The sequence below is a fragment of the Pelobates fuscus genome, chromosome 9, assembly GCF_036172605.1.
Source record: "Pelobates fuscus isolate aPelFus1 chromosome 9, aPelFus1.pri, whole genome shotgun sequence".
NCBI lineage: Eukaryota > Metazoa > Chordata > Amphibia > Anura > Pelobatidae > Pelobates > Pelobates fuscus.
The window spans coordinates 76738901-76810989 of record NC_086325.1 but is presented as its reverse complement, the minus strand read 5'-3'; the positions used below and the strand labels follow the sequence as shown (position 1 = coordinate 76810989).

Genomic DNA, 72089 nt, shown 5'->3' with positions numbered 1-72089 from the left:
ACTTTTCATGATATACTATATATCATATTTGCTCTCAAGGGAATTTTATAGCTTGGGTAGACAATATACTAGGAGCTGTTAGCCTGGGAATCTTATGGATGACTTAAAATGTGCTTTTAAACAAAAGACTGTTGACAGGTTACTGACTTCCTTCCCTGACACATAGATACATTCTCTAAAACCCAGCCACTTAGTCTAATCCTCTAGATGGCGCCATATCATCCCACTGTAATCTGTGATGGACCCGGTATGTATTCAATGCTATATCAGCTCATCATACACTAACACATTAACATATCAACCCACAGATAAACTTCTGTTGAGAGTATTTCTCAATGGAAAACGATTACCTTTATTTATATTCATCACACTCAGGTACTTTTACTCTCTTTATAGATTTTTAGCTTTTATTCTATGAGGATACACATTGGAAGTTTTGGCAGAAAAAACGCTTAGTGGACATGCCCCACTAGCAGCTAATTAACCAATAACCATGCTGACTGGTTCATAAACTGCATGGGTTACAGACCACCCCCAGCACTCCTGATGATGCTGGCAACGGTATCCGGGTGAAACGCGTGTCGGGGTGCAAACTAGTGTATCTCCTGAACCAGGAGGTTCTTAGACCTCCCTAACATTTGACAAACTTCTGACATTGTTAGCCTCCTGATTTAGGGATGTTTGTACTTCTATCTGGTTATCCCCTACAGGGTTTTCTCATTGCCTCTTTACTTGGTAGGGCATAGGGTTATTTATTTCCTCAAATTCCTCTCCATCATTATGAGGGAAAGATAAGAAGCTCTGTTTTAGAGAGATTAAGTTTCAGAAAGCAGGAGGACATCCAAGCAGAGATTGAAGAAAGACAAGCTCTTTAAAACGTTATTATGCAAATTATATTTTTCTCATTTACCTAAATAATTGATGTAAATAACAGTCGGCATAATTCTCATGTTATCAACTATTAAGAGTACAATTCAAATTTGATTGAACAAACCTCTTAATGATAACAGTATTTTTTTTAAACAAACTTACAATGCACTGTTCCAAATTATTACACACAGTAAGTTTCAAAACACTTTATAGGTTGTAAAGAACTGAAAAATGTCATTTGTTGTGTTTGCAGCATATTTACTGAAATCAAAAGCTATTTCAATAAAACTTATAACAACATTTTAACAGGTCACATTACGTTTTAACATAGGACCCCTTATTTGATAGCAGCTTCACAAATCTTGCATCCATTGAACTTGTGAGTTTTTGGACAGTTTCTGCTTGAATTTGTTTGCAAGATGTCAGAATAGCCTCTCAGAGCTGCTGTTTGGATGTAAACTGCCTCCCACCCTCATAGATCTTTTGCTTGAGGATGCTCCAAAGGTTCTCAATAGGATTGAGGTCAGGTGAGGATGGAGGCCACACCATGACTTTCTCTCCTTTTATCCCCATAGCAGCCACTGATGCAGAGGTATTATTTGCAGCATGAGATGGTGCATTGTCATGCATGAAGATGATTTTATTACAGAAAGCATAGATCTTCCTTCTGTACCAGGGAAGAAAGTGGTCAGTCAGAAACTCTACATACTTTGCAGAGGTCACTTTTACACCTTCGGGGACCCTAAAGAGGCCGACCAGCTCTCTTCCCATGATTCTGGCCCAAAACATGACTTCACCGCCGCCTTGCTGACGTCGCAGCCTTGTTGGAACAGGGTGGCCGTCCCCCAACCATCAGCTACTCCATCCATCTGGACCATCCAGGTTTGCACGGCACTCATCAGTGAACATGACTGTTTGAAAATTAGTCTTCGTGTATTTTTCTGCCCAATGCAGCAGTTTCTGCTTGTGAGCATTGGTCCGTGGGACTCCAGAGGCACCAGCAGCTTCAAATATCTGTTTTCTGCTATGTAATGGTATTTTAGCAGCTGCTCTCTTGATCCGATGCATGGATCTGGCAGAAATCTTCCTCAATGTGCCTTTATCTGCATGAACCCGTCTGTGCTCTGAATCAGCCACAAATCTCTTAATAGTGCGATGATCACGCTTAAGTTTTCGTGAAATATCCAATATTTTCAAACCTCGTCCAAGGCATTGAACTATTTAATTCTTTTCGGCAGCAGAGGGATCTTTTTTCTTCCCCATATTGCATGAAAATGGTGCTCTGCTTAATAATGTGAAACACCCTCCTTTAGTAGTTTTTCCTTAAATTGGGCTCACCTGGCAATCTAATTATCACAGGTGTCCGAGATTCACAAAAGAGCCCTGAGACACAATGTCATCCATGAGTTAAACTGAAAAACAAAATATTTAATCTTTGTGACACAAATAGAATTTGCATAATAATTTGGAAGGTGTAGTTCATTGCATTTACACTTACATTTCGGAATGGTTCTGGAATAATTGATTTAGAAGTTGATGTACTGCTTGTAATACACCCAAAAAACATTATATTTATTTCACGGATATATCCATGGCAGCACTACAGATGGGTATAGCTCCTCCGCATCGGATCTGGACAGCCCGTTAGGGTGGGACCAGTCTGATATGCTTCAGATATGTTCTCTCTGTAATGGCACAAGTTGAGCTAAAACCAGCTTGAGATCTGAGCGGGGACCCACTGAAGGGCAGGCTATTTGAGCTGTTGTCACATCTCTTGCTACTTGTATTTCTCTCCACATATTATTAACTATTGTCACAATAAATTATATTTTTTAATTAGTTTGTGATTAATGAGTGAAATACAAATCCTGTAATAAAACGTACTCCAGGGTCTATAAGAGTTAAAATAGTGGGTAGCTCTTAGCTTTAAATTAATCAAGGGGAACAGTGCCAATATATAAATTTTTGATACACCCATATGGTTATAATATATTCGGGTTTTTGGCTTTACCTTAAATGGTGTTAATTCCCTATAAGGGTACACCTACCTGGACATGTATATGGACCAATTAATTTTCCAGGCATAACTTACACATATGGACTGAAGACAGGATCCACTTTAAAGTAAGGTGCCTTTCTGCTAAAGGGATGTAGGTCTGCGGACTTTTCTTGCTTGTTTTTGATTTTTTTTCTACCTTTGTTACTTCTTCCCTGTGGTCTTTTATCTGGTAATTCAGAGTTCCGGCAGTGGAACGCACGTGCACTTCCACACATGGGCAATTAGACAGTCATTTTCCAGTTCAGGCATTTAGTTCTTCATTTCTGGGTAGCCGTGGAACGCACGCCAATTTGGAACGCACGCTGAACGACATCAGACGTCATGACGTTGTTCTGGATTTATTGCAGCTCTGGCCCTGTCAGGTCCTGGATGGCATATTTAGTTGGCAGTTTCAGTACCTGTCAGTTCTTGCCCCAGCAAGTTCTACAAGTGGAGCATTGGTGTGTGAGGTACTTCCTTATTGCATTTGGATGCAGCTCAGTGGGTTTATTTGTTCTGGTTATATTTTCAGTTTTATTCTGTTTCTCTTCTTTAACTTAAATCTGTTCCTAAGTTGCTAATCTAGAATATTACTTATTTTCTAACTGCCAGTTTAAATGGAGTCCCTAGGCCATTTACATTCCTCATATCCGAATATGGGTTCTCAGTTTTGCTCACAGATCCTCCTTTAAGAAGTAGAAAGACAAGAATTCTTTATGTGAAGCTTGTGATAAGTAGTGATGCACCGAACTGTTCGCTGGCGAATAGTTCCAGGCGAACATAGCGTGTTCGCGGTCGCCACGGCGGGCGAACACATGCGCGGTTCGATCCGCCCCCTATTCGTCCTCATTGACTAAACTTTGACCCTGTGCCTCGCAGTCAGCAGACACATTCCAGCCAAACAGCAGCAGACCTTCCCTTCCAGACCCTCCCACCTCCTGTACAGCATCCATTTTAGATTCATTCTGAAGCTGCATTCTTAGATAGAGGAGGGAAAGTGTAGCTGCTGCTCATTTGATAGGGAAATGTATAGCTAGGCTAGTGTATTCAGTGTCCACTACAGTCCTGAAGGACTCATCTGATCTCTGCTGTAAGGACAGCACCCCAAAAAGCCCTTTTTAGGGCTAGAACATCAGTCTGCTTTTTTTTGTGTAATCTTATTGCCGTTGCCTGCCTGCCTGCCAGCTTCTGTGTCAGGCTCACAGTGGATACTGTGCCCACTTGCCCAGTGCCACCACTCATATCTGGTGTCACAATAGCTTGCATTTAAAAAAAAACAAAAAATGTCACTGTAATAGATTCATTAGCAGTTAGTTGTCTGCAAGCGTCTGTGTGTCAGGCCAACAGCGTGTACTCTGCCAGTGTGCACAGTGCCACTCATATCTGGTGGCACAATAGCGTGCATTTAAAAACCCACAAACTTTTTTTCACTGTAATAGATTGAATAGCAGTTAGTTGTCTGCAAGCGTCTGTGTGTCAGGCTCACAGTGGATACTGTGCCCACTTGCCCAGTGCCACCACTCATATCTGGTGTCACAATAGCTTGCATTTAAAAACAAAAAAATTTTCACTGTAATAGATTAATTAGCAGTTAATTATCTGCAAGCGTCTGTGTGTCAGGCCAACAGCGTGTACTCTGCCAGTGCCACTCATATCTGGTGGCACAATAGCGTGCATTTAAAAACCCACAAACTTTTTTCACTATAATAGATTGAATAGCAGTTATTTGTCTGCAAGCGTCTGTGTGTCAGGCTCACAGTGGATACTGTGCCCACTTGCCCAGTGCCACCACTCATATCTGGTGTCACAATAGCGTGCATTTAAAAACCCACAAACTTTTTTCACTGTTACAGATTGAATAGCAGTTAGTTGTCTGCAAGCGTCTGTGTGTCAGGCCAACAGTGTGTACTCTGCCAGTGCACAGTGCCACTCATATCTGGTGGCACAATAGCGTGCATTTAAAAACAAAAAAGTTTTTTCACTGTTATAGATTGAATAGCAGTTAGTTGTCTGCAAGCGTCTGTGTGTCAGGCCAACAGTGTGTACTCTGCCAGTGCACAGTGCCACTCATATCTGGTGGCACAATAGCGTGCATTTAAAACAAAAAAGGTTTTTTTTCACTGTTATAGATTGAATAGCAGTTACTTGTCTTCAAGCGGGTGTGTCAGGCCTACAGCGTGTACTCTGCCAACCTCTGCCACTGCACAGAGCCACTCATATCTGGTCTCACAGTAGCTTGCACACATAGTACCACTAATCCAAAAAAAAAATGACAGGCAGAGGCAGGCCACCCCGCAGGGGCCATCGTGGTCGTGGTGCTGTGATTCCCTTTTGCCCTAGAATAATGCCCAGTTTTCAAAGGCCACGTACCCTGAACTTGAAAAGTTCTGAGGACATAGTTGACTGGCTAACACAGGACACCTAATCTTCCACAGCTTCCGCTCGGAACCTTGACGCACCATCCTCCTCCAGCTTAGCTTCGGGCACCTCTCAAGAATCACCCACCTGCCCGCCACCACCAACACTAGCACCACAGCCGCTTCACTTGGTATGTCAGAGGAGTTATTTACACATCCGTTTGAAGAAATGAGTGATGCGCAACCATTATTGCCAGAGGATGTAGATAACAGGGATATGTCTCAGGCAGGCAGCATTACACACATGGACGTACGGTGTGATGATGATGATGTACCTGCTGCTGCTTCCTTTGCTGAGTTGTCAGATACAAGTGAAGCGGTTGATGATGACGATGCGTCCATGGATGTCACGTGGGTGCCCGCTCGGCAAGAAGAAGAACAGGGCAAAAGTTCAGATGGGGAGAAAGAGAGGAGGAGGACGAGGAGACGAGTTGGAAGCAGGGGGAGGTCGTCACAAGGAGCTAGTGGCACAGTCAGACAGCATGCATCGGCACCCGGGGTCAGCCCGACAGCACGCCAATCAACGCATGCTGTGTCCACCAGAATGCCGTCATTGCAGAGCTCAGCAGTGTGGCATTTTTTTTGTGTGTCTGCCTCAGACAACAGCGATGCCATTTGCAACCTGTGCCAAAAGTCGTGGGAAGTCCAACACTGTATTGGTTATGGGCAATGATAAATGTTCTATTATTGTGTTCCCATTCATGTGCAATAACTTATGATACCTATAGTGGGTGTAGTGAGCTATGTGACATTAAGAGCAAGAAGATGGCTGCTGCATATTTAATGAGACATGTGCTTTAGGGAGGAAGTGACCTATAGGTGGCCTAGTGAGCACTGTGACATCGAGTGAATAAAGATTGCTGCCGCATAGTCAATGAGACATGTGCTTTAGGAAGTTATTGAGAATTCTTAAGTCACTTCCTTTCACAAATGACCACATGTAGTATCCGCCTCCTAGAGATGACCATTAGGTATTGGTTATGTTACCTCTGTGGGTGGATACTAGATGGGAGGTTATTTAAGGGGTTACCAGAAACTAGAGAGGAGTTTCATGACTGGGTCGGAAGAAGCCAGGTGCCCATGTAAATCCATTTAACATGTGGCAAGGAACTCACCTCATTGTTCTGTGTGCTATGCTGATTGAATTATCCTGTGTAAGCTGCTGAATCTCCATGAATAGAACTAAGTAGATTTCTTACCTGAATGTATTGTTTATAGCAGTGTGTGTTTTTAAAGTATGTTTTTTTGTGTGCTTGATAATTGTATTCCCAGTAAAGTTTTGTTTATACTTTCATCAAAACTTTGCCTCTTGTCTGTTCATTCAAGATATTCACTAATATTTATGTGATTGACCAGTATACCTTTTATTATTTTATTTGTGGTATTATTTCATATTTATGAAATTCAGAACTACATAAATATAAAGAAATTACTTAATTTACCATTACAAACAACGATGCCATTTGCAACCTGTGCCAAAGGAAACTGAGTCGTGGGAGGTCCAACACCCACCTAGGTACAACTGCTTTGTGTAGGCACATGATCGCACATCACAAACGCCTATGGGATCAACACATGAGTACAAGCAGCACACAAACTCAAAGCCGCCATCCTCCTCCTGGTCCAGCATCTTCAGCCACGTCAACCACTGCTGTCCTCCTTGCCCCCTCTCAACCATCCGCCACTCCGTCTCTCGCCTTGAGCAGTTCCCGCTCATCTGCCCACAGTCAGGTGTCTGTCAAGGACATGTTTGAGCGTAAGAAGCCAATGTCAGAAAGTCACCCTCTTGCCCAGCGTCTGACAGCTGGCTTTTCTGAACTATTAGCCCGCCAGCTTTTACCATACAAGCTGGTGGAGTCTGAGGCGTTCAAAAAATTTGTGGCTATTGGGATACCGCAGTGGAAGGTACCCGGACAAAATTTCTTTGCACAAAAGGCAATCCCCAACCTGTACTCGATTGTGCAAAAGGAAGTAATGGCATGTCTGGCACACAGTGTTGGGGCAAGGGTCCATCTGACCACTGATACCTGGTCTGCAAAGCATGGTCAGGGCAGGTATATCACCTACACTGCGCATTGGGTAAATCTGCTGACGGCTGCCAAGCATGGAATGCGTGGCTCTGCAGAGGAGTTGGTGGCACCGCCACGACTTGCAGGCAGGCCTGCTGCCACCTCCTCTACTCCTCCTACTCCATCCTCTTCCATAACCTCCTCGGCTGAGTCCTCTTCTGCTGCTGCGTCTTTCTCCACATCAACGGCACCCCCCAGCTCCCCAGGTACTATTCCACATCCCGGATACGGCAGTGTCACGCCGTCTTGGGTTTGACTTGCTTGAAAGCAGAGAGTCACACCGGACAAGCACTCCTGTCCGCCCTGAACGCACAGGTGGAAAAGTGTCTGACTCTGCAGCAACTGGATATCGGCAAAGTGGTTTGTGACAACGGAACAAATTTGTTGGCGGCATTGAAGTTGGGCAAGTTGACACGTGCCGTGCATGTCACATGTGTGTAATCTGATCGTACAACGCTTTGTGCATAAGTACACAGGCTTACAGGACGTCCTGAAGCAGGCCAGGAAGGTGTGTGGCCATTTCAGGCGTTCCTACATGGCCATGGCGCATTTTGCAGATATCCAGCGGCGCGCTTGATTTGCGACAGCCCGACACGTTGGAATTCAACACTCCTAATGTTCCACTGCCTGCTCCAACAAGAAAAAGCCGTTAATGAATATTTGTATGATCGGGGTGCTAGGACAGCCTCTGGGGAGCTGGGAATTTTTGTCCACGTTACTGGACGCTAATGCGCAATGCCTGTAGGCTCATGCGTCCTTTTGAGGAGGTGACAAACCTAGTCAGTCGCACCGAAGACACCATCAGCGACATCATACCATTTGCTTTCTACCTGGAGCGTGCCCTGCGAAGAGTGCTGGATCTGGCCGTAGATGAGCGTGAAGAGGAAGAGTTGTGGTCACCATCACCACCAGAAACAGCCTTATCAGCATCATTTGCTGGACCTGCGGCAACGCTGGAAGAGGATTGTGAGGAAGAGGAGTCAGAGGATGAATGTGGCTTTGAGGAGGAGGAGGAAGACCAACCACAACAGGCATCCCAGGGTGCTCGTTGTCACCTATCTGGTACCCGTGGTGTTGTACATGGCAGGGGGTGTTGTACGTAGCTTCATTGAGATCACTGAGGAGGAGGAACGGTAAATGAGTAGCTCGGCATCCAACCTTGTGCAAATGGGGTCTTTCATGCTGTCGTGCCTGTTGAGGGACCCTCGTATAAAAAGGCTGAAGGAGAACGACCTGTACTGGGTGTCCACGCTACTAGACCCCCGGTATAAGCAGAAAGTGGCTGAAATGTTACCAAATTACAACAAGTCGGAAAGGATGCAGCATTTGCTAAATAAATTAAAAAGTATGCTTTACACGGGGGCGTGGCCTGACTGAGCACCGGAGAGGTCGCATGGCTTAATAGCTCCTCTCCTGAACGGCAATAAATGAGTATTTAAGCCCAGAAAAAAGACAGAAAACAACGCCATGTCGCACACTAAAGGAAAGAGAGGCATGGAAAAGACAGAAAAAAACTATTTTTTCACCTCCAGAACCGGACAAACCAAAAACCAGCAACCGCTTGAACAGGCCCAAGATGGCGCTGAAGACACAGCAGACCGCATAGACCAGTCAGCAGACTGCGAACCAATGCAGACATATCTGCTTTCACACTGAAACGCCGCAGAGATTTTAGAGAAATAACCCAAGACCAGAACCTTCCATATCGTTGGGGTTATCCTACAAAGCTCCTGGTAAACAAAAAAGGGAAAACCACAGTGATACAGTCACTAGAAGAAGGACGGAAAATCCTTGCAGCATGGGGAATTGATATGCCTGCCCAGTCGGCCAAGGAACAGGGCACCAATAGATTGTCTCCGGACTGGAGAAAGAACAAAAGAAAATGAACTGTCAGAACCCACTCCAGATACCAATAGGGTGCACTACCTAACAGGGACTTAAGCCGGGCCGAACAAGGGATGGGTAACGTATATACTGCTATGAGTATCATCTAATACATACGATGCTTGATTAGCTGGTAAAGCATTTAGCTCAACACAGGCTTAGCGAGACGTCACTAAACAAAACAAAAAAAACACAGTAGATTTTTGGTCAATACGGACCTACACATAGGCGTAGGGTATGTCAAGCAATAGGCCTATAAAATGCCCGCAGCCCAGATAGCATTAAGTAGACGACTTACCTAACCCCCCGGTAATGTGACACTAGAACACACCCTAAAGAACCCGACATGCCAATCTAAATGCGAATGAGTACTGACAGGCGCTAGCCTAACAAAAGGCGATACACAAGAATATAAACCAAGAATAGCCGAAGGAGCGGAGATATGCCAGGCAGTGAAGCTGTGCTTCAACCCCCAAGGCACGTACACGCAGTACCAACCGCACTTAAGGCAGCTCTAATGTTTGTAAATACTTCTGTTATTCTGTTTATGTTTATTCTTTTGTTCAATGATTATGCTTATGTATATCGCTTCATACACACTGTAAGGAGACGTGGGAGCTACCCCCTGGTGCCAATTCTCTCGCACAGGCAATATAGGCCTCCACAGACCCCACTAAACGGCATCTCTATATTGGTTTTACAAACCCCTCCAATCTTCCGCACCAAAGGGGAACCAGCAATTGGCTTGATGCTGCTGGGAGGAGTGACGGTCCCCAAAAAGATAGAAACCACCGCGAGAATCTGCACATATAATGTAAGGGGACTGAATATCCCCGCAAAAAGGCATATGCTAAACAAGGAACTAAAAACCCTAGAGGCTGACATAGTATGTCTACAGGAGACACACTTCAGGCACAATGACCACCCCAATCTACAAACAAAAAACTTCCTACACCAGTACCATGCTACATCACCACATAAATCTAGAGGCACCTCCATCCTCCTGAGCAGACACCTGAACTTCGAGCCACAACATCAAGAGATGGACGTAAATGGCAGGTACATCATACTACAGGGTAAGATAAACGATATGACCTACACACTAGTCAATCTTTATGCGCCAAATAGAAACCAAAAAAGCTTCCTCCAGGGCATCCTCAAAAAAGTAAGCCAATTACAGCTGGGCATCACCATTCTGTGTGGAGATTGCAACCACATTTGGGACCCTACACTAGACACAGCTCTTTCCCAGAACAGTCATAGACAAAGCTCATTGAAAAGACAATGCAAAGCTCTACAAAAACTACTAAACGAGCATCACTTCTATGAAGCGTGGAGAATTATGCATCCAGGGGAGAGAACATTTACACATTTCTCCGCAGTCCACAACACGTACTCAAGGATAGCTTCCTCATCTCTGGATCATACTTAACCCCTTAAGGACACATGACATGTGTGACATGTCATGATTCCCTTTTATTCCAGAAGTTTGGTCCTTAAGGGGTTAAACCAACTCAGACTATGCGACATAAAACAAATCACATGGTCAGACCACGCGCCAGTGACCCTTGACATGAAAAACATGTACGATTTCAAAAATCGTAGCCCCTGGAAGCTAAATGATACACTGCTGCTAAACAAAGACTATACAGAGGACCTCCGAAATGACCTCCAATCATACTTTACCCTGAACGACAATGGAGAAGTAGCCCCAGAGACGGTTTGGCAGGCACATAAAACATTAGCAAGGGGCTTACTAATCAGGAGAGCGACATACCTCAAGAAACAATCGCAAACTAGGTTAAAACAATGGCAACAAGAATGATATGACCTGAACTCACAAAACCAGATACACCCGACAGAGGACAAGAAACGCCGCATTCTACACATAACGGGGTTAATACGCCAACAAGCACTAGAGCAAACACAAGCCCACATGACCAAACTTAAAGGAACACTATAGTCACCTAAATTACTTTAGCTAAATAAAGCAGTTTTAGTGTATAGATCATTCCCCTGCAATTTCACTGCTCAATTCACTGTCATTTAGGAGTTAAATCTCTTTATTTCTGTTTATGCAGCCCTAGCCACACCTCCCCTGGCTATGATTGACAGAGCCTGCATGAAAAAAAAAAACTGGTTTCACTTTCAAACAGATGTAATTTACCTTAAATAATTGTATCTCAATCTCTAAATTGAACTTTAATCACATACAGGAGGCTATTGCAGGGTCTAGAAAGCTATTAACATAGCAGGGGATATGAAAATCTTAATTAAACAGAACTTGCAATAAAGAAAGCCTAAATAGGGCTCTCTTTACAGGAAGTGTTTATGGAAGGCTGGGCAAGTCACATGCAGGGAGGTGTGACTAGGATTCATAAACAAAGGGATTTAACTCCTAAATGTTAGAGGATTGAGCAGTGAGGCTACAGGGGCATGTTCTATACACCAAAACTGCTTCATTAAGCTAAAGTTGTTCAGGTGACTATAGTGTCCATTTAAAATAAATCATTATATACAGGGAAACAAGGCGAGTAAACTTCTAGCAAACCATCTTAAACAAAAACAGGCTAATCAGAAAATCGCCTACCTAATAGACAAGGGCCAAAAACGCACTTCACCCAGAGAAATTCGCGAAGAATTCGCCAAATACTATCATGGCCTGTATAACCTGCAGGAGGACAAAGACACAATACAACCTGACGACAGAAGCATAACAATCTACCTAGATAAGATGCAGTTACCTACACTAACCCCGCAACAAAAAACAGACCTAACTAGGAAAATAGAACCACAAGAGGTCATAAAAATCATCCACACCCTCCCAACCGGCAAATCGCCAGGCCCGGATGGGTTCACAAACCTATATTACAAGAAGTTTAATCTAATACTAGCACCCTATCTGGCAGCAACCTTTAACAATGCGATAGTGACAAAATCCCTACCGAAAGAGATGCTAGTGGCCCACATCGTCACACTACCAAAGCCCAACAAAGCCCCAACTATTCTGCAAAACATCAGACCCATTTCATATTGAACACAGATGCGAAACTGTTCGCAAAAATTTACGCTACGAGACTGGGGAACATTGTTCCGCACATAATACACACATACCAGGTGGGCTTTGTAAAGGGGAGGCAGGGGGCGGACAACACACGAAAGGTTATAAACTTGCTGTATAAGCTCCAGACGAAGGAAAAAGAAGGGAATATATCTGTCGCTGGATGCTGAGAAAGCCTTCGACAGACTACACTGGGGTTTTCTCAGAGCAGTCCTAGCAAAGTTTGGGATGCCTGACCAATTTGTTGCGGCGGTAGAGGCACTGTACAGCGCGCCCGAGGCGAGAGTGCTGAACTCGGGGTTCCTTTCAGACCCATTTAAGCTATCGAATGGTACAAGGCAGGGCTGCCCCCTATCACCCTTATTATACATACTGGCTTTAGAACCACTAGCCACTAGATTGCGAGAAAACGCAAACATGCATGGGGTAACGATGGGACAAAAAGAATACAAAGCGAGCCTATTCGCAGACGACGTTATGCTGACAATTACACAACCACAGATCTCACTGCCAAACCTCATAGAAGAAATCAGAGAGTATGGGGACCAATCATATTATAGATTAAACATTACTAAAACACAGGCCATGGGGATAGGGATGTCACAAGCCACGATAAACAATTTAAAAGAAAACTTTCACTTTGACTGGAGAGACGATTACCTCACATTCCTAGGGCTAAAAATTCCAAAAAACCCAGGCAAACTCCTAGAACTCCTAGAACTGAATTATGGCAGACTACTGAAAGAGACGTGCGACACGTTGAAAACATGGGAAAACAAATACTTGTCGTGGGTGGGCAGACTGACAGCCTTAAAAATGATATTACCCAAATTCCTATACCTGATAAGAACGCTACAAATTTACCTTCCAAACACATACCTGAACAAACTACAACGCACACTTACACACTTTGTATGGGCACATGAAAAGATACGGGTAGCCTCAGTAATACTAAGCAGACCCTTAAACAAAGGAGGATTAAGCATGCCAGATGTGAAAATATATTACAGGGCAACACTCATGTCATCCTGCCTCCTCTTACACACAAGCAGGGATAAGCATCAATGGGCAGAGATGAAAGCTGCAGAAATAGGACAGGGCAATCTAAAATATATGCTTTGGGTACCCCACGAAGAGACCCAATCCCAACAAAATGCTCCCAACTACCTCACTTCTATTAAAAACGTGGGACTCAACGACGAAAACACTGGGCCAAACCACACACTGGGGAATGTCGACCCCACTACACAGCCTACACATAGCAAATCCCACGCTAGACCACCGCCCATGGATACAGAAAGGTTGCAAATTGATAAAGCATCTTTATCACGAGGGCAAACTAGAACAATACCCTGTTTTAAGCCACAAATATCTGCTGCCTAGCAGTACGATATTCTCATACCTTCAAATAAAATCACTGTTATCAAAAGAAACAAATGTTGCCACCCCGACACCCCTGGAACGTGTTCACAACATATGCGAAAACAGGAAAAATACCAAACAAAACAATATCATTCCTGTACGCCTTACTAATTGACAATCCCGTGACAAAAAGAGCGGACAATTTCAAAGAACAATGGCACGCCGACCTACACACACAGTTTACAGACGCACAATGGCTGAAGGCCTTTACAGCATGTAAGGGAAGATCTAGGTGCACATCACATCTAGAGCTCATGAGGAAATTGCAATTTGGTTGTACATGGTACCAGCCAAGTTAGCTACAATATAACCACAAAATGCCGATGTGTGTTGGAGATGTGGCCTAGAGAAGGGCACAATGCTCCACACATGGTGGACATGCGACCGGATAAAACCATACTGGCAAGAAATAGAGGGGATAATCAGGAAATCCCTACACTCTGACATACCATTGCAACCTAAATGCGGATTACTATTTATGACACTAGAATCCTACAACAAGCCGCAAGCGGCACTACTGTTTCACATTCTCATAGCAGCGAACACACTCATAGCTAGGGCTTGGAAGCAAACCATACGACCCGACATAGGCAACCTACTAACACAAATTTCCACCAACCTGATATATGAAACGAAACTCAACACACAACATGGGGCATCCCATCACATACTCATAGCCAAAGAATGGTGGGATAATACACTAGAGGAGGCGAACGAAGGAGTGAAATAAAATCGAACAAGCTAAATGCAACAAGAGAAGGAATGGGAGGGGAAAGGAGGTGATGATTAGCTCAAATTATACAAAACAATTGTATGACAGACACAAGGCACTGTAGAGAGGGAAGCGGACCGACAAGAGGGGAAGACACCAATGGCACCACTGGTACTAGTGTGTATATAGTTATGAAGACTAGAAAAATTGTATGTATATAGTTAGGACAAATGAGCAAAGGAATCCACACCGACACAAACGGAAGAGATAAAACCTGAACCACACTAATGAAAAGGCGGCAACGCCAGAAACGCACAGCTATAAGATTAAGATTAGATGTGGGAAGGTGTCGTCCTTCGGTAGTCCTGGTGTACCCTAATCTACTGCTGTTGTACTGAATACACTACACCATTGTATATCGTAACCCCATGACCTGGGGAACGTGTATGAAAAGTTAATGTACCAAGACACATGTGGACTTGTCCCCCCACCCCTTTTTCTATTTTCTGTACCCTAAACATGAAAATGTTCAATAAAAAGACAATTGAAGGAAAAAAAAAAGTATGCTTTACACAGCGTATAAGGGTGATGTCACATTACATCGGGAATCTAACAGGGGAAGAGGTGACAGTAATCCTCCTCCTCCCACGACCACGCCGGCAAGGATAGGACGCTTTAAATACGTGTTGTTGATGGAGGACATGCAGAGCTTTTTAAGTCCTACGCATCGCCACAGCCCTTCGGGATCCACCCTCAGAGAACGACTCGACCGACAGGTAGCAGACTACCTCGCCTTAACTGCAGATATCGACACTCTGAGGAGCGATGAACCCCTTGACTACTGGGTGTGCAGGCTTGACCTGTGGCCTGAGCTATCCCAATTTGCGATAGAACTTCTGGCCTGCCCTGCTTCAAGTGTCCTGTCAGAAAGGACCTTCAGTGCAGCAGGAGGTATTGTCACTGAAAAGAGAAGTCGCCTAGGTCAAAAAAGTCTAGATTACCTCACCTTTATTAAGATGAATGAGGGATGGATCCCGAAGGGACTGACAGTGTGGCGATACATTCGACTAAAAAAGGCCTGAGATGAGATGAGCTGCCTTGGGCTAAAAATGGTGACCCAATGTAGGAGGAACAGTCCCTATTCTGCTCTGTGTCAGTGTGTATCAGGGTCTCTGAGGACAGGTGTCAATCCATATCTGCCAAGTAACCCTATGTAGGAGGAACAGTCCCAATTCTGCTCTGTCAGTGTGTATCAGGGTCCCTGAGGACAGGTGTCAATCCATATCTGCCAAGTGACCCTATGTAGGGGGAACAGTCCCTATTCTGCTCTGTGTCAGTGTGTATCAGGGATCCTTAGGATAGGTGTCAATCCATATCTGCCAAGTGACCCTATGTAGGAGGAACAGTCCCTATTCTGCTCTGTGTCAGTGTGTATCAGGGTCCCTGAGGACAGTTGTCAATCCATATCTGCCAAGTGACCCTATGTAGGGGGAACAGTCCCTATTCTGCTCTGTGTCAGTGTGTATCAGGGTCCCTGAGGACAGGTGTCAATACATATCTGCCAAGTTACCCTATGTAGGGGGAACAGTCCCTATTCTGCTCTGTGTCAGTGTGTATCAGGGTCCCTGAGGACAGGTGTCAATCCATATCTGCCAAGTGACCCTATGTAGGGGGAACAGTCCCTATTCTGCTCTGTGTCAGTGTGTATCAGGGTCTCTGAGGACAGGTGTCAATCCATATGTCAAGGTGTCAATATGTCATATGTCAGGTGTCAATCCATATCCATTGTGATTTAGGAATGTTAGGTGATTTATGGCCTTTATGGATTAAAACCAGACTCTGCATCAACTGTGTAATTTTCCATGGGAGTTTTGCCATGGATCCCCCTCCGGCATGCCACAGTCCAGGTGTTAGTCCCCTTGAAACAACTTTTCCATCACTATTGTGGCCAGAAAGAGTCCCTGTGGGTTTTAAAATTCACCTGCCCATTGAAGTCATTCAAGAATTTTATGTTCGCGACATCACTAGTGATAAGGCTATTCCAAGAAAGAGACTCTGCATATCCGGTTTAAAAGCAGCGGCAGTTCAAAAGGAACCAGATCCTGATATACTAGCCTACGTAAGTCAAGCAGTTACTGAAGGTTTACACCAGGCAGAAGAGCCAGGAATAGACATAGATCCTTCAGTTCTGAGTGGTACCAAGCCTTCACTTCGGAAGAAGAAATGTCTGACATGTATGACTTCTTATCTTCAGAGGAAGATTCGACCTCTGACCCACCTTTTTTGGATAGTAAGGAGATTGAGGCTCTGAAGATTAGGACATCCTTGAGTTAAGGGATAAGACAGAGGAGCAACCGACCTCTAGCACGCATTTTGCACACCTGAAAAAAAGTAAGCCTACTTTCCAATTTCATGAAATAATCAATGAACATATTAAGGAGGAATGGAGGAAGACTGAGAAGGAAGTCTCCTTGCAAGGTCAGCTTTCTAAGCTTTATCTATTTAAGCCAAATGATTGTGCTCCTCGGAATTCCTCTCCCAAAGATAATGCGAATATTATCCGTCTGGCCAAAAAGACTACCTTACCAATTGACAATGCTGGATGACTTAAGAGATCCAATGGATCGTAGCATAGAAACCAAATTGTGTAAAGGCTATAATACCTCTGGTTCTGGGCTTCGTCGAATTGTGGCCTTGACATGTGTCTCTAAGGCCTTGAAGCAATGGTTGTAAGGCCTTGAAGCAATGGTTATAAGACCTTGAAGAGGATATTTCCCATGGGGTCAGTAGATCTAGAATTCTAGATTGCTTAAAGAATTTCAAAATGGTCATCAAATTCACCTCTAATGCTTCCAATGATTTGGTCATAACTCTATCAAGAAGTATAGTCCTGTCAGTAGCCTCAAGACGTGTATTGTGGCTTAGAAATTTTTGACTCTTCATCCAAGAGCAGCTTATATTTCTTTCCCTTCCAAGGGGATATGCTTTTTCTAAAGCATTTAGACCAATACATTAAAAGGGCAATGAAAGGACCTAAAGCTTTTCTTCCTCAGGAGAGAAAACAAAAGAGGTCCTTTAGCGACAAAGATTATAGACATTACAGACCTGGAAAGGAATTCTCTAGATCCCAGATGTGTAAAGGGTGGTTTTTCCTCCTCAAAATCTCTTGAGTCAGAGGTGGCAGTACCAGACAGCCTAGACAGTTCTTTTCAACAAAGGATTGTGTGTCAAAAGATTCAAGATGGAATCCGTCTGTGGCGGAACCCGCCTCGCCACTGGGCATTGGAGAGGCCTGGCTGCACGCCTCCTACCTGATGACTATGGCCCCTGGTAAAGTTGTACTTTTGAATGCAATATTTGGGCATATTGTATTTTATTGTGCGGCTACTGGCCCTTTAAGCACAGTGAATGGACTTTTATTGTACTGTGCTGGCCTTTTAAAAACAGTGTAGGGAAACACTGAAACTTTTTGGACACTTCCTCTTCCCCTCCCCCGGATCCATTGTTCTCCAACAGGGTGTTGTCCATGGGACACTGCCAAACCAGTGGGAACTGGTTTGAAAAGGAAAAGCCATGCTTGCAAGTGAAAACAAAGGCCTTCAACCTAACTGTTAAACCCCTGAACCTATTCAAGTGAATTTTAGATATGTTTGTCCCCAAGTTATACTGGTTAAAATAATATACGTTTTATGTATGTACGATGTAAACCCACAAAGTTATAAAATGTATAAAAAGTGTAACTTTTCAGCTTGGAGATAATTGAGTAGATACAGTAATTGACTCAATTATCTCCTAAGCAGAGGGGAGGAATAGGCTGGGTGTGTTTCTATTGTCCCATTGTGTCTGATTGGCTGCTGTACTTGCATTGTATGTGTTGTAATGTGTTTATTGGTTGTTCTGCAAAACCCTGTGGGTAGTACTATGTTTTGTGGATTGTGAATAAAAGAGGCTGTATGTGCCAGTACAGGGAGTTCCTGTTTTAACCCTCAAAGTGAAGTGTCGTCTCATTCTTGGGGGAGGATTTATTGTATGCTGTTTCAGTTTGACTGCTAGGAGTGCAAACCTATTCGTATGGTTCCTATTCAACTGTCTACAGCATTCAGAGGCTTGAGAAGATTTATATGCTTCTCCGATACGGTGATTGTGGTGTCTGCCAGAGTGCTTGGAGTCTTCAGGAAACGCTAGGAGCATCCTTTAACGGAGGTACCCAGTCGGGGTGCCAGGCGATCCGTTACACCGTCACTTCCATCATCAAAGTGGTCTCGCCAGGGGATTGGATGATCTTCATGGATCTTCAGGATGCCTACTTCCATGTGCCTATTGTCATTCCCAGAAATTCATACGATTTACGGTAAATTGCCACCATTACCAGTTCCAGGCTATTCCATTCTACTTAAGCACTGCACCCAGAACCTTCTTGAAGAGTCTGATTTCCTTAACTGCTCATAGTCACTTGGAATACCTAGCAATTTACCATTACTTGGACGATATCCTTGTCATTTCCAACAACAAACATCAACTGAGTCTCCATCGAAATAGAGTTATTCTCCTTCTCCAGAGGTTTGGCTGGATAGTCAACCATCTCCATCCCAAGTAATGGTGTAATTAGGTGCAAGGTTTGATGCAGCAAAAGCACTAGTATCTCTATCTTTGGATAGAGGTCAAAGAATTCAGTCAAAAATTCTACATCTCTCTTCTCGCCATTCAGTTACAGCACGGGAAGTCAAAAGCCTCTAAGGGAGTCTATCATCTACAGTAGGACTTACAAGATGGGCACAATGGCACACGAGAATTCCTCAAAGAGAGTTCCTCTACCTATATTCGAACAAGAACCTGAATCAGCCGATTCTCCTATCGAACAAACTCAAGAAAGCGCTTTTATGGCGGCTTACCAATCAAAACATCTACCAAAGGTTTCCTCAGGGAACAATCCCTTGGATAACATTAACAACAGATGCCTGTCAATCCGGTTGGGGTGCACACCTGGGTATATGAAAAACACATCCAGGGTAGTGATGTCCCGAACGGTTCGCTGGCAAATAGTTCCCAGCGAACATCGCGCGTTCGCGTTCGCCACGGATGGTGAACATATGCGATGTTCGGTCCGCCCCCTATTCGTCATCATTGAGTAAACTTTGACCCTGTACCTCACAGTCAGCAGACACATTCCAGCCAATCAGCAGCAGACCCTCCCTCCCAGACCCTCCCACCTCCTGGACAGCATCCATTTTACTTTCATTTTGAAGCTGCATTCTTAGTGAGAGTAGGGACAGTGTAGCTGCTGCTGATTTGATAGGGAAATTGATAGCTAGGTAGTATTCAGTGTCCACTACAGTCCTGAAGGAATCATCTGATCTCTGCTGTAAGGACAGCACCCCAAAAAGCCCTTTTTAGGGCTAGAACATCAGTCTGCTTTTTTTTTTATTGTGTGTAATGTAATTGCAGTTGCCTGCCTGCCAGCCTGTGTGTCAGGCTCACAGCGTATACTGTGCCCACTTGCCCTGTGCCACCACTCTCTCACTGGTGTCACAATAGCTTGCAAAAAAAACAACCTTTTTTGACTGTAATATAATAGCAGTCAGTTTCATTCACTAGTGTGCGTTTCAGGGCCTACCCAGTGCCACCACTCACTCACTGGTGTCACAATAGCTTGCATTTAACAAAAAAAAACTTTTTGACTGTAATATAATAGTATTCAGTTTTCTTCACACGTGTGCGTTTCAGGGCCTGCCCAGTGCCACCACGCACTCATTTTTTGACTGTAATATAATAGCAATCAGTTTACTTCACATGTGTGCGTTTTAGGGCCTGCCAGGGCACAGTGTCACACCAGTGCAACTCATATCTGGTGTAACAGTAGTGTACATTTAAAAAAAAAAATACAATTTTGACTGTAATAGATTGAATAGCAGTTAGTTGTCTGCCAGCGTGTGTCAGGCTCACAGCATATACTGTGCCCACTTGCCCAGTGCCACCACTCATATCTGGTGTCACAACAGCTAGAGTTAGAGTTTTAGAATTAGCTGGCTTGGCACCTGCTCCATTCTGTGGAATGATATTATCAGATTTTGGTGCCCAAGTGATTCGAGTGGATAAAATCAATTCTTCTCACGTCCCAATGGATACTATGGGTAGAGGCAAGAGGTCGATAGCATTAAACCTAAAAAGCTTGAATGGAGTTGATATTCTGAAGAGTCTATGCAAGAAGTCTGATGTCCTTCTTGAACCATTCCGTCATGGAGTGATGGAAAGTTTAGGGCTTGGTCCTGAGGTCCTACTTAGTGAAAATCCAAAACTAATTTATGCAAGACTAACTGGATTTGGCCAATCTGGAAAATATGCAAGATCTGCGGGCCATGACATCAATTATGTCTCTCTGTCAGGTTTGCTATCGAAGCTTGGAAAGAAACATGAGAACCCCGTGTCACCCCTAAATCTACTTGCTGACTTTGCTGGTGGGGGTGTTATTTGTGCATTAAGAATTACAATGGCTTTGTTAGAACGGATACAATCAGGACAAGGGCAGGTGATTGATTCAAGTATGGTTGAAGGTTCTTTTGTATGGAAATCTCAAAAACTGGGTCTGTGGAGTAGATCAAGGGGAGAGAATCTACTCGATGGTGGAGCTCCTTTTTATTGCACATACAAAACCTCGGATGGAAAGTATATGGCAGTAGGTGCTCTTGAACCACAATTCTACAAGGAACTGTTGAAGGGGGTGGGGCCTGGCAGCCAAGATGGCCGGACGCACTTCACACAAGCTCCCACAAAGATGAGCAAAATTAAGCGAATACCGTGCGACCTACCAGAGCTGGCGGCACACAGGGGTCAGGGACCGACTCAGCAGACCGGGAGCAACAAATTGACACCGGTCCGGCACCTGTGCGCGGTGGAAAACTCATTGCTGGCCACACGGTGGCCTACAATAGAGTTAAAGGAAATTAAACAATTCCAAAATGATCCGAATTTCACTTTTCTCGAATCCAGATTGAAACAAAATCTGGATTAATATCAGGAGTCAGTGAAATTGTTCTTGCCTCCACCAGTAGTCTACAACTGGAGTGGGCGGAGTAACTTATTATTTATTTATATAGCACATTTAATTGCAACGTTGTTGCCCAAAGTTGTTCACAGTTACATTAACCCGTTAACGCCGTTACGGCGTTCCATGCCGTCCCGCATTTAGTGGGCTTTAAAGCCGTTGCGGCGGCATGGAACACCGTAATGGCTTTGAGCGCTGGAGGTCCGGCGGTACTCACCTCCGCCGCGATCCTCTTCTGGGGGGCTGTCTGAGAGCCCAGGCAGCCCCCCTCCGGCAAATGAGGCCCCCGGGGGCCATGTGATCGCTCTCAAAGAGCGATCACATGGCCCCCTATAGCTGGCTATGGATCTGCCAGCAGGGGGACTGTCTAAAATATTACACAGTCCCCCTGCTGGTAGGTTGTGTAAAAAAAAAAAAATATTAGACAGGTTATAAAATAAAATAAATATATTTATATATAATATATGTATATATATTATATTTATAATATATATACATATTATATATATTTAACGCCATACATAGTGTATTTTAATACTAATGTAAGTACATATATTAGTATTAAAATACACTTAGAATGACGTTACATATATATAATATGTATATATATTATATATATAATAGATGTACATATATATATATTATATATATATACGTATAATTACAATAATAAATAAATAAAATAATAAAATTAATAAAATATTGAAACAAAATTTAATATAAATTATATATCCATATGTAATTTCATTCTAACTGTATTTTGTTATTAATATATATATATTGGTAACAAAATACACTTAGAATGACATTCTATATATATCTATGTATATATAAAAACAAATAACTGCAAATATATATATATAGATAAATACATATAATTACATAAAAGATTACATTAGTATACACGTAGAATTTAAATACCTATAAAAGCATATATATTAAAATTCTACATGTATATTTAAGTAATCTTTTAACATAATTAGGTGATTTGATTAATTAACATTTGATTGACATACCTGACAACACAGGGAGAAAGTGCAGAGAATTTAATTCGCAAGCACTATATTTGACCCTGTAACTCTCCAAGACACCATAAAACTTGTACATGGGGGGTACTGTTTTACTCAGGAGACTTCGCTGAACTCAAATATTAGTGTTTCAAACTGGTAAATTGTATTACAGCGATGATATTTTAAGTAAAAGTGTCATTTTTTGCATTTTTTACAAACGAACTGCACTTTTATGGACTATATTATTGTTGTAATATGTTTTACTGTTTTAAAACACTAATATTTGTGTTTAGTGAAGTCTCCCGATAATAACAGTACCCCCCATGTACAGGTTTCATGGTGTTTTGGAAAGTTAGAGAGTCACATATAAGGCTTGCATTTAATTTTTTTGACATTGAAATTTGACAGATTGGTTATGTTGCCTTTGAGAGCGTATGGTAGCCCAGGAATGAGAATAACCCCCATGATGGCATAGCATTTGCAAAAGTAGACAACCCAAGGTATTGCAAGTGGGGTATGTCCAGTCTTTCTTAGTAGCCACTTAGTCACAAACACTGGCCAAATATTTGTTTTTTGCTTTTTTCACACAGAAACAAATATGAACGCTAACTTTGGCCAGTGTTTGTGACTAAGTGGCTACTAAAAAAGACTAAACATACCCCACTTTCAATACCTTTGGTTGTCTACTTTTTCAAATGGTATGCCATTATGGGGGTAATTCTCATTCCTGGGCTACCATACCGTCTCAAAGGTAACATTACCAATCTGGCAAATTTCTATTTGAAAATGGAACGTTCTATATTTGACCCTGTATCTTTCCAAAAGAGAGATTCTGGCCCATCCTTTTGAGTGATGTACATCTTAGAGACACTTTAAGTCCACATGTCAATATTACAGCTAGACGTGGACGGAATATTCGAGATCTTTTGGTCCCTAGTCATTTTTCCATCAAACCGCAGCCACGTGTTACCTGGCTAGGTACCCCTCCAACAGGTACATATGGCTGCGGCAGGTGTGTAGCCTGTAAGTTCATCTTGAAAGGCTCTAAAACTGTGAGTGACAGTAAGGGACAGGATTCTTTTAAAATCAAAAGTTTCTTTAATTGCAATACTAAGGGCCTTGTTTACTTACTATCATGTACGTGTGGACAGAAGTACGTAGGGAAGACCTTTAGGGCATTTAAAGACAGGATTATGGAGCATGTGAGATCCCCTAAAAATCGCCTCGAGACTCCTATCTCGAGACACTTGAGAGAACACCACCAGGGGGATCCCAGTAACCTTAAGTTCTGTGGCTTAGAGCTGGTTAAAAGGACCCCGAGACGTGGAGACTTTGATAAAATTTTAAGACAAAGGGAGTCCAGATGGATCTATGAACTTAAGACACTCCAACCTTTGGGTCTGAATGAGGGGTTTTCTTTTGCCCCATTCATCTAATCGGGTCCTCCCGTATGGGTCCTTATGTACCTATGTATCTATTTGTTTTTGTTTTTCTATCTATACACACGGGTTACTGTATATATGGATCTTTAGACTATACCCATACCCTTAGATCCTCTGATCTGTAGACTATACCCATACTCATGGATCCACTGTGAACTCGTACTTAAGTTGACAAATTTGTACATATCGATATAGGTATATATTCGGCTATTTGTGTGTATATAATCGCAGGGATCTTTACCCAATTTTCATTTCTCGCTGTTTTTTTGTAATTAAACTTGTAAATAATGACCATATCCGCATAGTTATATATTTGTGTGTGTATATATGCATATATGTGTTTAGTTGTACATACATTTTTTTTTGTTGTGCATTCTTTTGAATCACTACTTTTTTCTTTATTTGTTGTATATATCCAGTATTTGGTGGAACAGTCTGATCTCTACTGCTCTTTTTCTAGTCTCTGTAAATTATACTAATACATATGTATGTGGTTAGACAATGGGACTTCAATTTCTAACTTTTAATTACTCATTTGGATTCATTTTTCTTTCTTTCATTTCACTCTCCATATATATCTCCTTTACTATTTACTTCCCCATAGAGGCCTTGTTCTATGGAAAGATACTTTCCCTCTCCATGTCCGCATTGTGATACGTCCATATAGGATTTATTTCATGTCTTATTGCTTTGCGCATGCGCGGCCAATAGTTTGCCGACATGCGCACTATTAAGGCGTCCCTTAGATGTGTAGGAAGTCTTTGTGCAATTGATATGCGCGTTTACTATGGTCCTTTGGACATGCGCACGAACTTTGGAGCTGTACACGCATGCGCGAGGCTCCTTAGACATGCGCAATTGTTTCCCTCTTGAAACGGACTTACAATTGGGTAAGCTACAACCAATTAGCTCAGATGGGAGGGACGGGAAGACATTTAAATAGTTATAGGGGGGAAATGTTAGTTGGCTTACTTTACAATTTTTTTGCCCTTGAAAAAGGCGGTTAGTCCGCCGAAACGCGCGTTGGGCTATTTATGTTTTGATGAACCCAGTGCTTTCTGGATTGCAGGGTGTTATACCACTGTTTCAGAATTGTTTGCTGTTCTGTTTATTTGTATTTAGGTAGGTGGGGGCTAGTGAGTTACTTGTGGTTAGATACTACCTTCTACTATCGCTGTATTACCTTTGATATTTTATCTCCACTTTATTTTTCATTCTCACCTTATTACCTCCTCTATCCTTTCGATTTCTACATTAGAGTGGTAACCCTGTGAGGTCTGGTACATGATAACATTTGATACAATTACTATACATTGCTACATGTATCTTGGCTACCACTTTGAGTGAGTTTGCTACATTGTGCAGAGAGTGATACATGTGTGCACAATTATATATGTCCACAGAAACCAGACCTTTTTACTCATGTATTTTTAGGAATTTAGTTTATTTTGTAGTTCTGTCTGTCTAATAAAGTTGTTTATTATTTTTCTTGAGAAGCCATTTGGGGGTGTCCTGAAGGTGACCAGCCCGTTCTCTTTACGGGTTGATCATTTCCTTCATCTTTTTACAATAGAGCGAGGCCTGAGGGCAGAAGGAAGCGTCCGACAGAACGACATGGGACATGCCCATAAGCGTGATACCACAGCAGCCCTGCTACCCCCCCCCCCCTCTGGACCTGCGGGGGATATCCAGGTCCTCGCGGGGGTTGAATACCCCTGCACCACAGCTTAACCAAGCGACCAAATGTAAGGCAACTCGGACCCGCCAACACCAGATCAAGATGGCGCGCCAGGCAAAACTCACAACACAGAGCACACTCATCAAACCTCCCAAACACACGAGGGAGTTCTATGATCAGCTCTGCGACAACCTATGGACAAAGATGAAAGTCCGGGGGAAGCTCTACAGGCTGGCAGTGAGAAAGATAACGGCATGGATCCGCCCGGTAACTCGGCGCCAACTAGATGGGAACCTCCGCCGTAATCCAATATGGCCCCCAATCGGAACCGGAGGTGAAACGCAGCACAGCTGGAAAAAGAACCGCGCTTCACAGGAGCCAGAATTTACGCACTCACAATGCAGAGCAAGACCAACAGGAGCGCCCGACCCGCTTGTCTCTCAGCAACCCCAACACTCCTCACCCAGCAAAGCACAAGAACCCACGGGACCAGCCGTGACGCCAGCGAGGAGGCAGTGGATCAGTTTGCCGGAGGAAGCAGAGGACAGGGTACCCCTCTGAGGCCCACAGGCGGGGAAAACTCCACCCTCCACCGTCCATCAACATCCACCCGGCTCTTTCAGACACGCCACACAGATAAGAGACATACCCCTGCCAGTGGCATAGGTTGAAGGACTCACTACCCTCTCAGTGCACCTTCTTTAATGTGGCACACTAACTCTCAGAAATATGCTGTTTCTATATATGTCATGTTTTGCTCCCTATTGTATACGCAGTATATTCCACACTTATTAACTGTTAAACGCTTAGCAGGCACAGATACATTACCCAAGTGTCGTTACTAGTGTGTTAAAAATGCATTATTTCTAAGCTGGTTATATGAGCCTACTATTAGATAACTGATTAGTTGCTCTCCCCACTCATACTACAGCTAAGTTTATATGTACTAATTTTCATTAAAGGTAACTCCTTGCATTTGCAGTTGTGGTTTAAGTGTCCTTGCTACGTAAAGCATAACCGCGATAACGCAATATTACTCATAGTTAGCTAAGACCATAAGCTGTGAAATGTTATGTACGGCCTGTTTATCCGCAGGTGTCTTATGATCAGCTTGGCTGTATGGGCAAATCAATCTAACATGTTTTGCAATATCTAGTTCAGGGACCTGACACCAGTGGCATTAGCATGTCTTACCGAAGCGACTGACAATTCCGCATGTATTCCGGAAGCGACTGATACTTCAGCATGTAATACCGAAGCGACTGATAACTCAGCATGTATTACCGAGGCAACTGATAATTTAGCATGTATTACCGAAGCGACTGATAACTCAGAATGTATTACCGAAGCGACTGATAACTCAGCATGTATTACCGAGGCGACTTATAATTTAGCATGTATTACCGAAGCGACTGAAAATGTAGCATGTATTGCCGAAGCGACTGATAATTTAGCATGTACTACCGAGGTGACTCATAATTTAGCATGTATTACCGAAGCGACCGATAAATCAGCATGTATTGCCGAAGCGACTGATAATTTAGCATGGTTTACCGTTAAACACACATAGATCTATATGTACCTAACATTAGAAGCGACAGACAAAACACCTCAAGCTAGCCACACTACTTTAGCTTAAACCAAACTGTTCATAGCTAGTTTATGTTATCGTCACCTATTTAATTTAAAAATGTATGCATAACCAACATCCCACACTTCTGTACTAATATGACAATGAAAACCGAGCCTGCCGACGCTATTGTGGCGATACAGGCACTGTTGTAAATACCTGCATACCAAAAATAAAGAATTAAAAAAAAAAAAAAAAAACAATAGCTTGCATTTAACAAAAAAAAACTTTTTGGACTGTAATATAATAGCAGTCAGGGTAGTGCACCTTTAAATAATGGTGCATTGGCTAATCCACTAAACGGTTAAACCCTCTATGTAACATAAACAAAGATTAGACGGAATATCTTACATATAAATAACAGTAGAAATTCAGATGGTGTGAGTATGGTTCCTATAACAGGATAAAAAACAAAGGGAACAAATAATAGTGCAGTATCGTTGGTACTGACAGGGGCAATTGTATTATTCCCAATGGGATCCCAATGAATTTGCACTCACAAACAAGGAGCCAATCAATATCCGGCTCAGATCATCAGCTTTGTGGGGTATCAGAGGTCCCACTCCCTCCTTTGTGTGTGCAGGGTCTTCCTTTGGTTGCAATCACAGGCATGCAGTAGTAGTAATTAAAGTGCTTTATTCCATAAAGTGCACAAGTATAATAAAAATAAATAAAAACCTTACAGTCTGTACTGGTTAGTCTTGGATAGGGTAGCAATACGCGTTTCGCCTCTCTAGGAGGCTTCCTCAGTTGCTGGTCTAGTGTCCTAGGGGTTGCCGTTCTTTTAAATCCGTTTCTTAACTCGTGTAGTGTGTTACTTCCGGGTCGCGTCTGTTCCTTACGTATTTCCGGTTTGCGTTCCACCGTTGGAACGCATAGAGGAGATGGTCGCAGACTTCCTATGTGTCTGTCTGTTGGAACGCATCCTTGCGTTTCACTCCGCCATTGATTTCCGTTCTGGATAGTATTGGCAATGTTCGTTTAGGTTCTTATTATAGTCCCAATATTGTTGAACTCAAAAATATTTCTCAAATGAAAAATAGAAGAAAAGGGGAGACAAAGAATAGGTAGGGGTAGTCAGGGATCGAAATGCATTGTTTTTTTGCAGTTATAATCACCATTCCCTAATATCATAATTAAATACTTATGTAACCAGTGATTCTATACGGTATCTTAAAGTGCTTCCAAATGTGTACCATTTCATACCTAAAGGGGAGACAAAGAATAGGTAGGGGTAGTCAGGGATCGAAATGCATTGTTTTTTTGCAGTTATAATCACCATTCCCTAATATCATAATTAAATACTTATGTAACCAGTGATTCTATACAGTATCTTAAAGTGCTTCCAAATGTGTACCATTTCATACTATGAAATGGTACACATTTGGAAGCACTTTAAGATACTGTATAGAATCACTGGTTACATAAGTATTTAATTATGATATTAGGGAATGGTGATTATAACTGCAAAAAAACAATGCATTTCGATCCCTGACTACCCCTACCTATTCTTTGTCTCCCCTTTTCTTCTATTTTTCATTTGAGAAATATTTTTGAGTTCAACAATATTGGGACTATAATAAGAACCTAAACGAACATTGCCAATACTATCTAGAACGGAAATCAATGGCGGAGTGAAACGCAAGGATGCGTTCCAACAGACAGACACATAGGAAGTCTGCGACCATCTCCTCTATGCGTTCCAACGGTGGAACGCAAACCGGAAATACGTAAGGAACAGACGCGACCCGGAAGTAACACACTACACGAGTTAAGAAACGGATTTAAAAGAACGGCAACCCCTAGGACACTAGACCAGCAACTGAGGAAGCCTCCTAGAGAGGCGAAACGCGTATTGTTACCCTATCCAAGACTAACCAGTACAGACTGTAAGGTTTTTATTTATTTTTATTATACTTGTGCACTTTATGGAATAAAGCACTTTAATTACTACTACTGCCTGCCTGTGATTGCAACCAAAGGAAGACCCTGCACACACAAAGGAGGGAGTGGGACCTCTGATACCTCACAAAGCTGATGATCTGAGCCGGATATTGATTGGCTCCTTGTTTGTGAGTGCAAATTCATTGGGATCCCATTGGGAATAATACAATTGCCCCTGTCAGTACCAACGATACTGCACTATTATTTGTTCCCTTTGTTTTTTATCCTGTTATAGGAACCATACTCACACCATCTGAATTTCTACTGTTATTTATATGTAAGATATTCCGTCTAATCTTTGTTTATGTTATGTACTATTGGTGAAGGCTGAGGGGACCACACCCAGACGTTAGAGTATCTTACACACACACTTATCTCTCATTGAACACTTGCAAACCTCTATCTTTTGAAACCCTCTATGTAGTATGCAACTTGCAGTTATTAGTTATGTCTCAAACTGAGCAATGTCAGAATAAGTCAGTCTAGACAGAGAGGTAGTGACCAGTTAGGAGGTACAAAGAAAGTAAGGAAAATAAAGATTAAAGCCCCTGACGAAGGTGCATCATAGCAAGCACCGAAACGCGTGTCGGGCTCTAAGCTCTCCCTTTTCTTTCTCACTTGGGCTATCTATCACTATGTGCAGGCAACCAACATCCTAAGTATGGTTCTGCACATAGAGTCACTTTAATCTTTCTTTTCCTTATTTTCTTTGTACCTCCTAACTGGTCACTACCTCTCTGTCTAGACTGACTTATTCTGACATTGCTCAGTTTGAGACATAACTAATAACTGCAAGTTGCATACTACATAGAGGTTCTAACCGTTTAGTGGATTAGCCAATGCACCATTATTTAAAGGTGCACTGCCCACTTTTTACAGGTACCCTATCCACATTAATTTACCAACAAAGCAGCTCTTTCATTTAGCCGGCTTTTGGTTATGGCTGACTATAGTGGTATATGATGTGCACCTATAGGCGATAAGCCCTTATTATGCCATCATTTTTCCACACAGCACACTCCATAAAGCAGGCGTTTGTATAGTGACCAGTCTCCTAGTGAACTATCTCACAAGCTCAGAGCGACTAGACTTGACCACACACAGTTAATTAAAGTCTTTAGTCAGTCGCCAACCAAGAGCATAGTGAGTCAGTATTTTTCACTAAGATACTAAGATTTACTATAGTGTCTGTATATACTTCTAGTCAATCCCTAACAATATACAGTTTATTGGTACATATATATATATATATATATATATTTGCATTACTTATCTGAATTATATTCCAGTTTTCACTCAGCGAGGTTGGAGTTTCCAACTCTCTGAGTACTTTTTCCTTATCTCTAATAGGGGTTATGCCCCAGGACACTACTGGAGTGTCCAAGTAGGTGTACCTCCACCAGCAGGACGGATCCTAATTTTTTAGGACCCCCCTACACAGGTGGAGTTCTTTCTGTTAAAATTATGTTTTCATCCTGAGAATTTATGCCCCTATTTATACATGACAAAACCTTACTGGCCTTAGCAACTGCAGATTGACATTGCATATTGCTGCCTAATTTGTTGTATATAACAATTCCCAAATCCTTCTCATGTATAGTTATCCCTTATTCACTACCATTTAGGGTGTAAGTTGCTTTTGCATTCTTGTCCCCGAAGTGCATAACTTTGCATTTCTCTACGTTAAATTTCATCTGCCATTTTAGTGCCCAGTCCTCCAATCTATCCAAATCCCTCTGCAGCAAAGCAATATCCTGCTCACATTTTATTTCTTTACAAAGTTTTGTGTCATCTGCAAACACTGAAACGTGGCTTTCAATGCCTATTTCAAGATCATTTATAAATATGTTAAATAGAAGCGGTCCCAAAACAGAACCCTGACGGACACCACTTACCAATTTTGTCCAGCCTGAAAATGTGCCATTAATGACAACTCGTTGTACGCCATCTTTAAGCCAATGTTCTTCCCAAGAAAAAGAATATTCATCTTTTAGTTTGAAGACTAACCTATTGTGAGGAACCGTATCAAATGCCTTGGCAAAATCCAAGTAGATCACATCCACTGCCACACCCTGATCTATGCTTCTACTTACTTCTTCGTAGAATGCAATTAGGTTAGTTTGACATGACCTATGTTTCATAAGACAATGCTGATTATTGCTAATAAAGTTCTTCCCAATGAATTCCTGAATATTATCCCTTCAAATATTTTCCCAGTCACAGAAGTTAAGCTCACATGTCTATAATTTCCAGTCTAGGATTTTTTTTTTTTTTTTTTTTAAATATAGGAACAAAATCTGCCTTCCTCCAATCCTCCGGTACAATACCTGAAACAAAAGAATCTTGAAAACTGCAATTTTACTTACCGTGAATTCCTTTTTCCTTAATATGGTGGCAGTACAATTGGGATGTACTCTACCCTTAGGCCAAGCATCTGAAAGAAATAATGAACATAAAAAAGTCCCTCCCCTTACCAGGTATAAGAGGTCCAACCAGTCCAGAGACCTCAGTACGTACCGAGAACACTTCAGTGAACTTATAAAACACCCAAAAACCATATACATACATATACCTGTCAGGATCGGGACAGGGATCCAACACGCAGAGTACAAACAGTAGCCAGATACGTATACCGGACCTTAGAATGGCCGGACTAACGTAAGTAGTACAGTAGAGAATGGTCAAAGACAAGCCGAGGTCGAGGGTAACAGAAGACAGGTAAGCGGTAGACAAGCCGAATCAAGGGTAACAGAGATAAGCAGAGAAGAGCAAACAAGCCGGGTCAAAACCAAAAGGGATAACTAGAAAACACGAGCACTGAGTGACTAGAACAAGCTAGAACCACGACAGGGCAATGAGCTAATGAAAGAAGCACTGTTAAATGCCCTGTTCAGATAGGTAGACACACCTCCGACGAGTCCTGATTGGTCCTGAACCAATTGAGTGACAGGTCGTTCCGGGTTGACGACCTGACGTCGACTTCCGGGCGTCATGCTATAAAAGGGAGTCACTCCCTCGCGGCCGGCTTTGCATGACCGGATGGACCGCGAGAAAGAGGGAAATCAGGCCGTCCGGATGGATGAACGACTAAGTCTCTACCTCTCTCGGAGGTAGAGACCTCAGGTACCCTGACAATACCTATACAAAGGGGGGGAGTGATGTACCGCCACCATATTAAGGAAAAAGGAATTTACGGTAAGTAAAATTGCAGTTTTTCCTGGCATATGGTGGCAGTACAATTGGGATATATCGAGATCCACACTAAGGGCGGGAAATTAGGCAATAAAATGCAACACCTAGAGCCCAAAAAAACTGCGTCAGAGGCAGAGAATACGTCTAGGTTGCAACGCTCGACAAAAAGTGTTGAAAGAAGACCAGGTAGCCGCCTTGCATATAACTTCCGGAGAAGCACATGTCTATATTGTGCCAAGAGGCAGTCACAGCACTAGCAGAATGAGCTTTCAAGGAGGCAGGCAAAGGTAGTTTCGAGGAAGAATAAACCAATAAAATACCATCCACCAGCCAACTAGCTAAAGAGGCCTTGGAGGAAACTGCCCCATAAAAACACCAAGGAAATTCACAAATAGATGATCAGATGATCAATAGATGAGCGGTCCAATTGTATTTGTCTAGACCAACCCACATTCAGTTGGCTCCAAACAAATTCCAATCCGGCAAGGATGGACCATAAAAGGAAGGAAAAAACAGGCTGGTTGATAACCTTGGAGGAGATGACTTTCCAAAGAAATAAGGGCATAGGGTACAAAACACCTTATCAGGAAGAAGTATAGTTAAGTCAGGAGAGGAAGAAAGGAGAACCACTATCCTCTTAGCTGAAGAATTGACCACAGAAACACTGTTTTCAAGGTTAAAACTTTTAAAGAAGCTGCATCCAAACGTTCGCAAGGCTGAGAACACAGATTTCAAAACTAAAGACAAAACCCAAAAGTAAAAACAGCTTTACTTAGGAGGTTAAATGATAAAAAAAAAAAGAAAAAATATATTTTCTAATGAGAGGACAAGAAGCCCCCTTTTATCACCAAACTTGACTGAGAGCGGAAACTTGGACATTAAGGGTAGACAGACTAAAACCATGAGAAAAACCACCTCGTAAGAACGCCGGATAGTAACAATAGGAGAAGCACGTCCAAATTCTTTAGTAGACAGAAGAGGCAGAGTACCTGGTAGAACTTAACAGTAACTGAAACCTCACTACTTTAATGCCCCTACCATGTAGAATTAGTCTAGTTGTAGCCAAGCCGTCAACCTGAACATGTTAAATAAAAACTGAGAACCAGCTGTGGTTTGGTCAGTACGGCACTAAGGCCAGCATCCGAGCTTAATCTGACGTCCCCTTCTGCAGACCCTTGGGACAAGGTTCACCAGGAAAAAACTGAAAGCAAGGTGAAATACCCCCCAGATCGAAAGACCATCCATTACCATAGGCTCGTCTAACTTGAAGAGGGAGGCAAACGACCCTACCTTTGCATTTGATCAGCTTGCCATAAGGCCTAAGACTGGCAGATTGAATCTCCTCACCGGCCGTGCGAAAAAATTACTGGATTGAGGGACCATTTGTTCTGGGACCATTTTGAACTGCTGAAATTGTCCGCTACTACGTTGTCTATAACTCTAAAGTGAATGGCGGAAATGAAGTCCCGATGACTTCGAGCCCAGGACATAAACCTTGAGCCAAGGAAATAAAATATTACAACTTCTGTACTGCCTTGTACGTTTATGTAGGAGACCGTAGTCTGATTGTCTAACCACAGCTTTACAGCCTTCCCCACAAACAAAACCTTGAACTACTGAAGAGAAAAGAGAGCCGGCAACAATCTTTTGAATTATGAAGATTATTCTGTATCCTTTTATGACCCAACACCCTGTCATAAGCGATGCAGGCAACCCGTAGTAGAAGAATCTGTAGAAATCACAATCCAAGATTCGTGACAAAAAAAAAACGTATGAAGAAATTTTATTCAGCCAACAAGAGAACTTTCTATTGCATGAGCTGATATACTCATTAAAAGAATAGAAGTCTTCTAACTTCCTAGACTATCGGACAAAATTTTCCACTGTAAGAGCCTCGAATTTGCTCAGGCCCAATCAACTGCTGGGATTGTAGAGGTCTGATGACCTAAAACCTGCAAGGCTTTCTCACCGAACCTACAGACAGCCGAAAAAGGTATATCATCAAACCTCAACTTCATACACTTTCTCATGTGAGATGAACCTACCAAGTTCCTGACTCGATCAAAACCCAAGAAACAGGACAGACCTTGTAGGGGCAAGATGAGATTATACTGGGTGATAAACCAAACATATTCTTCCAGGATTTCTAGCGTATAGATTTTATAGCGCCTCTTTACTGTGATTTCTAGTAACTTAAAAACAAACTGTGAAAAGAGTGAGGACCTATATAAAAAAAACCCTGGGTGCTGAAGCTGGCCAGAATAAAAGGTCTCTGAATTGTAATAATATGAACCATTTTCACCTTCCTCATAGCAAACCTCAGGTAAAATAGTGACTTCACATAGAAAAAAACAGGTAGGCATCTTTATATCTAAAGTTGCCATGAAGTATCTCTTTTTAAAGGAAATAAACAACAGACGCCATATTCTCCATTTCGACATGTTGGTAAAAAATAATACGAGTTTGTTCAGGACTTTTAGATCCAAGATTGGTTGAAAAAACACATCTGGGTTGGGACTAGGAACAACCGGGAGAAACCCTTTAATATACTCAGGAAAATGGAATCCTTCCTACCACACCTTCCTCAATAGGGAGACCCAGCAGAAACAAAGGTATGGGTTTTATAACCTTTCAACCTTCCGCCCCCTCTGGCGTCATCTTTGAACTGGAAATTCCTATACCTGTGTTTCCAGGCATCTATTTCCGCCATGCATCTTTACTTTTGATGCAGTGACTGCTGTCCAGGTTTCAAATTACAGTGCCCCTTTGGGCCACAGAAGTACAAACCACGCAAAGCCAAAAGAATAATCACCACCGTGACGAAAACCATAAGAAACTCTATAGACAATCTGAATTACAGAAGGGAAAGTACTTTACAAAAAAAGTCCTTACTCAGGGTTCTTCCAATTTCTGAATATAACAACCAGCATTACTTGTTGGACTGGAAGTGCTTTACCCTTGTTATATCAACCGTTATAAAAGAAAGGATAACATAAACCTCTTTATTCTTTAATAAACTCTCAACTCTTTAAAACAAGCGTCAACTCAATGCACCACCTTCCAATTCTACAAGTCACAGAATCTGATGGGATTGAATCAGTGTCAGCATAGACTGGTCTCCCATACCAGTGTAAGCTATAGCCAGGTCTGCTAGCTTAGTATATTTGTCATGGACAGTGAATATCATGCTAGAGTAGTCTCAGCTCAACCTTTGTAAAAGAAACATCGATAGAGGATTCTGAACAAGGAAAAGAACAGTGTGAACTAGACGGAGTTCATCTCCCTTTAAACTTCTGTTTAGTAGCATATACCGGAGAAGAAAGAGCAGACTATTAAAAGACTCAAACGTCTGTGTCAAATATCCTGAAACCAAGGCAAAAAACGATTACATTCCTTGTAGCCAGGATTTGCTAGCGTCAAGGTAGGAGCAATTCGACTCATATTTAAACCCTGAATTTTCACCTTCCTCATATGAGCCTGCAGTCCTGTCTGAGAATTCCACATCATTAACACTAATCATCAGCACATGATCTGAATTGAATAGGTGTCCCACACCAGGCTAAGACAGAGTTAGATCTGATTTGTCTATTTGCCATGCACAGAAAGTATTTTACTAAAGAAGCCTTGGCATTACAGACTTTCCTTTGAAAACCAACTGATAAAGCAGTAGAGAATTCACTACAACAGAGAAGTTTAATTTGGGAACCGGCTTAGACAGGACTAAACATGTAATTAAACCATCCGCAGAAAACATTATAAATAAATGAAATTTTTAGAGAGCTTTAAAGATAAGACTTCAAAGAATCATACCTTCAAAACCTCTGACCCGTGTGGGGGGGCTGGCGACACGGGAGACCTTCACTGCCGAGCATCCATGCTGACAAGAAGATCTGCACAGCATAACTAGGCAGATCCTTCACATTTGGTGCCATTTTCGGGAAGTTCAGACCGCGCATGCGCGATAGTGCGGTCGGAATTCCGGTGGAACGCATAACCACCCGGGCGTGCGTTCCACCGCTGTGCGCATGCGTCTCCACCGGACAGTGATTAGCTGCCACTAGAGACCGCCTCCCTGCTTTGCCGGTGCTGCACGCGGCATAAAAGCAGGCTTACATACCTGCTCTGTAAGTCAGCAGGATGTCTTCTGGCCATTCAGCTCTCCACCCGGGAGGCTATCAGACCGGATCCCCCAGGCAGCAACCCATGTGCCTCACCATTCATCATCTACATTCCAGATGCCTGACCGTTCCTGTTGGAACAAGAAAGAGAACTGAGGTCTCTGGACTGGTTGGGCCTCTTATACCTGGTAAGGGGAGGGACTTTTTTATGTTAATTATTTCTTTCAGATGCTTGGCCTAAGGGAAGAGTACATCCCAATTGTACTGCCACCATATGCCAGGAAAAAATTAAATACAGAGGTTCACTCTTTTCCCCACTTAGCTCCTTAAGTACTTGTAGGTGATACCGTCAGGCCCCGGAGCTTTATTTACATTAATTTTCTTTAACTGCTGTAGCACCTTGTCTTGAGTCATCTAATCACAAGTTATCTGCAAGTTTTTTGCAGGTATCATTTGCATAGGATCCTCATTAATATATACTGAAGAAAAATAGCTATTTAGCATTTCTGCCTTTTCCTGGTCTTCATTAGCTAACAGACCCATCTCTGTTTCTAGTATACCTACACTTTCATATTTAGTTTTTTTAGAATTGATATACTTGAAAAAATTTTAGGGGTTGGTTTTGCATTCTTTGGTTATCAATTTCTCATTTTCTAGTTTAGCCACTTGAATTGCCTTTTTGCAACCATTATTGGCTTTCTTTTATCTTATATAGGATGCCTCTGATTTGTCCGATTTAAATGCTTTAAATGCCCTTTTCTTATTTTTAATCTCGTTTCACTTCTCTACTAAACCACATTAGTTTCAATTTGGGTGATCCGGACCACCAGTACCCCAGAAGATACTCCCACCAACATCAGGGACCCATCCCTGGAGTCACAGTGCAAAGCTCCCACAAGGGAAGTGTCACTCTTCGGGATCCGAACACTCCCCCCTGGTGGCCACCCAGGGGAGAGCTCTTTAATTACTTCCCTTGCAGTTTTACACCTATGTTGCAAGTGCAAACGCTCTGATTAATTGGTGGGAACGTTCTAATGGGGCACAGGGGTGGTCCTCATTTGGGAGGCGCACGGACTCCGTGCGCCGGAGCACCCCCGCACGGTCAAAAGGCATATTACTCAGTTAATATAAAACTACATTGGGAAACACATTTTATAATGGGGAATCTACGAATATAGAAGAATGTGTTTCCCAATTCAGGAACAGCCAGCGGTCCCGTCACAAACCCCTTCAGCCCTCCAGGAGGGGAGCCCCGAGGGAGGGGGGAACCTAATAACCCTATAGTGCCGAAAAACAGCTTTGTTTTCCTGGCACTATAGGATCCCATTAAGGTCCAATCTTCCATCCTGCACTCCATACTTTGAAGTTGATGGCGTGGAAATTGAGAGGCAACGACTCTTAAAGAGAGATTTCTCCATATCGGTAGTTAAAACTTTGCTTAAAGCACAGAAGAAAACTACATCTTTGGCCTATTACCATATTTGGAATATTTTCTGCAGTTGGTGTACTTTGCATAAAATTTCTCTGCAACTTCCAGGTATAAGTGGTATATTCAGTTCCTTAAGGATAGATTTGAAAAAGGTCTCAGCCTTAGCACCTTAAAAGTGCAGATTCCTGACATACTTGCAGCCACGATAGCGACTATTCTCATACCAGACAAACCAAAGGACAGCTGCAAAAACTTTAGGCCAATCTCACTCCTAAACACTGACGCTAAGTTATACGCCAAAATATTAGTGAGTAGACTAACCTCGTTAATTAACAATGACCAAACAGGCTTTGTGCAGAGGCGCCAGGGGCTGGATAACACCCACAAATCTTCCCTTGTGCTTAGACACCTCCGGGGGTCCAGTCCAGGTGGTCTACTTCTAGGATTAGATGCGAAGAAAGCTTTTGACTGGCTGGGCTGGTCCTTCCTGAGACAAGTTAGCCACTCATATGGCTTCTCCCCTCAAGTGGTTAATCAAATATTCGCCTTGTACTCCCAACCAACGGCCCAGGTGATGCAGGCGGGCTTCCTGTCCTCTCCCCTTACTATAACAAATGGAACATGGCAGGGTTGCTCCCTACCACTCCTGTTGTATGTACTGGGGCTTGAACCCTTGCTAGGAGTCTATTAGGACATACCCTGACAAAACAGGAGTACGCACGGGACAGAAGGAATTGAAAGTCAGTGCTTTCGCTGATGACATTTTACTATATATCACTAAGCCCCCTGGTTCCTCTCTCCTCTTCCTTGACTGCTTTGCTGCCTGGCTACCCGACTTCCTCTCTTCTAATATTTCATCCCTAATTCTCGGGGACTCAATATTCCCATTAATCCACCTTTGACCTCAGCATCCTCTGAACTGCTTTCAATTACTTCCTCTCTCGAGTTATCACAGTGGGCTAATTCTCTCACCCATGTAGTTGGCAATACCCTCGACCTCATCTTCTCTTATGCATGTACAGTATCTAATATCTGCAACACTCCATTTCCTCTCTCTGATCACCACCTCTTATCATTTGCTCTTGAGTACCCCCTCACCTAACAACCTCAGCCTAGCCCTCCTCAACTCAGGAGGAACCTTAATTCTATTGACTTCCAGCAGCGCTCAGCTGATATTGATTCACAACAGCTATCCTTCCCTCTCCTGTCCCTCACTGGCCATCTCCACATATAACATTACCCTAACCTCTGCCTTGAATACTGCAGCCCGCTCCAAAACATGCATCTCGAGGAGGGCACGCCCCCAACTGTGGAATACTAAATCAACACACTACCTGCAAAGATGCTCCTGTTGTGCTGAACTTTCCTGGAGGAAGTATCGCACCCAGACTTTCTCAATTATAGATTTATATTCTGTTATACAGCGCAGCCCTTGCCAAACAGTCATACTTTTCCTCTATCATTAGTTCATGCTCCCACAATTCCAGGCGTCTCTTTGATACCTTTAACTCTCTTCTTTGCCCTGCTGTGGCCACCCCCCAAACTAACCTTACAGCCGATAGCTTTGCATGTTACTTTACCTACAAGATTGAACAGCTAAGGAAATAATTCTCCCCATCCTGCCTTTCTCTCCACACGTAGATTATGCCTTTCCTACCCTTCAGACTTTCTCCCCGAACAAGAGGTGGCTGCGCTTCTCCTTTCCTCTCGCCCCACCACTTGCCTGCTCGATCCTATCCCATCTCACTTTATCAGATCTCTCTCCCTCTGTCATGTGCCTTCCTTAACACACATCTTCCAACTGCTCTCTCTCTCTTCTGGCATTGTCCCTGCTGACCTTAAACATGCCACTGTAGTATCTATTCTTGAAAAAAATCTCTTGACCCTTCCTCCGCCTTTAACTATAGTCCCATATCCCTGCTTTCTTTCTCCTCAAAGCTTCTGGAAAGACATGTCCCATTTGTCTCACTTCCTCAATTCCAACTCTCTCCTTGACCCTCTTCAATCTGGCTTTCGCCCTCTTCACTGAGAGACTGATCTTATCAAAGTTACTAACGACCTAATTCTAAAGCTAATTCCAAAGGCCACTACTACATACTAATACTTCTTGACCTCTCTGCTGCCTTTGACACTGTTGATCATGCTCTCCTTCTTCAAACTCTTTAAACACTCGGTCTCTGTGACTCTATCCTCTCGTGGTTTTCCATGTGCTACAAACTTGCCTCGGACCATTTCACATGCTCTGAATCTAAACCAGCGAAGCAATGGCACACAGACCTACAACACACATTCTCCCAGAAACAATGGAAATTAGTTTTTAAACAAAACCACCAGCTGATCAAATCAGCAACCCTCAAAGAACAACATTATAAGACACTGCTCCATTGGTATATGGTACCCAGTAGACTTCATAAGATATTCCCGCAAACATGCGCCTCCTGTTGGCGATGTACCGTAGCAGAAGGTACCTATCTACATATTTGGTGGACATGCACTAGCCTCTCCAACTTCTGGAAGGAGATCCACCACCTTATCTCTAAAAACGCAGAGCACCCTATAACCTTCTCACCAAGGACCTCTCTTCTCCTGGAGTTACCCCAAACCTGCCACGACATGAACTCAAGTTGATCATACACTTACAGCCCAACAAAACATTGCAACTGGAAGTCAAACACACACCCATCCCTAAGAACCCTCTGCGAGGAACTCGATAAACAAGGCTCCAATGAGCGATAATTCCCTTATATTTTCCAACAGACAAAACTAATATCGAATGCTTGGTCGACATAGGACACATGGAGATCGGGGATTAGAGATTAAGTTTGTAACTACTGTACTATGTAACCTTTGAGATCGTACAACACCTGGTAACATTGTGATGGAAGGCTGTGCAGGATCTGAAATGCCCCTTTTATATTCCTCATTTTAAATACCCAAACCAAGTACTGTGAAAATCAATGTTTTGTATACCGTGTTTAAAGATATATTTTTCTATGCTTTAAGATGACCGATGGCTATGGAATTTGCTGAGCTCAACAGAATGACGATACCTCCCCCAGAGACAAACACCCTTATCACCCTTATACCCTTAAAGAATAAGCCATGTGTCAACAAGGGAAGAAATGAGAAGACACATAGCAACTAAAAGTATCCAATGAAAAGCTTACAACACAATCCAACAAAATGTTTACAGCTTAGGTTATACAATGTATATGTGCTGATTGTGACGATTTATGGCTATAAAAGCCACGCTCAGGCTGCCAGTAATACAGAAGGATTTTCCTACTGAACTTCACGTGTCAGTGTGATTATTTATCTCCTCATGCATGAGCTATACCTTGAACGTATTGATTAAGACTGACAATATACAACAGAGGGCAAAAGAATCTATTTCAACATACTTGTATGACTACTTGACTAGCCTAGGCACCTCCTACATAACGCCTGGCTTTCATATTCACATCCATGCCGTGCAACTACATGTATATTGTCATTATGCCAAATGCACCTGTATATGTAATACTATCTTAAACGCTTGGATTATGTACCCACTGTTATTGTGCATATGTGACAATTTGTACCTATATGCTTTTCCCCCTTTCCTGCCCCCCTTTCCTTTATGTACCCTCCCCCCTCCTTTTTTTTATTTCCGAAAATCAATAAAACTTTTCAAATCATAAAGAAAAGCGCAGATTCCCGCCTTCTCTATACTCTTGGATCAAAAGCTGGTATTTAAACAAGATATTGTCAGATTCTTTCAAGCCATCCTAAAACGTCGTCCTCCAGTGAAGTCTTGCTCTTCTCCTTAGGACTTGCCTCTGGTATTAAAAGCTTTGTCTGATTCTACATTCGAGCCCTTAGAAAATACTGCCTTATTAACTTTAACAGTGAAAACAGTCCTTAAGTTAGGAACTTATCAGGTAGAAGAATTTCAGAGCTTTGGGCTCTTTCATGTGAATCTCATTTCCCTATTCTGCAAGAGGATAGAGTTATTCTTTTGGACTGTTCCAACTTTTCGTCCTAAGGCTATGTCTTCTTACCAGCATTCTTAGCTAATTCTTCATCTGAAGAAGAAAAGAGGTGGCATTGTCTGGACTTGGTCCATTGTATTTACATGGACCATACATCTGGTATTAGAAAGACATCTAGCCTTTTCATCGCCCCTTTTGGTCATAATATGGGTCAAGCAGCATCTACAGCATCTATTGGCTGGTGAATATTCACAGGCATTTCTCAGGTGTATGAGGCCTCAGGGATCCAGTTGGGTATATGGACCCATTCCACCAGATCGTTGACCTTTTCATGGGCAGCTGCAGCCAATATTTTCCTGACATTTGTTCAGCAGCAACTTGGTCCTTATTCAACACTTTCATTCACTATTATCGGTTGGATGTTGCCAGATCCTCTACATCTATCAGCTGTACTGTAATTACGTAAATAATAGAGTGTTTCTTGGCATCAATTTCAGAGTTTTTGTCTCTTTTCCACCCTGACATATTTTAACTTGGGTATAACCCATTTGTTGTACTGCCATTGATATATCTGGGAAAATGGAAAATCTACTCCATACTTATCGATATTTTCATTATAGGTTATGGCAGCACTACAGTCTCAACTTTTTTTGATTTGTAGCTTGGGAGTTAGACTGAATGGTAGGGGAAGGAGGCTCTTTTTATTGTTTTAATTAGGAGGTGTTTCTGTCCAATTTAGAAGTGGGAAGAGCTATATCCATCTGTAGTGCTGCCATGGATTATATAAGTGAAACGAAAATATTGGTAAGTATGGAGTAAATTTTCTATTTTTGCAGCGGTTAGTACTGGTAGTGCTTGTACCAGTGCCACTGTAAGGCACCAAATTATTGCTCTTTCCAGTTGATGGCATCTAAATAATGATTGCACAACCGTCACGCACTAAATTGTTGCCTTTTCCAGCTGATGGCAACTAAATAATGTTTGCACCAGCGTCACACACCAAATTTTAGTTTTTTCCCGCTGATGGCAATTAAAATTAGGCTTGCGCCACTGTCAGACACCAAATTATTGCTTTTTCCAGTCGATGGGAACTAAATAAAGCTTTCACCACTGTCAGGCATTAATTTATTGCTTTTTCCAGCCGATGGCTACTAAATAATGCTTGTACCACTGTTAGGCACTAACTTATGGTTTGTTTTTCCAGCTAATGGCAACTAAATAACGCTTGCAACACTGTCAGACACTAAATTATTTATTTTGCAGCTACTGCATATGCCTGGGCCAAGCCCTGCTCTTGTTAGCCTGCCTAACTCCAGCACAGACCCCCTTCCTCTTCACTCTTTCCACCCTTCCCCCAACACCCTCCATCTCATCCGTCACCCCTCCCTCTGGGAATCATGTCAGTGGAAAACTGAAGTAAAGGCAGCCGGCGCATGCTGGGCTCACGTAGTGAAGTTGGCGCCAGCGTTGCTAAGAAACAAGGCAGCGTGATATGCCTGCGACTTGGCGTTGGTTTTGCGTAATTACATTTCTAACCTATGCTGCCGCCAGAACAAAAAGCCAGACATACTCCGAAATCCCCCCCGGACATGATCATTGCTTTCAAAAGGAGGTCATGTCCAGGGTGATCTGGACGTAGGTAACTTTATGGACAGTTTGTGCAAGAATCACCATGCTCTATCAACTTAAACCTCATCAAAACTTAAAATGGTTATACTGCCTTTTTCCCCTCTTTATCCCATTATTTAATGTATATGACATGAACAGCAGCTGAGACTTCACACTCCCTATCCTCATTCTGACAATGTATTTTTTCCCCAGCGTGTATTGTCATTATACTAGCTGTCAGCCCCCCTCTCTCTCCCCCCGTGTCTATCAGTCAGTGTGTGAGAAGCGTGGTGGGCGGGAGAAAATGGCGGCTAGTTGGGAAAACTTCCCGCGACGGCTTCCCTGAGCTCCGGCCACGCCCACTTGTTTTACGGAAACAGCCGAGGTTTTTCCGAACCCATTGGTTTGTGGCGTTCGGAAATCACGCTCGGCCCTCTGCTGCTGGCTGCTCGGCACTGCAGGCGGCGCACGGAGTTCGCGGGAGGAGCTTGCCGTTCGCCGCTTCACTCGTTGTCTGCGGAAACTGAGGCACCGGGTGAGCCCGGGGACACCAGGTAAAACCCCCTCCTCCCCACCACTAACCGCCATCACCGGGTCTGACCGAGCCGGAGCCCCCGGACCCGCGCTCTGTCCCCTCCCCCACCAGCCGGCAGGGCCGAGTCCCAGGCTGGGTCACTGGGCACCGGGCCTCGGCCATGCCACCAGCCTTCCCTTTGTGATCTCCCAGCTTCCGCCATCTTTAAATCCCCCTGTCTGGGAGGGCGGCCGGCGGGGGCGCGCGGTGACCCGGCTCTCATTGTTCCCAGAGCGGGGCAGGCCCTTACTCCAGCCTCAGGCTTGGCTGCTGCTAGTAGGCCTCGGGAAGATGGCGAGGGCTAGGAATGGGCTCAGGCGGCTCGCACGGCTCGCACTGACCGACAATTGTCTCCATGTGGGGGTCACGTGTGGACCAGCGTTAAATGGATGGGGGGGTCTGTTATTAGGTTTATTCAGGGTTTTTCATTTATTTTTTTAGGGGGCAGTGTATAATAAAGATGGGGAAGGGTACCATAACATGTAATAAATTAGCTAAAATTAGAATTAAAACTCTTCCTACAGCTGGAATAATACGGTCATCTGGACAGCAATAATGCATGTTTGAGGTCAATCTGACCCAGGGTGGTGACTGACTGCTGTGCACATTTTACATCAGATGTGTGTGTGTGTGTGATTTCATCGCAGAATAAAAGCAACTGCAGTGTTGGCTCTGGGGGCTGATGGGGAGGAGGTAAAGGAAAGCATGTGCCAAGGAGCCCTGCTTGATGGGCGAGAACAGATCTTGGATGACCAGGAGATGAGTGGTATACGGGAAACAAGTGTCTTTGTAGTCACATTTGCTTTGTGTCGGCAGTCAGCTGTAATGTAACTGTAAGGTAATGAAGCCATGTGTGTGTATATACAAAGAGAGATACATGTAACTATATGTAAACACTTTGTATAAATGGAAAGCATCAATATTATACAGGGTGTACCATAAGTCTCTACCCATCCTTATATCTTATGTACCCAGTGTATCGGTGTGCTGGATGGGTAGGAACCTATGGGCCACCCTGTAGTACAGCTAGAATGGTTTCTACATTTTAGCAGCATCAAGTAATAGCATCCAAAGTGTACCGCTCACCTTTAATGTTTGAGTATTGAACTCTTTCCCTTCTTAATAATGGATAATGTCTCAGGAAAAATGATATTCTAAACACTAAATGTAACACTTGTGCAATATTTTGAGAATAATTTATCAGTTTGGATTGCTACTAGCAAAACCCATAATTTACTCAACTGCCCAGAGAATTTGTGTTGAGAACATAGTTTCACAAAGGAGCATTTCTCATGTATGTGTAGAAACGGCAACCATAGCAAAAATGGTTTTCTGTCCCTTTTAAAAGTATCAATTTTTTTTTTTTATTGAGATCAGGAGGTTTGGTTTTATCCTACAGACATTGGACAATGATACATTTTAAATACTTTCTTGCAATGTCTGCCTTAAAGCTTGTGTTTATTCATTTTCAAAACATCGTTTCAGAGAACCTGTCTGCTTATATTTTGGTTCTCATTAGAACTGCCCTGTTTTGTCCAAAGTGAACAGCAATTTCAAGTTATTTTCTCAAGTTTCATTAATTTTTTGTGCCTTGCATTTTCTTTTAACCCATATGTTTTACCCCAGACACTCCAGATCCTATTACTTGTAATCAATCCTTGTAAAGTTATGGATACTTGGAAATCAATAATTTGACCAATACTTTGTCAAAACTGTCATTTTTTTTTTTTTTTTTAATTTACCATGATCCCTATGCACACAAACACTCAATATTTTATCTTTTCCTCGCCAATATCTGTTCTTGGCATCTTTCCTCATACACGTACTGTGTTTTGTTTTGTTTTTTTCTCTCTGATCAAATAGCTTGTTTTGTTTTGTTTTTTTGTTTTTTAAAGGGGGTGGGGGAGTTTGCTGCAGCATAACTCTGTACCCATTTTAACAAAGCAACTTTTTTTTTTTTTATGGAGCTTGAGTACGTACTCTGCTCAGCCATTGAGAGCTCAGTGTGAGCTGAGCAGCAGACTTGGCTCTGCCCCCACAGCCAATCTACAGTCCTTGTATTGATATATTTTAAATATGTACTAAAGTTCAACCACCCATATAAAAAGAGGGAAGTGATTGGCTGCGAGGCGTAGTGATGTCAGCTGCTCAGCTTCTGAATACCTACTCAAAAAACAGTTAAAAATGAGGTTGGTTTCTGAAAGAATAGGACATGGCTAAAGATACAGAAAGTGGCAACCCCCCCCCCCCCCCCTCGCGTCCCCCCCCAAGTCTAAGTTTGAATGTGAAGAAATGTGCAGCACGAATATGAGGCCAAAATCTTTCACAAGCACATAAAGGAACACTCCAGACCCCTAACAGTTTTCTGATGCTATCTGGTTGTTTAGTTCAATGGAGCTAAACTCAGGAGGGCAAGCAGTTGCTCACAGTACCTGCCTTGCAAAGACTAAACATTGAGCTGCATTGGAGCGTATGTAGTTGGACAGTTGCATAAAGTCTGGGCTGAGTTAGGAAGGGATGGCTTGCAAAGGCTTCAGATGAGATCTACAGCTTTTGCAAGTTTTTTTTAGATATGTCACCAAGGGAAAAATGCATAATTAAATGCATGCATGGTTTTTATTGGGAATACACCTACTTAACCTTTTTTTTTTTTTCTCCTATCTTTTTTATTTTGGCAGTGTAGTGTCCCTTTAAGTTATGTTGGTGGTGATGTATGACTAGTATAGTGTATCTTTTTAATCAATCAAACCTCTATCTATTAATGCTTTAATGTTGTAGTAAATTATGTGCATGCAGCTCAGTATGCAATTATATATTACTAAGAGGCTGGGGGGTGCTTTTAAATTTTTTATTTAATCTGTTTGTTCTACACACATTTCTAGTTTATGTATAAATTCACTTTAAGTTGAAGATACATTGTTTAGTGCATCTCTAATGGTCCATATACTATTTTTTATCCTTTCTATACAGGGACCCAAATTGGCTTTCAATCTGTTTTCTAACTGTAAAATCAGCTCAGTGACCAATTCTTTAATAATCTAATATATATATATATTAGATTAAATTCGTAAACCGAGGTCCCACAGTAATATATATATATATATATATATATATTTTTTTTTATATATATATATATATATATATATATATATATATATATATATATATACTCGGTTTACGAATTTAATGCGTTCTCCGGGACGTTTCTTATTGCGAAAAATTTGTAAACCGAAACGCAGTTTCCCATAGGAATGCATTGAAAACCAATTAATCAGTTCTGGAGGTCAGGATAAAAGTCAAAATGAGCTGGCATGGAAACCAAGCCACAATGCAGAACACACAATCAAAGACAAGCAAATGACAAAGCTCAGCTCACTCACTACCTTTCCACAGCTTAAGAAATGCACCAAAAGTCCCAAAACAACTGCAAACAATTTCCAAAATGGCTCCAAAACTCGATGCAAAAGCCGCTCCAACACCTCCACACTCGACGCCACGTGCTACCCATAGGCTCCAGCATGCAGGGGGCGATTCTCTAAACCTCCCAGGTGCAATGCATCCTGGGGAAACTTGCTTTGTATTGTGAAAATAACGTATAAACTGAGGCATTATTTTCAATGAATTTTCATTTGTAAACCGAAAATTATGTTAACTGAGGCGTTTGTAAACCGAAGTCCCACTGTACCTGCATTTTGCCAAACATTTTCTATAACCATTTAAATAAGAAAAAAATATATATGGTCAGTTTTCTGTCCCTTCTGAATATGATTCACTTGGTACAGGCATTGAGGCTTTTAAGAGTCACTAATCTGTCAGGGTTGGGTTGGTGTGTGTTATCTCTAGCTCCAAATGTTAAACACCTCTGATACTCCATATAATATGTCTCTAATTTTTATCCTAAATATGTTTACCATATTCTCCTTTTGAGTAAAGATGCTAACACAACAAAACATGCTCTCTATAGTTTCACTCATTTTTGTCAGGAAACATATTTCACGTTATTGCTACCCCTTTGGCGAAGTTTGGACAGTTTGCTGTACACGACACGTGTGTTAAATCTCAGCCCTTTTATTACACATGTTGCAATTTGGGGTTCAATAACATCAATTCATTTTTATTTCCTTTTTGTAAATACCGATTTCTTTTCTGCAGTTCTTCTGATTAGGAGCTCTTTGTCTGCTAATTACATAATTTCCAATGACCTCTTCAACCAGCTCCCATTCCTTAAAAATAGTTACAAGCCAATTGACCACAAGTAAGGATTTTCATAGAGAGACCTTGCCATACTCTATAAATTTTCATGAATGGCGAAAAAAATGTTACGCCATAAATTTTGCAAGCAAGAGGGTTGACATCTAACATTCCAGCTCAGTTAGCAATGGCATGTTATATGAACATTTTCAGAGAAACCGCAATGTTTTCATTGCAGGGTTAATACAACCTGTAGTGGCTGTCTTCCATACAGCCACTATAGACGCATCCTGGCTTCTCACAGAGTTTAACTCCAAGAAATGACATTGAACAACCTCACGCTTTGTAGGAGCATGTTCAGCATCTTCAAAATCCATATAGGAAAGCATTGATTCAGTGCTTTCCTATTTGTGAGCTCTTATACACGCCGTACATGCGCAATAGGTCCTCCGTCTGCATGATGTTATGGGAGGAGGAGACTGCTTGCATGTGGGGGGCCCTAAACTGCAGTGGGGCATGCTATTCAGTTAGGAATAGTTTTGTATTCCTAATGCTAGTGTTCCTTTTTAATGTTACATTTATATGATCTTTTGTTTGGGAGACCCAATGGGATGATATCTGGATAACCGGTCATTAACAAAAATACAAACAAATAGGTTAAGTATCCATTTTCAATTATACCACTTTGCAATGCTGTTTACAGTACTGATCTCAAACTCAGTCATACTTATGAATTGGTGACAGATCTTGAATATGTGACCGGCATTTTATTTTGCAATCAGTACTATGAACTGCAGTGACACATGCTACAAATGCCAGTCATCCTTTCATAATGTTGGAAGAATTGAACAACTTTTTGTGATGTCTTCAAACCAAATTAAACGGCACCTTGCTCAGGAAATCCCCATTTAAGAGTTTAATTCCATTTTTGCGTTTCTTTTTTTTAAACCCATTTAATGTGTTTACTAACAGCTTGTAATACATTTTTTTTTTAATATTTCAAGATGAGCAATCAGTTATAATTGAGCTGATGTTCGTGCAGGTAATTATTACATAGTAGGTTACGTTTTCACATACCAACTTTTAAGAGTAAGAGAGTAGGGCCTAGAGTAGTTTCACTGCCCATTAATTAACTTGTTTTAAATTTATTTTAAGCATCTGAAAACTACCAGAAATAAAAAAAAAATGTGACCTTGTCCATCTTACTGTTTTATGTGTCATTTGTCGGTTGATCCCAAATTTTCAATCTGTCTTGCATAACATACTATTTGTTATATACAAATAGCTAACACGTATATATTTACAGATCTAATAGATTTATCACTTGTATAGTTCCAGCCTGGCCTTGGAGGTTTTCAAAACTATTGCTTTGGTCGGTGATATCTGCTTTTTTCACCGAGTATACTGCTGGTCATTATTTTATTATTTATATATAATTCCCTAGTGCTATAAAATGGGATTAGAAGTAAAGGGGTTTTTTTTGTATGTTTTTTTTTTTTTAACTTGAATTGGGTAATAAATGTAATGCGGTTTTTTTTTTGTTTTTTTTTTAATGAGACACCTGCTGTGGCCAATTGTGCCGATAGCCGCTCAAGTGATGTTGGTCTACTTTGTTTCTTGTTTTGCCCAGCATAGAAAAATACATTTTTGTTGAGCAGAAAAGGATTGGCTTAACATTAGCTGGAGAAACCAGTTCCAGGGAGGATGGGAAGTGCTTAGTGGAAAAACCAGAAGATATTGCATGTGCATTTTGATGTGAGACCTCTAGATGGCATAGAACGAAAGGACATAAGGATGGGTGTGTACTGCTAAGAGGGTGGGGTAAAAGCAAAGTGGGGGAATAAAACCTGTTCTGTCCCTAAACATTAGTAATCATATGTACTGTAAATACGAATAGACTTCATATAGAGAATACAATAAAAACTGCTGGTACAGACAGTTACAATGAAAAAAGAAAATTTAAAAAAAAGTCACAGAGGGGGGCAGGATAATGGTACTTTAATGTCTTTAAGTTGCTTTCAGTACTTAAGAGCATGCTGGATGTTACAAGGAGAGGGTTGGAGTGGAAGCTATTAGGTGGAGTGGATTCTGAAATGAGAGCTCTGAGATTGCTGTATCTTGTTGTAAGATATTGCATTGAGTAGGTTTTGGAATGAAAGTGAAACAGATTTTTGAAAAAAATAGGAAATACCTTCCTTTTTTCTCTCTCACTCACATACATTGTTTTTTGTTTTTTTTATGCATTTACTTTGCATTTCACTTTTAAGGCCAAAATTAATATCAATTCTGACAAATCTTTTTGGTTTGATGTAGCAGGCTGCACATCCAATCATGTGTCTTCACGAGGCATGCATTCCAGTTCCAATCGCAGTTGTGCGAATAGCATAATACGAATATTAAGGCAAGTAGCTTGTTGAAATGGAATATCAGCAACTTAAATCTACGTAATTACAGTGCAGAATTGGTTCATGACATGCCCATCAAAATACTTAATTGAATCCATATCTTGAACTGGAAATGTAGTTTGCCATTATTTGTGTTTATAATCTAGATATACAGATACAAATAAAAAAAAGTTTTCCCTCAAGCAAAAGCGTAAAACTATAAACATACATGTATTTTTTTTTTTTTTTAAACCAAGATTGTAATTTTAATAGGGAACAACCCTGAATTGATAATTGCTGCAGTTACAACCTTTTTGTAGATTGAAAAACATCAGGCCATAAACTAAAATAAATACAAACACATTTTAAGAACTTCTGTGTGGTTAAATACTATATACAAATTTTAAAACTTGAATAGATTCCATTAATTGTAAGTCTCGCATACTGTTCCATATTGTTTATTTTGTCTTGCAGATGTTTATGGAATATGTTGTTAATTCTCCAGATGCAGTTTTAGCCATAAGATGAATTGAACTTTTAACTAAGCTATTAGCAGATGTGCACAGTATTATCACAAGATGCTGCTGTGGCTTAAAGGGCGTTGGGTAATCTCAGACATTGTGCACCTGACTAGGATCTTGGGTGGGAGGGTTTTAAATTACAGCTGGGAAAGTAAATTGGTTTATTCCAGTAAGTTTTAGTGTAATTGTTGGGGCAGAGTCATTGCAACAAAGCAACTGCTGTAAGCTGAAGTAGGTATGGTGCTTAGAATAACCCTTTACGGACATTGGTGTGTAGCAGGCAAGCTCATCAGGGAAATATATAAATCCTGTAACATTACCAATTTCTCTTTTGTGCTTTTGTTTTGGTTTATGTCATTTAAAATGTTGTGGTTTTCTTACACACAATTTCTCAATTGTATTTTCCTACATGGATACTTGACATTACGGATATTGGTTTAATTTTGCTTTTTATTACACAATTATTATTGTGTTAAGTTTGTGCTAAAGGCTTACCAGCTAGTAGGGAAGAGGTTTAATAGTCCAGGACTTTACATACTTAACATATGTAAAACCACTTACCAATATCTTTTAGATAATATACAGTATGTACACAACACTTTTGCAATAGCTTGTATATGTTTGTTTTATAAGGGAATCAGGATTTCAGTATAACAAAGCATGGTTTGCAACAAGCTTGTTTACACAGAAACTGTGATTATTCATGATACTCACCATGTCCAAGTGGAGCTTTCCGTCCATTGTCCGAACAGCTGAGAATAGTGGGTGCCGTTTTTTTTATATATACTGAAACAGGTCTTCTTTTATTTACTTGCAGACATGGAGGCGAAAAAACTGATAACTGCAACGGATACCCAGTACTCTGGCAGTCTGCTACAAGCTTTAAATGACCAGCGTATGCAGGGACTCTTCTGCGATGTCACAGTTATTGTTGAAGACCGCAAATTTAGAGCTCATAAAAATATTCTTTCTGCATGTAGTACTTATTTCCACCAGCTCTTCTCTGTTGCCGGGCAAGTTGTGGAACTAAATTTTGTCAAAGCTGATATATTTGCAGAGATACTCAACTATATATACAGTGCAAAAATTGTCCGTGTCAAATGTGAAATGTTGGAAGAGCTAATTAAATCGGGAAAGTTATTGGGTGTCCCTTTTATAGCAGATCTTGGAATCCCATTGTCTCAAGTTAAGAGCATCTCTGGTGGCATTAAAGATGGCAGCACTGATTCCCAATCTAGTTCTGTTTCAAAAGAACATGAACTGCAAAAAGAAACCGTTAGTTCGTCAGACACCACACCAGAAAATAAAAGTGCAAAAGACAAGGAAATGCCAGTAATTACTGAGGCTTTTTCTTTGTCTTGTGAAGAATTTAATGAAAAGAAAAAAGTGCCTGATTCAAAGGACGAAGATTCTGATGATGACGTTATTTTCTGTTCAGAGATAGTGACAGCCAAACCACCCCCTTCAGACAAAAAGGAAGTACCAAGCCAAACACCTCCACCTAATGATCAGTCACTAGATTTAAAGAAATCCACGTCAACTAGTCATGTTCAGCTTGTTCAAAACACAAAATCTTCAAACCAACTTGTTTTGAAAATGACTTCATCTCCTCAAAAACTTAATGTAACTGTTAATACAAATGCAAGTACACAGGTTACAAATGGATCTGTTGTGCCTTCCAGTGCAGCAATCAACACTTCCTCTGACGTCACATCTTCACTTCAAAAGAACCTTCCAATTTCTGCCAATGTAGATGCTCCAAAATTACTACAAACCGCTAACATTTTGCCCAAAACTGAACTAGTGGAAGGAAACTGTATTTCTGCACCTGTTCCTTCTATTACTCTACAAAAAAATATATCCTTTGATGGTTCTGGAGTACAAAAGAAACAGGTTGTGACCTTCAGTCAGGAATCTTCCTCAAAGCCTGGTGAATTCAAAATAAAAATTGCAGATGTTGGATCTGGAAGTAACAAGGAATCTCATAGGGAACCGGAGTCTAAGCGCATAATGGATGGTAAAAAAATTATAACTTTAGACACAACTTCAGAAATTGAAAGCCTGTCAACTGGCTGTAAAGTGTATGCAAATATTGGAGAAGATACATATGACATTGTAATTCCCATTAAAGAAGACCCTGATGAAGGGTTTTCCAAATTTGATGAAGAAGATTTTCCAAATCGGAAACGCATGAAGGTGAAACATGATGACCACTATGAGCTTATAGTGGATGGAAGAGTCTATTACATTTGTATTGTTTGTAAACGTTCATATGTGTGTCTTACAAGTTTACGAAGACACTTTAATGTCCATTCCTGGGAAAAAAAATACCCATGTCGTTACTGTGAGCGTGTCTTTCCCCTTGCAGAATATCGCACAAAACACGAGATTCATCATACTGGTGAGAGAAGATACCAGTGCTTGACTTGCGGCAATTCTTTTATCAATTATCAGGTTATGTCTTCTCACATTAGATCAGCTCACAGTCTGGATCCTGCTGGAGATTCAAAACTTTATCGACTAAATCCATGTAAGACATTACAGATCAGACAGTACTCCTATATAACTGATCCTTCTTCTAATGCTCCCGTAATCAACGATGGTGGAATTGTCTACGATATTGACCCTGATAAACCAGAACCTGCATCTGAAGAGGACGCCCCTAGTGCAGCACCAAAGCCAATGAACTGGGATGATGTATTCCTCCAGCAGAGCAATCAGAATATTTTTAAACCAAATGCTTCCGATGGCAGTACTGAATTTGAGTTTGTAATACCAGAATCCTATTAGGTACTTGACAAACTAAACTATTATAAAATAGGAACATACTTTCAGGTGAACTGCTGTAGGAACATTTTTTTATTTTATTTTTTATAGTTTGCAGTTCTCGTATCCCAATTATCATAAGTAGATTTTTTTTTTCTTCTTCTCCCAATTCATAGCTACATCCAATACATAAGTGGAGGGCATCTTAACAGCATTTAAATAAAGGTTATAGGGAGAATTTCTAAGAAGCATTCAGATAGTTTGTTCTCCATGTCTTTTTCAAATAGAAACAAGCCTTTTAACCAATAATCCACATATTTCATCATGTTTGTGACAATAGGGTGTTCCCTACATTTATTGATTGGAGACACTTGCTTATCATTGCTGTACGCTTGCACTTTAAAAGTAACTGGTTTGTAATTTGATAACTACTACGTATTCTTGTTAATAATGTATACTTTTAAATCTACTCCATTGTCTGTTTTTTGGGGTTTTTTTTTTTTTTTCCTGTAAACAGGGCAAAAGCGAATACATTTATTTTATTTTTTTTACTACCACAAGGGTCCAAATATGCACGGTCTTATGGTTTGTTAATAATTCTACCATCTACTGAACTGGTGTACAGCCATCTAAGAAGCAAGTTAATTTTTAATTTGTAATTATCATGTTGACATGTAAATGATGCAGTGAGTATTCTTAATTCTGCAGCCAGATATGTTTTTTAATACTAAGTGACCCTAGAACTCTTTCTCAAGCAAATGATATTTTCTTGTTTTACAGTCCAATATCGAACATCCCAAAACATTAACACATTTTGTTAAAAGTGGAATAGTCAGGCTCCCTGTAATATTTAAGAACATCAAAATTTTAGGATTGAAGAAAGTATTACTATACTTGTATCTACTTTAATTGGTTTTGCTTTTATAATTTTTTATTTTCTAATTGCATGGTTTCCAGCTGTGTATGGCTCAATGCAGCACTCCTTTTCCATGTACTCACTGATGTAAATTCTAATTGAAAGGTAAAATATTCTTAGAAAAATTGGATTGTTGTGCTTAGTATAGTAATGTAGGTAAGAGTGTTTTATGCCCTTTTTGAAATAATAAGACTTGTTTAAAGGCTAAACTTTGTTTGTGTTGGTCATAATGTAATGCACAAGCATTCATAAGAATAACTGCAGTAAAGCATATATTTGCACTTTTGCAATGGTTTTTAATTAGACTGCAAAACTATATAACATTTGGACATTATGGGTAGTATATAGACTGTGAGGATAATAATTACTAAAAATGAAAGTGAGATTATGGAGTGGGGGGATGAGTCCTCTGCAATTGTCAAAACTTAAATTAAAACCCCAATTTTTATTATTTAGTTAATAAAACAATTTTTTTTTAGATGGAATATTTTATTGTTTTTTTGAGGTGAGAGGGCAAAGGTATATTTTCTTCTGTTAGTCCTGGTTGAAAATCTGAAATATTATTCAAATGTGAGTAAGGCAGATTTGCAATGTTCAACCGATGCACTGTAAATGTAGTTTGTAGTTCATGAAGACATGTTCATACTGTCATTTAGAGAGGCATTAGCACTGCTTTGGCAGAGAAAAAAAAGATTGTCTTCATCTTTCTGGGGATTTTGGGAAAATGTGATCACAATAATATATTTGGGTATTTAGAAAAACCTAGATTTAAACATACAGTTGTGCAGTTAGTCCCTGGACTAAAAAAAAAACTTTTCTAGGGAATTCATTTAACTTCTTCTTTCATATTGTCTGAGAGGAATTATTTCTTGAGACAAATGGACCATGCAAACACTGAAAAGGTTAAAACAGCAAATGGTTAACAATTTAACTACTTTAAATCAATATGTTGCTGGGGTAAATCTGCAAGGTTATTGCATTTCTGCATGAAAGGTGTCGTGACCTTCCTTGCGGTATGTATATTTTTAACTGTTGCACTTACTGAATGTGAATTATTTAAGACCTTTAAATACTTATAGACACTGTCTAAAAACTATGCTCACCTGCTAGTAAAAGAATCACAACGCCGTTAACCATTGCACAGCAGATTTTTTTCATTTTTTTTATTTTCCTCCTCCATTCATGAACAGCGGAGTCTATAATGCAACAAAATATTACTGGAAAGTTTCAAGCAAAATTCGAAGACCTTAATCCATACATGCATTGTAAAAATGCAACAGGATTGGAAATACCATGGAAAATGCTGATTTATGGACAAGTTATGAACATTGAAGAATGCTCACTTCTAACTAATTTGAGTCTTTGCTCTGTATTCCAACCATATGACATCTAAGCATTGCATTCCTATGTGATTTTGTACCCTGAGAAATAAAATAAAATTTAGTCAACCTATCTGATAGCTCATAATTCTCGTATTTGCTATTCTAGAATGGAAATAATAGCTGTATGTATGTCTGTAGTAATATAGGGCTGTACATCTTTTGTAAATGCTAAACTGTCTAATTCTCTTAGCTGCTCATTTGTACCAATAACTTTGTGCGTGTATATATGTATATATATGTACAGCTTTTCCTTAATATATAAAAAATATTTTTTTTTTTTTTTAAAGTTGTGTGCTACTATTCACTAATACTTGACGCTTTAGACTTTAGAGTGGTCTATGGCAAACCAATAAACCTTTTTCAGCCTAAACTTAAAGTACTGCTTCTTTTTGACTCAAGTACAACTAATCTTTAGTATATACTAATGTAGGGCTGTCCCTTTTGCTAGCTACTATTGTGGGGTATATTTAAAGATAACCGTTTCTTATACCTGTTTGGCTAAAGGTGATAAAATGTGGTAGCCAGAAGTTGAACTGTTTACTTTTAAAAGGATATTTATATGTTGATACAGTGAGAAAGAAGTTAAATTAAATGTAATACATTTTCGAGCAGTTTAAATAAGCATATACAAAAATATTTGATCAATTAAATTATTTTATATTGTTATGGGATAAGGAATAATCCTTAACTGGCCAGTGAACTGATTTGTGATCATACCAAAAATGTTCATAATGATTTTCTATTTTATGAGGACCAATGTATGTTGTTTTTGTTAGGGTGTTTTCGTTTTCAAAAACTGTTACAAGCTGAGGAAAGCAATACCACTGTTTAATTTTAATTTGGAATGATAATATAATCGGGGAAAGTTTATTTAAAGGGTTACTTCAAGCAGTAACTGACCACTTCAGTTGTTTGAAGTCGTCATGGTGCTTGGAGTCTGCATGTGCATAGTTTCGTTTGAAGACACCCATATGTAGAATTATCTTTCTGCTTTCAGAGGTGTAGCCCTAGCTCTGACCACATCATTAGCCAAGCAAACAACATGTTGGTGCCAGACAGCCATTTGCGGCACAACCCTCCCCTCTGCCCATCTACCTGAATATCCTCCCAGTGAAGTTGAATGATGTCAGTAGATTAAGATCAGACTGCAGGGAGAACTTGGCCTCTAACTCTGAAAAAAAATTTTTAAGTTGGATTAACTCTCTTAAGCAAATTGTAACTCATAATACCCCTATTTCCTTAAATTCCCTATTATCCCCTTTGTTGAAGATCATGTAGAGAACTTAAGAGTTCTCGGTGTTCTCTGCATAACACGGGAACTATAACAACCAATTGTATTTTCCAAATTGTTTTCGTGCTCCCATGCCTACTCTTCAGTAGCTTTTGTTGTTCATGTGTTTTTGTTTTGTGTTTGGTGGGTAGTTCCCTTTTCATGATTCAAAAATAATTTTAGGGGGCTTTTATTGGGATCGTAAAATAACTGTAATTTGGTATTATTTTTTTTTATCCTAGTAGATGATTTGACTATGTACAGGTTTGGTGTCAAATTTTATTTAACGTGTAAAAAAAAAAACACAAATAAAAAAAAAAAGAAACTTTCTGTTGGGACCTTAAATGACAGATAAGCAAGATAAGGCTGCATAAATAGAATGAAAATGCCTTAATTCTTTTGTCCTAAAATAAAAAGTTAATCTCATTTAATTAAATACAATGTTACCTTTCAGATGTTCACCATTTTGTTAACTTATATTTAATTGACATTCACACAATAAAATTAATGCACAAAATTGATAGTGTGGTCAATTTCTAAGCTTGTTTCAAAACCGTAGAGGAAGAAATTCCCCCTCAGAGTGTCAATTTGTGCATAACAAATTTACTTTTAAATTGCTTTGGTTATTCAACTCTCATTATTATTCAGTATTTGTTTTAATTTGTTTTGTTTTGAGTTATTTCTGGTTATGGGAGCCACCAATCAAGAAGTGGAAAATCTGCTGGTCAACTCTTTTGATATATTTTTAAGATATTGTATTATGAACATATTGGTTTGTTGACTACATCCCTCCCAACCCTCTGTACACATTGGATAGATTTCATTTTCAAGTTGTAAGTGAATCCATGTGAAAAAAAAAAAAGTGACTGTTACCCTTTACATCATCTCAGTGATAGAGCTGTCATCTGGCGCATCCTCTCAGACTCTGTGTATTGCAATCACAATTGTCAGAAACAGTACACTGCATGGAAGTGTTAAATTAAAAAGTTGAATAAATGCAAATTAGATGAGACTTGCCGAACAGAACTTGTCTATTCAACATGCTTCTTGTTAACTGAATGTTATCACTGCAATTTTAAACATCGCATAGTAGCCACTAATAAAATATACCACTGCACTATGATTCTGATTAATAAATAGCATTTGTGTGTCAAAATATTTTTTTCTTTTTCTGAATAACAATTTATGCATGATGTTTTACCCTTACAAAATAGTAATTATTGATTTGTGGGAAATAAAATGATATGGTCGGGTTACATAGTTACAGATATATATATATATTTTTTTTTATAATCATTACGGGGCTGTATAATAATGCATGGTTTCCAAAAGACTTTTCATGCATAAACAGATTATTGATGATAGAACTCAACATGTCCAAATGGAACTTTTCCCAGTCATTTTACGAACAACTGAGAATAGTAAGCTACCTTTTTTGTTTGCATATACTGAAATGGGTCTTCTTTTATTTGCAGACATGGAGGCGAACAAACTGATAACTGCTACGGATAACCAATATTCTGGCAGTCTACTTGAAGCTTTAAATGACCAGCGTATGCAGGGACTCTACTGCGATGTAACAGTCATTGTTGAAGACCGCAAATTTAAAGCTCATAAAAACATTCTTTCTGCATGTAGTACTTATTTCCATCAGCTATTCTGTGTTGCTGGGCAAGTTGTGGAACTAAATTTTGTCAAAGCTGCTGTATTTGCAGAGATACTCAACTATATATACAGTGCAAGAGTTGTTCGTGTGAAAGGTGACATGTTAGAAGAACTAATAAAATCTGGGAAGTTATTGGGCGTCCCTTTTTTAGCAAATCTTGGTATCCCACTTTTGCAAGTGAAGAACATCTCTGGTAGAGTTAATGATGGCACTACTGATCCCGAATCTAGTGCTGATGAAAAAGGAAGTGAACCTCTAACAAATGTAGCTAGTACGTCTGCAAAGAAAAGTACAGATAATGAGATGCCAGTCATTATGGAAGCATGCACTTCGTCTGTAGAAGACTTAAAAGACAAAGTGTTGAATTCGAAGGATGTAGATTCTGATGATGATGTAATATTCTGCTCAGAGATAGTTACAGCCAAGCCACCACCACCACCACCTGACAATAAGGAATCTTTAGATTGCCATCCACTACCTAATGATCAATCCATTGATTCAAAGAAAACTACAACATCTAGTGATGCTCAGTCTGAGAAGCTTTCTGTAACAAGTAATACAAATTCAGGTTCACAGCCTATCAATGCATCTAGTAGTACTTTGGTTCATAGTAAACTACCATTGAGTGCTTTAGCTACAAATTATGTTTCCCACAATTCTCCTCCTGGAACATCTACATTCCAGAAGCACATGCCACTTTCTGTCAGTATGGATGGTCCAAAATTCCTACCGAGTAGTAACATTTTGCCCAAAACGGAAATAATATTGGATGAAAGCTGTGTAGCTGGACCGGTTTCTACAGTTATAGCACGGAAAAATATATCTTATGATGGATCTGGAGTTCAAAAGAAACAGGTTGTGACCTTCAGTCAAGCATCTTCCTTGAAACCTGGTGAATTCAAAATAAAAATATCAGATGTTGCTTCTGGCATCAAAAAGGAAACACACAGAGAATCTGAGGTTATGCATAGAACGGATCGTAAAAAAATAATAACTTTAGATAAGGCTTCAGAAATAGAAGGTCTGTCAACCGGCTGTAAAGTATATGCAAATATCGGGGAAGACACATATGACATTGTAATTCCCATCAAGGATGATCCTGATGAAGGGTTTTCCAAACTTGATGAAGATAGTTTTCCAAACAGTAAACGCATGAAAGTGAAAGATGAGGATCACTATGAACTAATAGTGGATGGCAGAGTCTATTACATTTGTATTGTTTGCAAACGATCCTATGTGTGTCTAAAAAGCTTACGAAGACACTTCAATGTTCATTCCTGGGAAAGAAAATATCCTTGTCGTTATTGTGAGCGTGTTTTTCCCCTTGCAGAGTACCGTACAAAGCATGAGATAAACCATACAGGTGAAAGAAGATACCAGTGCTTGACATGTGGTAGTACATTTCTGAACTATCATCTCATGTCCTCACATATGAAGTCTGTTCATAGTTTGGACCCTTCTGGAGATTCAAAGCTGTATCGATTGAATCCATGTAAAACATTACAGATCAGACAATGTGGCTTTGTAAGTGATCCTTCAATTAGTGCCCCTGTAAGCAGTGATGGTGGTATTGTGTATGACATTGACCCTGATCAGGCAGAACCAGCATCTGAAGAAAACATCCCAACTGCTGCACCAAAGCCTGTTAACTGGGACAATATATTTCTGCACCAGAGCCATCAAAATGTGTCTGATGGAAGTACAGAATTTGAGTTTGTAATACCAGAATCCTATTAGATGGTTGAGGAAAGACAAAACCGGGAATCAAACAGGAACATTAATTTTTCAGGTGAAATAAGGACAGGTCTAAATAAAGATATGCAGGTCATGTAGTGTTTATTTTTGTGGGAGGTGGGATGTCTTTTGTATCCGACTAGCTATTAGTAGGGACAGCTCCAGTTTGTTGTCATTAACGTAGACACTAGCTTTTCTTTTTGTTTTTTTGATTTATTACCAATTCTGAAAGACCATCCTTTCATTTATGTGACGAGGATCTTTACTGCATTTGTACGTTAGATTATTGCTATTACTGTAAACCACACATAAAAGATGATTCTTCTGATACATACTTAATTATCTTTATAGTGTAAACTGTTACCTTTTTGCTCCATGATCTGATTTTGACTGCAGAAATCATGGAAAGAACTTCCAATGCTGCAAGAGTCTAGTATGCTCGGAGTCCTAGGCCTTTTAATAAATAGCACCTAAACTGAAATATAACAGTTTTTTTTTTGTTGTTGTTTTTTTAACAACCATTTTCAAGTTGTATGGTATGTTAGAGTACTGTAATCCTGTTAGTTTAGTAAATAACCCCTGAAAACTAATTCCATTAGTATTTGTATTAGAATAAGTATTAAAAAATTGAACCGATATGCAGTCCATTTGGTTAACATGCCAAAAATATTTTTGAAGAACAGGACATTTAAATATTTTATCCCATTCAGGAGGAGGGTTCAGACCCCATATAATGATGGTCCTGGCACATCCTCTCTCATTAATTACAGAGTATAATGTAAACAATGAAAAAAAACATTTGCATCATGGAAATACTGTGTTCCTTACCAAATTATGTAATAGGGACAGTCTTAGGCTTTTGGCCAGACTGCACGGCAAATAAAGCATGTTCCAAAAAAGGAAGCAAAATAGTCAAATAAAGCTTTCCATCAGTCACAGAAAATTGTTCCTTTGCTGTCATTCAAATAAAGGTGTGCATAAATGTTATTGAAATTCCTACCTTTCGACAGAGCAAGAAATAGAAAGGCAAAGGGAGACAGTAGATACCCAGTTAACTTTTTGGCATTATTTCTTTACGCAATTTTTCTATCTAAAGTCAAAAGCATTACTGAAAAAAAAAACTGATTTTCAGTAGTTTAAATTTGAATTTCAGCTGTTTATTTTTGTATTACAATTGTAACTTATTGCAGCTTTTCCTCACTGTGTTTTTAACCCCTTAAGGACCAAACTTCTGGAATAAAAGGGAATCTGGACATGTCACACATGTCATGTGTCCTTAAGGGGTTAAAGTAGGGATTAATGTCTGTCTACTCTAAAGCCATGAGGATTGACTACTTTCTAAAAGTGGGTTTTTGTTTTGGTTTTTATTGAGCAGCCCAACATGCCTAATAATTGATCACAAATAAAAGTTACATGGACAATAACATTTTGTAAGAAATCGTTTGACTTAACGGGTCCCTATAGGCACCTATAAGCATTGTTTTATTGCAAAAGTTATGGTACAGAGGGTACCAGTTTCCCTGTATAGGGAACTGCAGTAATTTGCAAAACATCTCCTTAGCTAGATGCCTGCCTTCTAGAACAGTGACACAGAATGACAAAATTTACTTTCTCCTTCAATGGTCAAACCTTCATCCAGCTTGGAAATTAGGTGTGAATATGCATGCACAATTTGGACAGACATCCTTTTCTGTCTCTCAGACCTGCACAGGAGCACAGAAAATCACTGCCTGGTATTTGTAAGCAAGGTTTGAAATAAATTTATGGTGGCCTGTTATGTCTCCCGTCAGTCTATGAAGCAGTTTCATTCATGTTATGGGTGGACTTGAGACTGGGACTAAACTACATATCCAATAAACCTTTGCTGGACAGAGGCTTATGGAATAAGAAAAAAAAATAGAGCGGTTCCAATTTATTGGAGTCTCCTCCTGGTCTGGGAAAGGTGTTACCATTTTTTATTTATGCAAAACTTTTCTTTTATATTTTAGCATTTTTTAAATCCGTTAAAATAGGTCCTTTCTGCATGCTGTTTCTTTAGTAATGTAAATAAGCTTTGTATTGCCTTTTATCATAACCCATACAAAATATACATTTTACTAACCCACTAGCTACCATCAAACACAAATATTCCACGTGTCCCAGACTTCCACCTAATGATGGTATGTGTTGCCCACCTTCAATAATCCCCTCCTCCTCCTCCTCAGTATATAGCTATGGATACATGTGTTGTATAGTGAACAGTCTGGAATATATGAGTAGTGGGATTTAATGAATTATATAATACTGAGCACAAAAAAGCAGGCTGTTTCATGCATTTCAAATTGACATGTGTGCTGTAGCCTGCTTTTTCATTGAATAATCCCGTGAGTACTCTTCCTTGTTTTGTTTGTTTCCCATTCTTTATTTTTGCAATGCAGAGATTTACATATAGATTTATCATGCCCCAACAGCAAATGACCAGAGAGTCAGGATTAATATCTTACATGCAGTAAGGCAGATATAAGAACAGGTTTAATAACATGCTTTGTAAAGCTATCTAAGTCTAGATTGTAGAATAAAATCTAGCCTAATAAAGGTTAGTGAGGCGAACATAGAGTCCGTTTGGGTTACGTTAGAATTTGGTCATCACACAGTAACTCCTGTAGGTGTGATTTATAGGCCCCCAGGACAAATTGAAGAGTTAGATAATCTACTAGTTGAGGAAATAGCTAAAATGACAATGAAGGGGGAAGTTATCATCATGGGTGACTTTAATCTTCCTGATGTGAATTGGAAAACAAAAATAGCTACTTGTGCCAGGAGCACACATATTCTAAACTCCCTACTGGGATTGTCTCTAAAACAAGTCGTTGAGGAGCCAACTCGTAAAGAGGCCACACTAGATTTAGTGTTAACAAATGGAGATTTGGTATCAGATATTACTGTAAGTGAAAGTTTAGGATCCAGTGATCATCAGTCAGTGTGGTTTAATATAAAACAAAAGTTTTAGACTTTTCCAAAATTAGAATATGTGTAAAGGAGTCATTATCAGACTGGAGCAATTTAAATGGAGTCCAAAAGAAATGGGATTATTTAAAAGTTGCACTACTGAAGGCAACAGAAAATGGCATTAGGCTTGTCAGTAAAAGCAAAAAAATTAAGAAACCACTGTGGTAAAAATAGTAAAGTACTGGAGACCATATCTTCAGAAGGATATTGATACCTTAGAGAGAGTTCAAAGAAGGGTTACTAAACTGGTTCATGGATTGCAGGATAAAACTTACCAGGAAAGGTTAAAGGATCTTAACATGTATAGCTTGGAGGAAAGACGAGACAGGGGGGATTTGATAGAAACATTTAAATACATAAAGGGAATCAACACAGTAAAGGAGGAGACAATATTTAAAAGAAGAAAAACTACCACAACAAGAGGACAGTCTAAAATTAGAGGGACAAAGGTTTAAAAATAATATCAGGAAGTATTACTTTACTGAGAGGGTAGTGGATGCATGGAATAGCCTTCCATCTGAAGTGGTAGAGGTTAACACAGTAAAGGAGTTTAAGCATGCGTGGGTTAGGCATAAGGCTATCCTAACTATAAGATAATGCAAGGGACTAATGAAAGTATTTAGAAAACTGGGCAGACTAGATGGGCCGACTGGTTCTTATCTGCCGTCACATTCTATGTTTCTATGTGTAGGCTTTCAAAGTAAGATAGTATGATGCCACTGCGTTGAGAGAAACAAAAAAAAGGAAAAGAGCATTGAGCTAGTAAAAACCAACATGGTAACATTATGCTAGGCATTTTACTTTAACCCCTTAAGGACCAAACTTCTGGAATAAAAGGGAATCATGACGTGTCACACACGTCATGTGTCCTCAAGGGGTTAAGGTATAGGTTATAAGACAAGATATTTAGCCTATGCTAGACACATGGTGAATATTGCTTCGATTGCAGCACAGTCCCAAGTCCCACATGTCAGTACCTCATCTTCCCCTGGGCTGTAATACAGGCTGATGCTCTGGACTTACAAGTACCCCTGCTAGCTGCATCCCAGGCTTGCTCTAGGGGCCATCTAGCAGACTGCTTTGTGCAATGAGAAGGGAGCTTTCAAGCATGCAAATATTGTGCAGGGCAATGTCCCTCCTTGGAACATGACCCAGGAGGGCGGCAGTCTACAGTAGAATCAAGCCACCAGCATTGAGGTTTCCTACGAGGCGTCTGCCTCTGTTTCTGCGCCATCTCCTGCGTGCAAGAGTCTTGCCCAGCTGGTTGTTGCTTGTTGGAATAGAAATCAGTCTGGAGATCAGCTACTGCCTCAGGCTGTTCTATCCGCCGGTGAATCCGTACCCAGAATCACAATCATATGGTCTTAATGGCTCTGGAGACTCGCTCTTCATGTGAGGCACAGGTCGAGGGTGCTTGTAGGAGTGCAGGCATTGTATTGGCAGCCATTTTGGGTTGCTGGTCGCAGCTGAACTGCTTATCACTAGCCATCCGATCCAGTAAAGGTCATCACCACAGTGGGAACCGGGTTATCCCCCACCAGTCCATGGGGGGACAGGGGAGCTCAAATTCATGATATGTATCCTGTGTGGTGACAGGAGAGCGGCTGCCTCCCCGCAATGTCCATTCTTGTACGTCTCATCTAGCGTTTGTGTGAACAACGCAGGAATGGCTGTGTAGTTGGTACCAACGTGAGCCCCTTGGTGTCACTTGTCGCCCACAAAAGTCAATCTGAGACTTGATTCTGTGGATTTTCCACGATGGTTGCCGTGAAGAGCAGGAGCTTGTTACGCAGCAGTCAGGCCTCATTCCTTCCTGTTTGTTGAGTATGTTAGCTGGCTGGCAAAATATAACTCCCCAAAATCAATACAATAACTAGTCCTGATTGTTAAAATGACCAATAGGTCTAGGATTTTAACTAATTTTTAGAAGTTATAAAACATATTGCAAGGAGTTAATTTTTGTTTTAAAGCGAAAACTTTGCAAAATTTGGCTTGATGAGATTAGTTTTAATAGTGTCACGGAAAACACAATTGTTATGACGAAGTAAATATTTGATGAAAAGTACATCCCCCAGGCTATTTCACAAAAAGTATTTTGCCACTTTTCATTTAAGCATTTTATCAGCAACCTTCATCATATTTGCTTTGTTATATTTTTTTAAGTTTGTCACAGGTTTTTTGTTTGTTTTTATGGAGAATTTCAGACCACATCTCTCCCACTACTACTGTATTGACACCATATTTGAATTCTGCTACTGTTCTTGAGTACGATACCTAATGAGTACGTTTACCAGGAGTTTAAAGGGCTATAGGGTCAAATAAAATGCATGCCCCAACGTTGACATGCCTTTTTGCTTAGTTACTAGGCATACAATCTAGCCCTGCTGGTACATTAAAATCATGGCGGTCTATCCAGTCACCTGGCATTAGAGCCCTATACTGCACCATTATACTTATGTCAATTGTTAGCTAATTTTTATTTACGTTACAAAATTATGGCATCCCATTTTATTTTCCTATTTCATTGCAATATGTTTGTAAATATATTGTCTTCTAAATAAAGAAATACAATACAATAATGTGCACAAGTGTAATATATAGATATATATATATATATATATATATATATATATAGCTTAGCCTTTGCAACCTGCATTCTAACTTCACATATAAAAACCATATGGATTCATTGAGGTGTTGTGAAATATGGAAGAATGCGGAGAGAACCTTTATTGTGCCCAGATTTCTCTTCCACATAGCTTTGGGTAAGTCACTTGATAAGTCACCAGCTTCAGAGGAAAGGCGGCCACGGAGCTACAGCCAAAATGAGTGGTCGGACCGTTTCAAAGGGGCAAAATGCCTGATGGCTGTGTAAGTAAGCTGCCTTGGGAACCTTAAAGTAAGGTCAGTGTTTTTTAAGTGGATCCTTTTTTAAAAAAAAAAAAAAAGCATAGACATCCGTAAAAATAATGTAAGTGGGATTCAAATTGCTTTCAACTGGAGAAATGTAAAACACATTCAGGAGAAAATCATGAAAACATACATTTTGTAAACAGGAGGGACTTTAATCCTAATTAAATAAGTCGATATTTTGTTTTTTTCTTTCTTTCATTCTGAAAAATAAAATGTGCACTGGAACATTTAAATTGTTTCAGCTTGGCAACTTTTTTTTGGCCATCTTTGTTTTTTGGTTTTTTTTATTAGGATAATAGATGAGAAGCCACCAAAGATTTACATAAAAAAAACAACAAATTGTATTAAGACTCAAGTGGCAATATAATATAAGTGCTACGCAACTGTATAGGATCTAAAAATGAAACCCCAGACGCAGAATGCGCAGTCACAGTATAAGCACTGTTCAATCTATGCCAATATTTGAGAAAACTATTCTTAGAAGATTCACAAAAGAAGAGGCCCATCAGGCTCCCCGAAGTAGGTCTCATGTAAGCTGTAGACAACTGCTCCACAGCACCCAAGCTCTGAAAACAACCCGCACCTTCTGTCCACTAATCAGACTGCTCTAGGTGCCACAGGGCAGCTGTGGCAATATCCTCTCTGTGATTGTGAATGGTACCTATAGGGAGTGCAGGGCATGGCTTTTGATTCAGGTTAGTAGTGAGGAGACACCATATTGGATATTGGAACCTGCCTCAGACCCACCGGTCTGGACCAGTGTTAGTGTTAGTGTTTCAAAACAGTAAATGTATTACAACGATGATATCGCCAGTAAAAGTGACGTTTTTTGCATTTTTCACGCACGAACAGCACTTACACGGACGATATTATTGCTGTGATACTTTTTACTGTTTTGAAACACAAATATTTGTGTTCAGCGAACTCTCCCGAGTACAACAGTACCCCTCATGTACAGGTTTTATGGTGTTTTCAAAAGTTACAGCGTCAAATATAAGGTTTGTGTTTCATTTTTTTCACATTCAAATTCGCCAGATTGGTTACGTTGCCTTTGAGACCCTATGGTAGCCCAATAATGAAAATTACCCCTATGATGGCATACCATTTGCAATAGTAGACAACCCAAGGTATTGCAAATGGGGTATGTCCAGTCTTTTTTAGTAGCCACTTAGTCACAAACACTGGCCAAAATTGGCGTTTTTTGCATTTTTCACACACAAACAAATACTAACACTAACTTTGGCCAGTGTTTGTGACCAAATGGCTATTAAAAAAGACTGGACATACCCCATTTGCAATACCTTGGGTTGTCTACTATTGCAAATGGTATGCCATTATGGGTGTAAATTTTATTCCTGGGCTACTATATAGTCTCAAAGGCAATGTAACCTATCTGGCGAATTTCAATTTAAAAAGTAAAGTGCTATATTTGACCCTGTAACTTCCCAAAACACCATCAAACCTGTACATAGGGGGTACTGTTTTACACGTGAGACTTTGCTGAATACAAATATGTGTATTTTATTGTAGTAAAAGCAAACAGTATTATGACATTGACAGTTAAAATGTCATGTAGAACTAATAAAATAACATTTCTTATTTTCTCCCATTTTTTTCATATTAAATTATGTTTCATAGCTAAATATTTGATATTAAATGAAAGCCCTGTTTCTCCTGAATAAAATGATATATAATAAGGGTGGGTACATTTAATATGAAAGAGGTGAATTGCGATTGGACAGACATATAGCGCAAATGCCAGGTTTTGTTTACGTTTTGTTTTGTTCACAACGTGTACATTTGGCTCAGTCCTTAACCCCTTAACGCCGTTACGGCGTTCTATGCCGTCGCGGCTTTAAAGCCGTTGCGGCGGCATAGAACGCCGTAACGGCTTAAGCCCCCAGGACCTCGGAGGTACTTACCTCCGCCGCGATCCTCTTCTGGAGGGCTGCCTGACAGCCCAGGTAGCCCTCCTCCGGCAAGTGAGGCCCCCGGGGGCCATGTGATCGCTCTCAAAGAGCGATCATATGGCCCCCTATAGCTGGCTGTGGATCTGTAAAAAAAAAAATATTACACATGTTAAAAAATAAAATAAAACTAATTTTATATATATAATATATATATATAATTATATATATGTAACGTCATACGTAATGTATCTTAATATTAATATAAGTATATATATTAGTATTAAAATACACTTAGAATGACGTTACATATATATAATATGTGTATATATTTTATATATATAATAGATATATACACATATATTATATATATATATATACGTATAATTACAATAATAAATAAATAAAATAAAATATTGAAACAATATTTAAAATAAATTATATATTCATATGTAATTTCATTCTAACTGTATTTTGTTATTAATATATATATATATATTGGTAACAAAATACATTTAGAATGACATTCTATATATATCTATCTATATATAAAATACAAATAACCGCAAATATATATATATATAGAGATAAATACATATAATTACATAAAAGATTACATTAGTATACACGTAGAATTTAAATACCTATAAATGCATATATATTAAAATTCTACGTGTATATTTAAGTAATCTTTTAACATAATTATGTAATTTGATTAATTAAAATTTGATTGAAATGCCTGACATCACAGGGAGAAAGTGCAGAGAATTTAATTTGCAAGCACTATATTTGACCCTGTAACTCTCCAAGACACCATAAAACCTGTACATAGGGGGTACTTTTTTACTCGGGAGACTTCGCTGAACTCAAATATTAGTGTTTAAAACTGGTAAATTGTATTACAACGATGATATTTTAAGTAAAAGTGAAGTTTTTTGAATTTTTTACAAACAAACTGCTCTTTTATGGACTATATTATTGTTGTAATATTTTTTACTGTTTTAAAACACCAATATTTGTGTTTACTGTAGTCTCCTGAGAATAACACTACCCCCCATGTACAGGTTTTATGGTGTTTTGGAAAGTTAGAGAGTCACATATAAGGCTTGAATTTAATTTTTTTTACATTGAAATTTGCCAGATTAGTTATGTTGCCTTTGAGAACGTATGGTAGCCCAGGAATAAGAATTACCCCCATGATGGCATACCATTTGCAAAAGTAGACAACCCAAGGTATTGCAAATGGGGTATGTCCAGTCATTTTTAGTAGTTACTTAGTCACAAACACTGACCAAATATTAGTTTTTTGCTTTTTTCACACAAAAACAAATATGAACGCTAACTTTGGCCAGTGTTTGTGACTAAGTAGCTACTAAAAAAGACTAAACATACCCCACGTTCAATACCTTGGGTTGTCTACTTTTTCAAATGGTATGCCATTATTGGGGTAATTCTCATTCCTGGGCTACCACACCGTCTCAAAGGTAACATTACTAACCTGGCAAATTTCAATTTGAAAATGGAACGTTCTATATTTGACCCTGTAACTTTCCAAAACACCATAAAACCTGGGGGGTACTGTTGTACTCGTGAGACATCGCTGATTACAAATATGTGCATTTTTTTGCACTAAAACCTAACAGTATTATGACATTTACAGCTAAAATGTGAGGCGGAACTACAATTTTTTTAATTTTATTCATAATAACTTATGTTTCATATATAAATGTTTGATATGAAATTAAAGCCCTGTTTCTCCTGAACAAAATGATATATAATAAGTGTGGGTGCATTTAATATGAAAGAGGTGAATTACGGTTGAACAGACATATAGCGCAAATTCCAGTTTTTGTTTACGTTTTGTTTTGATCTGAACGTGTACTATTGATTCCGTCATGAAGGGGTTAAGGACTGAGCCAAATGTACACGTTGTGAACAAAACGTAAACAAAACATGGCATTTGCGCTATATGTCTGTCCAACCGTAATTCACCTCTTTAATATATATATTTAATATATATATTAATATCACAATACAGTTAGAACGAAATAACACACATCTATATATTTTTTTTTTTTTTTTTTTAATTTTTTTTAACGTATTTACATTTTTTAAATATTATATATAAATATATATATATATATTACAATAATTATATATATATTTAATCAGTATCAGTCTACGTGTAATTTGATATTAATATATATATATAATTATATATATATATATATATATATTAATAGTAAAATACACCTAGACAGTGTATGTATATGTGTGTATATATATATATATATATATATACTTAGATCATATATATATTTTTTTACACTGATTAATTTTATTTTATTTGATTTCCAGCCAGCAGGGGGACTACCTGTCATTACAGTTAGTCCCCCTGCTGGCAATGCCTGAGCCAGCTAACCCGGCCATGTGATTGTGAGGTCCTCGCAAGGACCTCACTCTCACATGGCCGGGGGGGCCCCCAGGAGGAAGGACGTGCCGCGGGGGGCTCCCTGGTAGTCCCCCCTACCGCGATCGCCGGCGTGGGATTGCCGGCGACCGGGTAAGTTAAAAAAAACAAAAAACGGAGGGTGTACTATTACGCCCGGCGGCGTTTAGAGACGCTTAAAATAGGGCGTAATAGTACGCCCTCCGGTCTTAAAGGGTTAAGGGGTTAAGTGTTCCCTTTATTTTTTTGAGCAGTGTAGATATATATATATATATATATTAATACATATTTTCATATTAAAATGCTTAGAATGAAATTATGTAGGTATATACAATATATATATTTATATTTAAAAATTCATAAAGAAAAAAATAATTTGAAAAAATTATATATGAGTAATTTCACTCTAACTCTATTTTGATGCTAATATATATATATATATATATATATATATATACACTGAGATATGAAAATACACTTAGAATGCAATTTTATATATATATATATGTATATAATAATTTTATATATATAGGCAGAAAGTCCAGATAATTTAATTTGCAAGCTCTATATTCAAACCTGTAACTTTACAAACCATTGAACACAAATATTTCAAAACAGTAAAATGTATCACAATGATGATATCAGTGAAAGTCCAGTTTTTGTGTGAAAAAAAAAAATAGAAATGCTAACTTTGAGCGCTGGGTGGGGGCCCTAAATACCAATAAGGGGAGGACATATTGTCCTCCACTCCGGCCCCCACCCCTGAGCGGTGGATGGGGGCCCTAAATACCAATATGGGGGGGACCTATTGTCCTCCCCCCGGCCCCCACCCCTGAGCGGCGGGTGGGGGCCCTTAATTAGAATAATGGGGGGACCTTTTGTCCTCCCCCC

General features: G+C 40.2%; 2 protein-coding genes across 3 annotated transcripts; both read left to right on the top strand.

Moving 5' to 3' along the window:
• Positions 1 to 20462: 20462 nt before the first annotated feature.
• LOC134573651 (alpha-methylacyl-CoA racemase-like) lies at positions 20463 to 21482 on the top strand (the record flags this gene model as incomplete). The annotated part of the gene is made up of 1 exon (XM_063433438.1): positions 20463 to 21482. A coding segment is annotated over one exon (1020 nt), but the record flags the coding sequence as incomplete, so codon positions are not given.
• A 22476-nt stretch (positions 21483 to 43958) lies between these two features.
• ZBTB33 (zinc finger and BTB domain containing 33) lies at positions 43959 to 61994 on the top strand. 2 transcript variants are annotated; one of them, XM_063432100.1, is made up of 2 exons: positions 43959 to 44091; positions 59017 to 61994. In XM_063432100.1, the coding sequence occupies exon 2, from the start codon at positions 59019 to 59021 to the stop codon at positions 60942 to 60944; it is 1926 nt and encodes a 641-aa protein (XP_063288170.1). In that variant the 5' UTR covers positions 43959 to 44091; positions 59017 to 59018; the 3' UTR covers positions 60945 to 61994. The 2 variants fall into 2 exon arrangements, with proteins under 2 accessions (XP_063288170.1, XP_063288169.1); XM_063432099.1 differs by lacking the exon at positions 59017 to 61994 and adding an exon at positions 52025 to 55744.
• The last annotated feature ends 10095 nt before the right edge of the window (positions 61995 to 72089 follow it).

Excerpts from the sequence above, each read along its gene's own strand:
- ZBTB33 (XM_063432099.1), top strand. The coding sequence starts at position 52,027 with ATGGAGGCGAAAAAACTGATAACTGCAACGGATACCCAGTACTCTGGC.